At 32.7% G+C, this 72,089-nt stretch overlaps 4 protein-coding genes across 9 annotated transcripts; 1 reads left to right on the top strand and 3 right to left on the bottom strand.

Annotated features, from left to right (window-relative positions):
* Positions 1–7,833: 7,833 nt before the first annotated feature.
* LOC130629741 (dual specificity testis-specific protein kinase 1-like) lies at positions 7,834–8,805 on the top strand. Its single transcript, XM_057443080.1, has one exon. It carries the CDS (start codon positions 7,834–7,836, stop codon positions 8,803–8,805), a length of 972 nt encoding a protein of 323 aa, XP_057299063.1.
* A 25,683-nt stretch (positions 8,806–34,488) lies between these two features.
* Positions 34,489–42,045, bottom strand: LOC130629032 (uncharacterized). The gene is made up of 6 exons (XM_057442128.1): positions 41,909–42,045; positions 41,233–41,499; positions 41,103–41,134; positions 36,162–36,640; positions 35,157–35,217; positions 34,489–35,068 (listed from the first exon to the last, which is right to left on the bottom strand). Exons 1-5 carry the CDS (start codon positions 42,043–42,045, stop codon positions 35,203–35,205), a joined length of 930 nt encoding a protein of 309 aa, XP_057298111.1. The 3' UTR covers positions 34,489–35,068; positions 35,157–35,202.
* A 120-nt stretch (positions 42,046–42,165) lies between these two features.
* Positions 42,166–58,378, bottom strand: LOC130628994 (uncharacterized). 6 transcript variants are annotated; one of them, XM_057442095.1, is made up of 7 exons: positions 58,334–58,351; positions 56,161–56,194; positions 55,966–56,046; positions 46,864–46,955; positions 45,768–46,671; positions 44,960–45,228; positions 42,166–44,474 (listed from the first exon to the last, which is right to left on the bottom strand). In XM_057442095.1, the coding sequence occupies exons 5-7, from the start codon at positions 46,658–46,660 to the stop codon at positions 42,166–42,168; spliced, it is 3,471 nt and encodes a 1,156-aa protein (XP_057298078.1). In that variant the 5' UTR covers positions 46,661–46,671; positions 46,864–46,955; positions 55,966–56,046; positions 56,161–56,194; positions 58,334–58,351. The 6 variants fall into 6 exon arrangements, with proteins under 6 accessions (XP_057298078.1, XP_057298086.1, XP_057298061.1 ...); XM_057442103.1 differs by lacking the exon at positions 56,161–56,194 and having other exon boundaries at positions 58,334–58,356; XM_057442078.1 differs by lacking the exon at positions 58,334–58,351 and having other exon boundaries at positions 56,161–56,594.
* Positions 58,379–61,079: 2,701 nt separating this feature from the next.
* Positions 61,080–65,466, bottom strand: LOC130629042 (ankyrin repeat and death domain-containing protein 1B-like). Its single transcript, XM_057442139.1, has 2 exons — positions 65,215–65,466; positions 61,080–61,593 (listed from the first exon to the last, which is right to left on the bottom strand). Exons 1-2 carry the CDS (start codon positions 65,446–65,448, stop codon positions 61,588–61,590), a joined length of 240 nt encoding a protein of 79 aa, XP_057298122.1. The 5' UTR covers positions 65,449–65,466; the 3' UTR covers positions 61,080–61,587.
* Positions 65,467–72,089: the final 6,623 nt, after the last annotated feature.

Here is a 72,089-nt window from a genome sequence, read left to right as displayed (position 1 = left end):
AATGGTATAAAGGCACTAGTACTAGTGGAACAAATACTCCACATAAATTTTTTTCTTTTTAATTCAGCCTAAAAAACAGCAAAAATGCATATAAAAAAATTTGATCAATTAAGAACAACGAGTTTCCATTCATTACTATCTGCATGCATAAATAGATGGGTTTTTTTATTTATATATTTCCAGCATTAAAAAATAATTATTTGAGGAAACTTCTTAAATGTTTCCATTCATTACTAATGTTTTTATATTTCTTATTTTTGCAAGATTAAAAAATAATTATTTGAGGAAACTTCTTAAATGTTTCCATTCATTACTATTTGTACATATATAAATGTTTTTACATCACAGATTCAGTTGATTCGGTGGATGGGCCCATTGTTAAGCATTCACGAAAAAGCTTCTGTTCCTAAAGCAATTCATACATCACAGATTCGGTTATTTCGGTAAATTGAGCCATTGGTAAACATTCAGGAAAAGGATCCTGCTTCTAAAAGGTATCCGTACATAATAGATTTGATTGTTTCGGTGAGCTAGGTCGTTGATAAAAGTTTAGGAAAATGGTCCTGTTTCTAGAAGCAATCCATACATAGCAGGTTTAGTTGTTTTGATGAATTGGGCCTTTCATAACATGCATTCTCTCGTTTCGATTAATTTTGGCCGGAAATGAATTGTGTCTAAGGTATCATCACATATACGAACTCTACTTGTTTTGTTTCGATGAAATAAGCCCTGAATACTTTTGTATATAGCGATTATCTCTTGGTTGAACGAAACCTTTTTTTGTTTCACAACATTAAAACTTGTTAACATATACTGAAATAAAGTTTAGGCAAACATTTATCACGTCGTCTTCGTTAAGGATTAATCTGTTATGCTTTCGAATATAGAAGAATCCGTTTTTTGTGAAACAATTGTTAATATATATTGAACGATCGTAGTTTGTAGTTGTAGTTTCTTGATGAAATCTAGTGGTGTTTGTGTATTTCACAGACTGAAAGTTATGAAATATACTTTCAGGTTTATGGAATGGTTTTATGATGGTTCTCATAATGTATATGAATGTACTGACAGTAACTCAAATTTTCTTTGTAGTTTCCTCAAATAATTATTTTTTTCAAAAAATATGCTCATGCACTACTAAAGTCAAAACCATTAGCATCCGTGGCATCACAGAATGTTTCACAAGAAGATTACTACTTCTTTATGTATTGCTTTTTGTTAATATAGAAAGTTTTTTATGTGATTATTTCAAAACAAATATGATTAAGCTTGTGGCCGTCTTTTTTAATATATTACATAGCATGCCCGGAATTATATTTTGAAATATTCACTTTCCGTTTGATATCCCATTGTGATTGATTTCAATTTATTTCCACAAATGAATATATATAATACAGTGTCACGTATCAGGTGAGCTAGTTATACGTATACTATACGCCTTGTATTATTATAAGAAGCAAATAAGTACTTGTTAAAAAATATATATTCTACAAATAGTTGAAATAGTATACAGCTAATAGTTTTTCTCTTCTTGATTGAAGTAGAATGAAATGAATGCGGGCTAAAAGACTTTGGAACAAACTCAATTTCTTTATTCCCTTTGTAGTTCAGAAACATACTTTAATGACTTGACGCAAGTTAATAACATAAATTGATTACAAACAATAGAACATGTTGCGTGGAGTGAGTGGGAAGGAGAAGGAGAAAACGAAAGAGGAAAAATCCCGTTTAAACAAACTTTCGGATACGATACGAAATCTTAAAAATATGTAATCCCGGAAAAAAGTTATGGTGGTTCAAATAATAAATACGGACGATAAAAGCTACATTATGCCGGAATACTGTCTGAGCCGAGCAAGGAAAAATCGCTTGCACTGTCACTTTTTTGTCGCTCAAATAATCTTCATTGTCTATGGTAGATATGTTTTGATCGATGGAAATAAAACCCTGGCAATAAATTCCTGACACCCTCCCAACAGTTCCCTTTCCGCGAAGTCTATGCTTCTCTTCAGGACTAACCTTTTCGCCATTGGTAAGCACTGAAATATAAGAAAAAATGTCATAGCGAAGCATTTGAGAAACCATATCTAATCCTAAGTTTTAAAAGTGCAACAGCTGTTGTCAAGATATCCAATCAGAAGCACACAATAAAGAAGAATCCTGTACATTTGACAAAACTAAAATAATAAATATAAACTAACACAAAAAGAAGTATTCACCATACCTCATTTGCATAAAAGTTGGAGCTATTGACCATTTTTCAATTATTCCATAATATAAAGAAATTTCTAGCAAGTAGCTAGACATATCTTTTTGAGTATGCTCTAATTCAATCAGAACAACTCTTTTAAATTTCATCGACAATCCTTTAAAAAATACGATGTAGTATATATTGGGAGAAAATTTTGTGTAACAACTTTTTCGTTGTTGCCACTATTTTTTAAGCCCTACAGTACCTCTATCCGAATGTTTTCACAATAAGTGTAAAATCGTGATATACGAAGTGTCAAGAAATTTAACAACAATTCTACTTACCATCAATTCCGGTATTTTCCATCCATGGGATGACACTTCATGAAGTCTACCCATAGTTGAGAACTGTTTTGTGATGGCGGCATTGTAGCCAATAAATCCAATGCTAATTGATGTGTTCCTTCAAATCTGAAAAAGTAGAAAAAAAAGCATGATGACACAACATGTATCAACAAAAAACGTATTGGAGTTTGTTTCACTATCCAAAATTCAAAACAACAAACAAAATGTTTTTGAATATCAAGCCAAGAAAATCTGCAAATGATTTGACGTATATTTTAAGATAATAATATATAGTATGTTACCTAATTCTAATAACCATATCCTAATACTGTATACATTTAGAAATAAAAACACATTGAGCAAAATATTTCAGCATCAAGCATTCCTTGTAATGTTTAAAAACTTTAAAAATTGTAAAATTTAAACCCTCTACTTCAATTTTATACATAAACAGTATTGGCTCGCAAGCTTTACTACCATACAATATAATTTTCAACATTTAAAATTTTTATCAGAGTCTTCACAGAAATATGTAATTCAATTCTCCTTTCATTATCTGCTGTCGTTGTCTTTTTCGCTAGCTGTTGTTATATTTAAATTTTTCACGGAGGAACTTTCCCATTTTGCTAGTAGGATAATTCTTCGTTGAGATCCACTCTAGAGAAGATATATCCAGAGGATAGAATATATCTTACCTACTTTGATCATAGAAACTTTGCAAGATTGAATTGAATTGAAGAAGAATTTCGAAAAATGAAATCAAATTTCATGAGATAAATTTTCGCCATGGCACCATTCTGTGATTGTTTCATGAAAAGTACATACACATTTTCAATGTGTTTATTGAAATTTCAACACGTTCTTGTTTCAATTATTCCTTTTGAAATTTACTATATTGGTCAGGAAGGAACCATTTTTAGCTCGAAATATAATTTTTCTGCACTTCACTCACAAGCTACCTAGATATACAACCACCTTCAATCTACATTCGCTCGACGTTCATTTTTTTAAATCATGGAACAATGTTCAGCAACCTTTCACAACAAACTATCTCATGCTGATTACTCAAGTCTCAAATGATCTTCCGTTATAGAAAACTTCATAGACTGTTATTAACAATTGATATTTTATACTCTTAGCCTTATACTTTGTGTTTAGTACTCTACTGTGAGTTCCTGTGTTATGATAGGTATCCTTTTTAAGCAATTTAGTTTTGTGCAGTTGACTATACCATGGCAAACAACTCTGTTTGTGAGTGACCACAGTAAAATATACAGTATGTATTGGTGGCCCCTTAACTTACCGCTGGAGGCAAAAAAGAAGGTGAGATAACTCTTGTACGCGCCTAACTGACTGTCCATCTCCAAAGGTTTTCAGTCTTTCTAGCCATAAATTTGGCCAGGAGACACAGCGTTGTCCATTCAAACCACCCTTATAATCATTTTTTCTTTCTCTATCAAAGAAAGCTTAAATAACTAGGCCAGCCATAAATTATAATATGAAATGTTGTGGAAGGTTGAGCTGGGTAACCTGGCTACAGCCTCTGCTGTCTAGTGTAAGTGGCGGCTTCTCAAGTTTGTAGATACCGATGATGGCGTAAATAAATAAATCTTAGTGTTATATTTCCTTAATTAGTAAATATTTCTTGGGTTTAAGGCAATAAATAACAAATTAAATTTGATAAATTTTCTCCCTGATCTTTGTCAGAGCATCTTCAGATCACAACTAAAAACGTCTTTCAACATGCATGTACAAAATGTTAAAAATTCTCTTGATAAAAATAAAATGTATAAAAATCGTTTATTAACAATAAAAGTCGTTAAAATTATAATATGTTTTCCCAAATTTCAGATAATCGTCTTATTTCATCTTTTTTGTTCAATAAATCCGATTTGTGTTGTTTAATCGCTAATGCCTCTTTAAATTTTCTTTTAATAAAATTGTTTTCCCTATAGAGAATTTCTATTTTCTCAAACAAATCGCCAGAGTATGCAAGAAATTTAATGTAAAATTAACACATACGAAAAACAAAGCGCTAAAAAATGTTGTAAAAAGCAACAAAATATTAAAAAACGGAAACCAAGACAATGAATCAGGTGTTGCATATAAAGTAACGTGTGGAGATTGTGGAAAATATTACATAGGAGAAACAGGAAGGAAATTGACACGAATAAAAGAACCACCCGTTTCTGTTAACTGTATGCGATATAGATCGGCAACAGTTGTGCACTGTGACGCGTTGTTTATCGGATACAGCCGTATGTCTGTATCTCTGGAGATAGCTGATAACGCTGGCTATCGGTCTCAGCCTGTTAGGCTAAAAACAAAATGGCGACTGTAGATGCAAGTGATCCAACACGCTTCTTGGAAAGTAATTTTTCAGGTTAATATGGATCTTTATATTTATGATCGAAGATTAACTTAATTTGCGAGTTCCTTATTCTACGACCTAAGCATCAAATTGTTGGCAAATGGCCTAGGTAGTGGTGGTGTGATGTATATATAGCTAGCTAGCTATAGCTAGCTGGCTTCTTTCGGTTCTCCCCTTCGCATTCAAGGGATAGGCTAGCTAGCTACCTAACTACCTAACTACCAATCTACCTTCTCTCAAATGCTTCCAAGAGAGACCTTAAAGAGTATGTGTTTAAAGCTCCCATTTAAGCTAGCTACAGTAATCTGGAATTTTTTCCCACTAGGCAACACTAGGCAATGAAAGGAGCTCTGCCAGTATATGCAGTAGAGTGGCTATCAAAAGCCACAAATTTCTGCAAAGCAAAACAAGCACTGTATCGACTGAGCTTTAGGTAGCTAGCTAAACTATATTATGGATGCCAATCAAATAAAATATAAATCACAGCATTTTCAGCATGAAGGCGGTGCGGTAGGAAGCCAATTTGTTTTCGGGTGAGCCTTTTTTAAGAGGGAGGGGGGAGAAGGGGGGAGGGGGTGCGGGGCTGTAGCTTAGCGTCCCTACAAAGCCAACTATTTATATATATCATGTTAAAAACAACTAAAAGCATCTTTCATCCATCTGTTCAAAGCTCCAGTAACAAAAGAAGTTTATCTTATTTAATTCATTAAGTTGCAATATTTTAGGTTTTCTTTTTATTTGCATTCTCCAGTATGTCACCTTATAAATGTTAGTGTATATATTTAAATTTGGTGAGTAAGTGAATAAAAAACTTTGTCTTATATAATATCTCAAGTAAGTGCAAAAAGAAATTTATTGTTAACCAAAGCAAATATTGAGTCGATTTAAGTCTTTTGTCATGGAACAAAGGTTTTAATACCATATTATAACATCCAAACTGAAATTGCTAAACAAAAGAACAGAATTAATATCGAAGTGTCGTCATAGTAACAAGTTTTATTTGAACAATTTTAAATCTGTTCCTCTGGACAAATAGTTTTATACGTCTTTCTTTTAACTGTTTTTATCAATTGTATTACTCTTTTATGTCTATAACTTGTACATATTCCCACCGGATTTACACAGTTTTTTTTCACTAAATAAATTTTAAATTTGGTGCTTCTTGATTAAAGAACTTTAAAGTATATTTAGGTGTCCTAATCAAGAATTACTGATATTTAACAGCCTATACAAAAATTGACCTTATAATTGTTTGTATTTTGATAACGATTGAGTATTGTGTGCTTGCAATGCTATAAACGAAACGTGCAGAGGACACGATTTCCTCTCACACATGATGCCAACTAAAAAATCTTTATATATACATATATACAGAATTTTTTCAAATTTAAATTTTTGAAAAAAGACTTTAAGAAATGCTGCCCAATAGTGTAATGGTAGAACACCTGTTGAATCTTATGTGTGTGGGTGCATGTCTAAAAAATACACAATTTTAAACTTAATTCGTGCTCTCACATAAAATATCCTTAATTTCAAGGCCCGTTTTATACATGTAAGATCACAGGAGGTTCGGGTTCAAATCCCGATTGGGCATATTTTGGAAGAAATTTGTTGCAGCTGAATTATTCTTGATGGAAAATCCCAACATGAGATTAACAACCCCTTAGTTAGAATACCTTCTGTTAAATTTGAATAATGTGTTTTACTATATATTTCTGTCGTTAAAATTTTTTCTTTGATATTGATGCGAATAAGCACAATCATGTATGGAGTTAACAATATTTAATTATATATATATTAATTATATATTATTTAAATAATTAATAATTAAGTCTAACCATATTTAACCATGTATTAATTATTAAGGTAAGGTAGGGTAAAATAAGAAGCATAATTGAATTGACCTGGCATTACCTGATAAGATAGGTGTTATAAAAATTAAATTATCAAATTAAGAGTTAGTCGACAAGGCTTCATTTATCTATCTTGGGTGGTTTTAATCCTGCTCAAGGATCTTTTTTTTAGACACGTGGAATCAAGTCAGAATGGCTGTAGCTCCCGTACTTAAAGGCAATTCCAAACAAAATCTGGAGGTATTGTAGCACTAGTTATTTGTTTATATATTTTTAGAAAGAATGCTTGCTGTACATCTCTGGGAAAGTTCTTGTCAACAATAAAAGAGCTCTGTTCTTGTGCATTTAAAACAACTATTTTTGCAATACAATATATAATTTGTTCTTTTCAGCGAAAAGCTAAATGTATGTTAAAGACATGCTTGGTAGAAGATTTCTTTCGTCATATCGAAGAGGATTTGACCAAACGCTTTGACTTGGTAAATCTTTAAAGCAACAATTATGTGTTAACGATTTTGTTGAATTTAAAAATGACATGGCTTAAAGACAAAATTTATCGAGTTTTACACAGTTTTAAAAAGCAAATACTATAGAGAATATTAGTTCAACTTTTTAAGGAGAAAATTCTTTTGTGTATAACTCGGCTGTTACTATTGTTTACCTTCAGGTTGACTTTCATTTAACACTTGGTATGGCAGCATTGAAAAGTACTCTGGTAGGAGATATTTCATTTCCATATTTCCACTTCTATGGCAATTATAATATGCTCATCACTTTGTTTCTAATTTTAACATACATAGGCACCTTCACAAGAGGCCGATTCCTCAACTGAATGTAATTATTTACAAAGTGAAAACGACATAGCCGAAGTACATAATGATTTACACTCTGGAGTACAAACTAATGAGTTGAAAAAGTCTGCAGAATAGATGTTGTTTTTTCTTGCTCAAAAATTTCTTTAATAAACATTAAATTTTCTTTTTCGCTTATTTTACTTAGGATTGTTCTCGTGACTCAAAATAACAACGGCTTACCTTTACCTTTCCTGTGCCCATAGAGAACGAAAAGTTAAAAATGGAATTGAAGAAAGCAAAAGAAGCTGTTGAAAGATACAAGCAGATCGTAGCGAGTCAAAAGAAGACTATACACATTCTGAGAGAGAAAAATGCTTCGATGATGCTGCAATGTGCGGATTTCACAAAGCTAAAGATGTTTGAACAGCTTGGACATTCTCGATCGTCACTAATGGTTGATGCATCGTTGTTTTCATCGTTCTTCCATAATGGCGATCCGTTGTTACAAGAACAAACGCCCACAATTTTGACAAGTGAGGTAATCTCCGGCCTGGCTTCCAATGTCATATTTTCTGGTCATTTCGCAGAAGTGACCCGTGCTGTGTTTGACGAAGGAGATTCTGTAATTTTAAAAAGTTACTTAGCACTTGGTAAAGAGGAAACATCTCTGCGCAACCTAGCTTATGTTAGCCACGAAGCACGACTGCTACAGTTTGTTTGGAATCATCCCAATATTGTACAGGTCTTTGGTATTGTACACGCCAAAGGAAAATTTCATTCTGTGCTTAGCTATGAAGGGGATAGCAGCATAAAAATTTTGCTGAAGCGGAAGGTAATATTTCCCACAGAAGACATAATGAAACAAATGATTATTGGGCTAGCTAAAGCACTCTCTTTTTTATTTGATAAAGGAGTGTTACACAACAGCATAATTCCTGAAAATGTCATGGTGAAAGGTAGTGACTTCACTCCGGTCATTATCGGGTTTTCATTCGCATGTCGAGCGTCTTGTGCGAAATCTAACGTTAAAGACGTTTTAAAAAAATTAACCGACCATCATCACGTGGCACCAGAATTGTATAGGGGAAGCGGCGTGTCATACATGACCGATATTTACGCGTTTGGATTTACTATTGCGACAATTATGGAATTAAAACCTCTGAATTTCAAAGATGCGCTACTTGAAGCTCGCATTGAACGTTTCGTTTTTAAATGTATGGATAATCATTGTGGTTTGCGTCCCCCCACATAATTTTCTAGAAAGGTTGAGAAGGTTTTGTATTGTTAGGCATGCATACATGTATTATAATTTGCTCGAGTTAAGAATAGTTTATAGCATCTCAATTGCCTTGGAGTACAGTGTTTTGACTATTTTTTCAATAAGTCACGTGAATGGATTTTCAGGGGAGTTCATTGCACGGTCAGCATCTTGCGAAAGGTTTCGATTTCAATAGATAAACCAAATTAGTTATATTTTATGTAAAAGTATTGTAAAGTAAAACAGAAAAAAATTATGTGTGTAATTTTGCATGTGCAATTTAGCATTAAATTATAATTTCCCTTACCATCTCAAGTCCCCTGTACAATTATATTACCCAGGCGATTACATTGACTCAGGGCCGTAACTGACACTAATTTTGTTGTTGTTGAAAGGGAGAAACGGATGTAAATCTTAAGATTTTACCCTTTAAATTGGTAAAAACGCATCCTCTGCGTTTTCCTTCATATTAACCATGATTTACAAATATTTTAAGAGGGCTGTGGCCCCCGGCCTCCCAGGCCACTACGATCCTGCGGCCCGATTAGTTTTATTTTTATCGTTCACTACTTGAGCAGAAAGCAATATAAGAAACTAGCGAAGGCGCAAATAAATTTGTTGTTTTAAAATAACGCTTTACTTTTTGTTCAAAAAATATCTTTTTATATCAGCCGAATTTACATTCTCCTCCGGCTCCCACGTTGGTACCTCATAACCAATCCACTTTATCAGGTATTCAGTAATATTTTGATCTCCACTTTCTCTTTCTCTATCCTTCAGGATGTAATCGACAAAGCCTTTATCAACACTGGCTTGGGACATTACTTCTTGAAGGGTTATGCCAAGCTCTCTTGAATTCGGGACTTTATCGGTCAGCTCAAGCATTTGACAATTGTCGTCAAGCTGACTCATTTTTTTATGACTTCCTTTTTTTCTTTTCTTAACATTTGAGGGAACAGGATCTGTCAAAATTTCAGTCACCGCAGCTTCCATATTTTCATTGACAACCTCACTATTTTTTACGACTGCGTCGGTAGGAGGTTGGAGACTAACCTGGTGACCCTGGTGGGATTGGTTTTTTCGCTGAATAACTATGGCAAAATAAGGTTTTATTTCTTCAAGGAAAGAAACTTTGAGTTTCGCGACTTTTGGCATTTTTACTGGGAAAGTTTAGCAAATTTTTGCCAATCTGTAAAAATGTTGGCAACAATTTGCTAAACTTTCCCAGTAAAAATGCCAAAAACCGCGAAACCGCAAAGTTTCTTTTCTTGAAGAAATATTATTTTCATAAATCTTTTTAAATGACAAATATAAACAAACGCTTTAGACTGCGGTAAATTAGTTTTGGCACTTGACCTGACCATAAGGGAATTAATTTTTAGGGAATTCATTCTCGCAAAAATATTAGGACTTGCTAACTTCGCGAAAATCATTTTTATTTTCGAAACATTTTCCCGCAAAAATAATTCCCTTAAGGTATGATATGATGTAAAAAAAAGAACTGTTTTTCTGTAATGGATAAGAAAAGATGTTTATACCTAAAAATTTTATATGTTCCATGTTATCCAATAATATGGATAGTTCCAATTTCGTACAGTTTGACGGTTTCTTAAAAATGAAACCCGGTGGTATTCCGAGAACTTCTACTTCGCCTTCAGTTATCTTTCGGTACGGTACACGCGTCCATTTCCCACATGATGCTAAATCTATCTAAATATTTGTATGAACATCATAAATATCGCAGAAAGCCTCGTATACCAGCGTCGAATTTAGGGCATGTAGCGTTTTTTTGATATCTTATATCAAATATTTGGATAATCCTCATATCAAAAAACGCTATTAGCTCTGATGCATGAAAGTGCAAAAATACTTACATATCTTTTTGTTAAGCGCTTCAGTAACTTTGTCTCTATCACTTTTTGAAGCTTTGGCACTGTTCTCAGAAACAACTAAAATTATAAATAGCGGAATAATTGCTAAAGCTAACATTTTTATTCACGTTGTTTGGAGGAAAGCATATTTTTGTCGGAAACTTCAAACCTGCAGCGAAACATGAAAACTCCCACTCGATATCATGATGCTGTTCTACAAAGTCTACACCTCGTTGGCTGCCGTACACAGAAGTGTGACCTCTATTCCTCTTGCAATCAACATCAATAACCAATGTTTCTATGTTAAATGACAACATTTCTTTGCACTAGAATAACAAGGTAATTAAGAAGAATGTTTTCAACATTGGGTTACATTACGTTAATAATTGTTAAAGAACCTTTGCTAAAATAAATTTACAGAAATTTCTCTCCTGATAGTCAATATTGTTTACCAGGAATTCAATCTTTCGGCGAGTCTGTTGAATTTTTAGCCGTTGTTGCTCTGCGCTCATGTCTTTGAATTCCGGAAGTTTGAAAGTTGTAGCTTTATCACAGTACGATGACTTTTCAATTTCTGACATTCCACCCCATGCTCGATTGGCGTTTTTTAATGCTAAAGCGCTATCATGGTTAGTACCCAAAATATATCAATTCAAAATTAAACTTATATCTTAACATGTGAAATGAATGTTATTATTTTTTGCAAAAACTAGCTCATATTGCCTGTCAGAGAGGAAATATACTCGGATCGAAATATATCAAATCCTCGCATCCGTCGTGCACGGAGTTTTTCTGTTTTTTCCTGCTTTTTTCTTCTTTTTTGATCAATCCAGTTCTAAATAAAGATAAAGTGTAAAATTATTTTCGTGACTCATCGTCTTTTGGTAAATGGCGATAGAGCGGAAACTGAACCTTGACTTGGATCTCTGTTAGCCCTGTTTGTTCTACCGCTTCCCTCAGTAAAGTCAAAGAACCAATGTTGTCTCTTCCGTAACACGTCATTCCCTTGTCGTACATAGCTTCTAGTATATCAAGTTGCTCCTGCGATTTTTGTGTTCTTTTCGTTACTGTGCTGGAGGCCATATCGTTATACTCAACTAAAATAGGAATAGGTTTTGGCGTGAAAACAGCGTTCGGATTCACGACTAAGGACTTGAACGTAACATAGCGGTAGGCATTGCCAACAACAGATTACTAATGTTTCACTCTAGTATATGATACACTATATCCATCGTTGCTTCTCTTATAGACAGCTTTTGTTTTAAATAGACGGGGACAACTAAACGTCTGGGCATTTTTGTAAAATTTAATTTAAGATAAATTCCTCTGCGGGCTATTCAAAAATTCTTTTGGTTTTGTGAAATCATAAAAGTTTATCAATATTGTATGTTCTTTATGAAAAATGAAAATCTGTTCTGAATATGGGTATAGGCCATAGGCTAACCAGAGTAAAACATTGGCTTGACGCTGATTCATTTCTACGTCTTTCTTACTGTGACAATTATCGTTTTGCGCTACACAGGCAACAGGTTCGTGAAGAAACAAAGTGGGAAGGAAGTTACGCCAACAATTATATTATATAGTTAAGTAAGGTACACGAATTTTAATATCTAGTCATGAAATTTAAAACAAAAATAAATTATAACTATATGTAAACAAATATCTTAGGTATTAAATACATTTGTTTTGTTTAGAAAAGTCTAAGGAAGATGGTTGTTTCAGGTACAAGTCATGCGCAACACTTTTGGTTATATACTCCTTATTCCCTGCCGTTGTATTTTTATATAATCGAACCACAGCTTCATAAATATATTTACAATATAACTTTTATTCACCATCTGCACTTTCACTTGAATCTGAGTATATTTCACTGTCCTCAGAGTAATACGCGAAATCTATCGTTTCGTCGTCTTCGTACTTCGCACATCATTCGCAACTGGATTTTCAATATGAACGAAACTATTGAACAGAGCTTTATTTCGATTTAAAGTATCGCTCACGCGGCCCATAACTTCACTGATGAGAAACTTTTCGGCAGGCTTGTCGCATGTTTCCAAGTATTTTTTAGTATTTGAAATTGCTCTTGCCAATAATCTATAACGCATGACATTTCATGTTTTACAAGACCAATCTCTTCAGACGCTCGTTGCTGTCTCAAATATAATTGGACGCAATTTCTCTTCACATTTTCTGGAACTATTGACGTTTTCTAAAATAACAAGTATTGCAATATGCACGTGACATTTGCGTAAAACTTACTAATTATACTAAATTATAAAAACATGGAAACAAGAATTATTAAAAAATCACGAAATACGGCACACGAGTTAAACACTTGCATGGATTGAAATACTTTGGTAGACAGCTGAGTTCACATCCAATATTTCACTGTATTTGAGGTTAGAATAGCTCTCGTTTAACTCCTTCCGTATGTCATTTAATCCGTCCAGCTGATTCTTTATTTCTCTACACACTTTATTTATTTGGGCGCTGAGACGATTAGCAATTGCAAATCCATCTAAGAGAGAAACCCAAATAGTTTGATTATAGTAAGAGCTATTACGCCGTAATAAACTTAGATTAAGAAGGTTAAGTTTTTTAAAAAGAACCACGTATCAAATTTGAACGATTAACGATGGAAGGTTAAATCAGTAACAAGTCATCAAATCATGGTAATGTGAACTAAGGACAATTGAATAGTTCATTAGTACCTCCATAGCGCTTTTTAATACCAACAACATCATTCGTTCTGATACGCCGTGGTATAGTTGGCATATGGCTTCATCTTGTGAGAATTGCAAGGCGTTTTTATGTTCGAATCGATATTCAGGAGTGCTAACGGTCCAACGTGCAAGAATGTTATGCTTCTTTTCAAGACTTTTGAGAGTGATATCAATCCTAAAAATCGCAGATGTGGTTATTTTTTATTTCTTATATATATGTTATATTACTTCTTATATAATATAACAGGGCAAACTTTAAACCTTGCTGCTTTAGAAATATGACAAGCTCGATCTGATAGCTTTTCACTCATCAGTGACAGGCGCTTTTCTTTCCAAAATTCTTTGAGCTTTCGATAGTAGCACTGAGTCCATTCAATATCTAGATCAATTTGAAATCAATAGTGACTCTCGCTTATTCTCGCCTACGCGCGCCTGTTTAAATTACTAAAAATTACCTTTCGCATTTGAAGGCTGTTTTGTTACCGCTTCATCCTCCTTGCTTTTCCACGCATTCAACGCGCCTTCTGTGATACTTACTAAGAATATAATTGACAAACAAATTATATATAGGCTTTAAAAAGTACTTTTTCTAATAAAAATTCTCTGCCCTCGATGTTTTAACAAAAAAAGGTTTTTAAATATCTTTCTGCGTTCGCAAGTTTGACGCAGAAGTATTCTTAAAGATAACGATTTAAAATATGCGCATGCGTAAAAAAAAAAAAAACTCTGAGAAAAGAATAGTTTTCTTAGCATTCCCTGTCTTAAGGTTATAGAACATCTTCACTAAGTAACATACCTTGAAGTTTTGAGCATATTGCATCAAATTCATCACAGCACGACTTCATCGTTTTATTGGCTTTTTCATAAAGATTTACCAATGTATTTCCTAAATTAATAAACCTTTTATAAATACTACATTACTTAATCATGTTTACCTCTTTTGCTTATTCTACCTATGTATACCTATATTGCCCATTTTGATTGATCCAAAATGCATTAAAGCGTCACCCAGTAAATCCATGCGATGAGCGGGGGTCATCTCTTTAGTAATTTTGGAAAACGAGCGCAAGTATGACCAAAGTCTTTCCATTAATTCTCCGTCCATGAGACCAAATGACTCTAGTCTTCGAATGGAGTTCTTTATCTAGGTATGCATTACATTGAAGGAACAATATTATGATCTTAAGCACTTAAACAAGTGATAATAATTACCTACCTGGCAATTACCGTTGTAACCATAAGAATGAAACAAAGGTATACTAAAATTGAAATGTTTGTACTTCGTCATGGTTTGTTTTTTCTGTATAAAAATTGTATTATAAAACATTGTTTTATCACTCTTCTGTTAAAGAACCGCTTTCTCATACACTTGATATTTGAAAGTTTTTGTAACTAACCTCTAAGTGTCGCTTTAAAACACATGCTATATCGTATACTATATGCACATCTAATTCTTTTCCATTAGATTCTTGCAAAATCTTATCTAACAGCATAACAGCATAACCCAACCTGAAAAATGTCAAAAACAAAATTTCCCATCATATAAAAATCATGAACATATCTACACAATTTAACCAAAAATAAGTATATGCTTAACCCACCTTTCCCCATGGCACATATTTAAAAATAGTTTTGGATATTCATGTCGACACGACATGCCAAACACACTAGTAACACTGAGCTTATTTGTCTTCCGCTTAGAACGGATGTTGTTGCCAGCTTGAAAATTACTGCAATCCTAAAAAATATATCACATATATATATACATATATATATGCACATAATGTCACATACATAAATAACATTTTTGTTGATTAAAGTTAAGTGTTTTTGTACAAATATTTTAAATATATATATTATATACTCACTTTCTTTGTTTCCCCTGATGAATCGTCGTATTTCTCCATAAAATTAACAACTTCAGTATCTGCAACAAACAACTGCTCTGACCGTATTGGCATCTTTTTTGATTTAGAAGAAGATTTTTTCAAGACCAACCCAAAATTGGCATCCATACAATAAAACAAGCTTCCATTTTTCTAGATTTATTCACAATTAGATATATATAAACTATTCTAACAAGATCCTAAAGTTGGTAGTAAAGTTTATAATTGCTACATAAGCTTATTCCTACCTTTGGGCAAGCTGCACATTTCCTAAATTTAGAATAATTCGGAATTACTGTCTTCAAATTAAGTAAGCCATAGCGAAATTGTCTAAATTGGTCAATTGCATCTGTTTTCAAAAAGCGATAAAGACATTTTCTCTAGAAAAATGATTAAAATTACACAAGCTCTAATTATTATAAATGTTCCTCTGACTCACATTTAACTCACACACACAATATTGCAACCGACTAACCAACTGGTGATCAAGAATTCCACTTTTCCAAGAAAGTGCATCACAAAAAGATAATAGTGATATTTTCCCTTCTAATTGCAAAGCTATGAAGGTGAAAAGTAGTTCCATAGATACAGCTGTTAGTGGTTTTGTAGGAGTTGCAGGCCACACATTGTACTGCACAAGAGAATTCAGTTCTTCATCGCATGAACAAAAATACACACAACATTCATGCAAATACCCTAAACGAGAAAATTTATGTTTTAATTTTAATAACATATATATATACTACAAATATGGTTGCTTAGTCTTGTATATATATACAAATTGTTGCAAATATATGTATATATATACTAACCACTTTCACCAATAATTGTCATATTACGAGTATATCTTGACGAACACATTTGTACATGTTTGCTGCACAACGTTCGGGAGTATTTGTACTCTTTTACTTCAAAATGATTCTAAAACCCAATGAAAAGAATCAGTAGATATTTTTTGTTACACACAAAGCCACAAAGTTGCATCCATACCAAAAATATAAACATATTATATCAGCCCTAAAATAAAGTTTTAGTTTTGCATGTAAAAGGCTGAGAGTAAACACTGTGTAATAAATCATAGAAATAACTCACAGTAATTTATTTCATGCAATGAAATGGAATACTGCTATGAAATTCTTTGCAACAACTGCTGCAATAAGTAACATCTGGACCACATGATTGACACCATACACAAGCTGTATTTGAAAAATCTACACCACATTTTACACAATTGGATGAAAGCATAAGATGATACTTATTTCCATATGCCAATATAGTATCTTCAGTTTTTAATTTCCATTCTTCAATTTCCTTTTCTTTGGTCTTTTTGTACAGTCCAGTTTTAACAACAGCTTCGCCACTTATTAAAAACTCACAAGCATTGTGAAGTTCTGCATCAAAAATATTGTTGCTAGATGATGAAGGTTGACTTATTGTGATATCATTGTTGGTAGATGGCTGATGTGGTGCACTCTTATAAACTTTTTTAACTCTGCCATTATGCAACCGACTGCTAACTATTCTAGCACCCTTACGTTTGGTTTTTGCAAATGGCATTGTTAATAATGTATATATATTATATTTAACATAGATCGCTAGGAAAAAAAAGGTATTTTTTATTCATAATGTCAGCCAACATCAATTTTTTATACTGCACACTATTAAAAAATATGTTTTTAGCCAAGTTCCCAATCATAATTATACTCTCCTCATGTATAACCTCCTTTGCTTTGAATAAACTTTCACTTTAGGAGCCGGTGACGAAAAACTTTCATAATGATTACGAGGGTGCTGATAAGCCCCAAATGCCCGCATAAGAGAGAGTTTGGGCAACTTTTTGACTAAAATTTATGATTTTCCTAACTACACGTTGTAAAAAATGCGGGAAGTAGTTTCGCTAACTTTAGGATCCACTGATTGTAATTTTTCTTTTTCTTCCTTTTTTTTTTACATCATATGCTATTGGTAACATCTAAAAATGCTATTTGACCAGTGTTCCAAAAACCTCTTGTGCATACATAACTCTCGATTCCTGAGAAACATTCGCTGTCCACTCGTTGAATGGCTCACCAGGTAACTGTTGTAGACACGGTTCAATGCGTACATCTGACAAACTTCTTTTAGTTACATCCCCGTGACATTACGGATTTCATTACGTCTAAGCGAAACGAAGCCACATTTTTTGCACGACAAAGCATAATTAATTGTGAACTTGAAATTTGAATCGGAGCCCAGAAGCATAGCTTGGTAATTGTGTATCCTTCGTTCCTTAAAGGTAGTCAGTCGACTAGATACACTGCTTCCTGGTTGATGTCGTTTATTCTGACTTCCTGCGTACTCATTTGAGTAACATGAAATGATCGAGAATGACACTAATCTTAGCAATTTATTTTGTTTGATTGGTTTTCTTTTGTTTTAATTCTGGATCTTCTTCATATTGTCGAGTCTGTTGTTTTATTTGTTTACCAAGATATTCAGTTATTGGTGACAAGTTTTAGAATATTGGTAAGACCACCAAGTTTAATTGGGAGTGACAGCAGTTGTCTCTCTTTTTTTTTACTTTAATACATCCCGTCAGTGCTGGTATTAATTCGAATTCAATAACTACGAGTACTTCTTCCGATAATTAATGTGTGGTATGTTCGCATACAGTACGTTAATTTATGCTTGTAGCCAGCTACTATATGCCCCTTGCGACTCTGTTTTAGCAATTTTAATCAGCATCTTTTATTCATTAATCCAATCTGCTACTTTATCCAAAACATATCCATCTTTGAAGGCTCAATTACATTATTACATTATTACCAATTACATGTTACAAACGGCGGTGTGATAAATTAGTTTCCTCAAAAAATTATTTTTCAACTAAATTTTACTTATTAGATTTGATTTTCACATGGCAACAACTAGTTACTATAGCTCAGCAAAACCTGAATAACTGAACGTATATCCCAAATAAATTCCTTGCTTTCTTTTTTACCTCTTTTCTTGAAACTTTTGTTTGTAATAAATTTTGAATTGATTTGCATTATTGTTTGTTGCTGTATGAAACTAATTACACACCATGTTGTTCTTCCATTTGAACTACCACCTTTTAAAGATGGATTGGATTCGAACCAATAATTTTCATGGTTTTACAACTATAGAAATATTTTTTAAATAACATAACATAGAAATACAAAAGGTCACACATATCAGCATTTATACAAAACTAATTTTGTTACCAGAACAATAATACAATATACACCGTCCAACAGGCGTTAAGCCGAGAATGATGATGTTGATGATGAAAAATTCCTTATCCCACTCTTCCAAGAATTATTATCACCAAAGTTATGTTGGGTTTTACCTGCATTAGAAATACAAAAAAAAGGTAAAGAAGCAAAAATCAAACCAAACTGCCATTACCACCAAATTGATTAACATAAAAAGCAAAGTATAAATTAGAACAGAAGAATCCCAAAAAGAGTTGTGAACAAAAAAAACATTGTGCATCATCATTAAATTAAAACAACAGAAATTTACCTAGTTTTTAAAATCATTACACTGTAAAACTAATTCCACCACTCCACGATTTTGTTTAATATGAGGAGTGGTAATAAATTGAAATGGGTCATAAAATTTTCCGAAATTTAGTGTTGCTTGTTTAATTTTTCAGCACAAGTCAACAATAAAAAAGGTAGGAAATTAGCTCACTGAAGAGAGGGATATACACTTCAACTTAAGGGTATTTCAACTGACAATATTTCCTGTACATATAATATGTCCCTCCTGAAAGTCAATATACTAAATAAAAATTTGACTATTTATTTGAATAATTATGGTATCAAGTTAACAGTATCTCTACACTGTCTAAACTTAACAAGGATTGTCCAGATTTCAGACATTTCTAGCCTAGTTAACTAAGTTTTCTTGGAGATATTGAAATTGAGCTTCTTATATATTTATTTTCCAGTGCAAACCCGAATTAAAATCAACCAATAAACATAAAGCCAGCAAGACCACATCTAACATTAAAGATTTCTCAATAATGATCACGTGAGCAAAGAACAATAGAATTTCTTGCCTTAAAGTATTCACAAATTTCTTTCATACAAGACAAAAAATATCTTCCGAGCAATTGTATTTCAAGTGGCATAACCGGTATTTTATTTAATAAAGCATGTTAACATCAAAGATAAATGTATCATAAATGTAAAAAATAACTTTTTAAGACAAAGCATTCTTACTACTAAGTGAGCACACAACACTAATCTTCTTGCTTTAAAAAATAAGATTAACTAAAATAATTAGTTAACAAAATCCAATCTAGCTAAGGCTACAAAAAGTTAATTATATGCTTAACTCAGGTATTTTTGAAAAGATGCCATACACTGTCTCTTTTTTTCAACAATAAATGCAAATGCACTAGCTCTTTTGGAACATGTATTCAGTATGGAATTAGCTACCTTTCATGTTGATAGAAAATATATTTTAAAAAAGTATTCTCTTTATATAAAAAATCAACTCTGGCTTACTTTTCACCACATCAGATTTTAAAAACTAACGTTTTTCTCAAAAAAATATTTTTTTAATTTTTTTATAAAATTATTATTCAACAGATAACTAAAAAAAACATATCAATTTAAACTTTTTAATAGCATGGCTTTATTACGTATTATGACGTATAACAGTTAAAAAATTTATTGTTGCCAGAAATTGTATCCTGGAAGAATCAATTTTTATATGAAAATTTTACCAATATTCATAATTTTCCTCAAAAAGTTATTTTTTGGTCTTATAACAGCAGATCACCGAGAATTTACACAACTAAAAATCTTGTGGTAACATTTTTAAAATTAAAAATCTTGATTTTGTAAACATTATATGCACAAATTCTAACAAATTATAAAAAAAATTAAAAGAAATTGGAATGATAATCTTTTTTCAAACATCAATGGACACGCATCTTGCGTACAAAAAAAGAATTGTATGCAGCAAAAGATCGAAATGGAACTGGAGTTTAAAAAAATGTCTTTTAGTAAAAAATAGAATCGTTATGGAGAAAATATAACCTGCCGTGAAAATATAGTCTGCAGCCATGTTGAGGGGCGGATTGACATAGCAAAAAAAAGAGTAGATGATCGCAGTGAATACAACATGGTACAACAAAGCCCTCTCTTTGTCATATATTTACTATAGCTTACTTCTAACGACAAAGCAATGTGTTTCGTTAATATATTTAACACTTTTGAACCACTCCATAAGTGAATAATAAAAAATAAAAAAATGCATGCGCAAATTCACAAATATAGCTTCATGCGTGTTGTTTTTTTCATGGAATTCCTGGTACAATATGCATATGTTGCCAAGATTGAGGCCCTGGACGCCTCCTTAGTTTTGATCTTTAATAGATCCCAATCTTGACGGCCCCATCACCGATTCTCTGCTATCATAATAACTCCAGTTTAAAATGGTGCCAGGAGTAATTCTTGCAAGTAGATGTTTTTTATCTTCTCTTTTTTCCTCATTTTCTGTGATCGCTTTTACTTTCGATTTTTTGTCGATTTCTTATTTGTTACTTTTTCTGTTTAAAGTGTAAATGACACAGTTTCCCTGTAGTGTGTGTGGAAAACCAGTTAAAAACAACAGACATGCAATTTTAAGCAATTCTTGTGATGAGTGGTCCCACTGTAATTGCAATGAAATCTATACTTCTGAATACCTATTTCATTAAACAAGGCCCAATGATCCTTGGTTATGCCTAAGTTATGTGAATCATGTCATGCCCTTTTCTTATTCCTCAGATATAAATGTTGTAAAAATATGGACAATGTTCCCACTTCCGCAATAACTAAAACAGGTAACCACCAGTCTCTGCAGAACCACCACAGAACAAGCAGCGAATCACCAGTCTCCGTAGAACAACCAGAGAACCAGCAGCAAACCGGCAGTACTATGACAGAACGAGTAGTCTTGGTTGAGAACCACCAGAAAATGTTGATGAGAAAAAACAATAGTTGACGGAATCATCAGAATAGCGATCGCTGTAAATGCACAACACTCCATTCTTTAAAATATAAAAACTGCAAAATTTCGATAGAATTTACTATCCCGCGCCTTATTTCCGGGAATTTTGAGAATACAGTATACACTATATTTAGTGAAATATTATCCAATTATATCGTTCTGGGATTAAAAAATCAAGACTCATTCTGTTTCCTTGGAATTTACTTTTCAATGCAATAAATAACAAACCAACATTTCAATCTTTTCAATAATTTCAATCAGGAATGCTAATGATTACCATGATAATAACTAACGATAATAGCTAGAACATAGAATTTGGAAGAGTGTGGAGTGTTTACTCGGTAATGCGACGACCATCTTTTTTAACGAGCGTCTAAAATACATATGTTACCCCAACAAAACAACACTTTACTTGCTAATTCAAATCGGAAATTTTTATGAAATGAATAACAAAAGATCGACTTTTTGTATTGTGATTATTTTTTTTACGTAGAATGAAGTTTATAACACTTTGAGAGTAATTTTTAAAATTCACCTGTACGAGGATCGTTAGTTCATGTACGAGGGACACAAAATAGCCAGTGGAAAGTAGGGTGTTCGACTGTTGTGTATTTAATTACCTTCGTTGCGCTCACTTCGACATAGGAGAAGAAGCAGGTCAAAGTTAACATACTCGCACTTCTTAATTATTTCCACGTCCCTTTTGGGCACAGGATGGGTAGGCGGATTAAAGAGAAAAAAGTGCGCAAAGCATCAACATTGCCATTATAGCAAGACAACAAAGGAAAATGGCAGTTGAAGTTGTGTAAGTAACAGTTGAGAGCAATATTTGTGTTCTCGTGGCCGAAATACAATCAGAATTTCCTAATTGAGCCCTAAGGGGCCTTTGAAAATTTTTTGGGGCCCCGTTAGTGGGATATCGGCGCTAAAAGGAGGGTCTGAAGTTTGAAAAAAGATTTCGCGAACGATTGAGAAATTTCAAAAATTTGTTTGCGGCCTGAAAATTCTTCGTCGTTCGCGAGCATAATTCCTCATGTCATCAATTCCGATAAATTTTATCTACAAAACACGCCCCTGAGCTTTCTAAGATTTATCCGAATGTATGTATTTCACGGACGGAAATCCGCTAAAAGAGGGGGAGGGTCCGAATCTTAGCGGAGATATCCCACTAATGGGGACCAAAATTTTTGGAAGGCCCCTAATTTTGTCTCTAGGGATTTGCACTGGATTGCTTTTAAATCCAACTTCATCAAAATTTAAGGTTACAGATTTAGCTTTACTCTTTCTTGTAGCCAAAGTTTTGTTTTAAAGGAACGTTTTTAAAGCTTTTTTGTTGTAGTTGTCAGAGGGATTTTCTCCTCCTGAAGGTCAAAGTTACTGCACATGCTCCAAGGTCTGTGCCCTGACAAATGGCTTTGTATTTTATAGGGCAGGATCAAAACCAGTCAGTATCCATTTTATTACATGGATTCTATTCTCGTCTTAAAGCAATAATCAAATTTTACACATGATAGATGGAATACCAATGACAAATTTTCCTACACAACTACTTAAATTAGAATGTACAGTTCGAATTTCAAAGGAAGAAAAAAACGTTCAAAATTACATAAGAAACGAACCAACCAAATAAGGGTATTTGTTTCATTTTTTTTTTAAACCGACTTACCCTTCCAAACATTTGCATTAGCGCATCGTCTGATTCAAATGTCTTTTCGCATGTTACGCAGAAGCAAATCGTAGATTCAGCAGTGGCTTTTACTTCTGCTTTTTGCTCATGAGCAATCAGAGCTCTTGCAGTATTGAAGTTTGTACATTTTTTTTGCATGCAACCCAGAACTAGTTCGGAGATTTTACAAGGTCCTACTCGCCTCTTTTAACTGGCCTTCGGGCTGTTTTGAGAGGTCCCCTGGCGGTTGTGATAGTTTGTTAATACTTCCTTGTATTTATTCAGTTCAATTTTTGTAAACTTTCCTTCTCAGAAAAGATTATCTGTATCTGTATCCATATCTGTATCTGCAGCCAACGTTTCATGTGATATGTGATCCAACCCACGCCGGGAAAGAAAAATACCCAGAATGCTTTGCGCAACCGTGAAAGATCTATTACGTGTATTACAGTATGTTACTAAGTATTACAGTGTCCAAATACTACAAAATATTACAGTTAGATGTTACTAAGTACTACAGTGTATTACCGAATACTACAAAGTATTACAGTGTATTACTGAATACTACAAGGCATTACAGTGTATTACTGAATACTACAAGGAATTACAGTATACTACTTATTACAGTATATTACTAAATACTACAAGGTATTACAGTGTATTACTGAATACTACAAAGTACTACAGCGTATTACCGAATACTACAAGGTATTACAGTATATTACCGAATACTACAAGGTATTACAGTGTATTACTGAATACTACAAGGCATTGCAGTGTATTACCGAATACTACAAGGCACTACAGTATATTACCGAATACTTCAAGGTATTACAGTGTATTACTGAATACTACAGAGTATTACAGTGTATTACCGAATACTACAAGGTATTACAGTGTATTACTGGATACTACAAGGTATTACAGTGCATTATTGAATACTACAAAGTATTAAAGTGTATTACCGAATACTACAGGGTATTACAGTATATTACCGAATATTACAAGGTATTACAGTATATTACCGAATACTACAAGATTATTACAGTATGTTACTGTATACTACTACAAGGTATTACAGTGCATTACTGGATACTACAAAGTAATACGGCACATTACTAAGTACTACAGTATACAATGCGGCATATAACTAAGTACTACAGTGTATTACTGTATATTACAAAGATGTTACGTTATGCAGTAGTATGTATTAACAACATCACAACGTTGATAATTTGTTTAACGTCGCGTGTCGGATTCAGTTGAGCTGTCGTGAGGGAAGGAATACGAGAATGTCGGGTAAAGGTGAGGTTGTGTTGGAGGTTCAAGTATACGACATATTCACAGACTATATGGATCCTTCCATAAAGTGCTTTCCGCTACCCCGCCCCCCCTCCTCCCCCGTTATTTACCGATTTACCGTTTGCCGGAAGCGAAATACTGGGAAGTACACTCAAGCAATCAGAAAACGGCTATCAGCTAATTTGAATTACCGTGTATTTTACAGACCTAACACAAATACATAGCTCATACCAAGTCCTGATAATAACTGGCTTAGTTGGTATGCTTTTTCACTTAATATTTCGAGTTGGAAAGGTTGTACCTTTTTTTTGAAAGCACACTATAAGAAATTTGAACGTTTATAATGGAAAATGCTTTATCCAAAATGCCATTCCGTGGTTTAAAATTTTAAAATTAACTCTTATTTAAAATACTTCGGCATTAAATATGGCTTCCTTTAGACGCACTTATTACCCAGATCCCCCATTTACCCAGATTTTATTGGTAGTTGAGCAGCAGCGTCATTAAACTGCTCCTGCTCCATTGGTAATGACAGATGGATCGTATTCAGGGAACTCTTCAACCACAGACGTCGCATGATTTTCTTCTTTTTGAGAGACAAATGTTGATTATGGATGAAAACTTTTTTTCAGCAGCCAAACCGACTCTTCCCGAAAACGCCGATTTTTTTGGTTTTGGTTTTGGGAGAGGTTGGAATTTCTTACTTAAATATGTTGATCCTATAACTTTTGGTCTTTCCACGACCAAATTGTCTTCCTCCATCCACCGAGTCCATTAAAACGGACTCGGTTTCGACATCATTAATGTCAATAAAATCGTTGCTAACAACTTCATGATCCAAAATAAAAAAAAGGAGATAAAGTGTATCGCGACGATAAAGATTTCCAGGATACATCTGCGACATTGCCACTAATGACGGATAGGATGTGGTTACAGGGCAACAAGGTTTTACGCCAATCCAAGCAAGTACATGACGGATAGTTGTTTTCGTCACCCAAACAAGCCTTGTAGTTATTAGTCGGGACAGAACTTTGTACCAAAAAGGTTTTTTTCCAACAATCACAAAAAAGGAGTTCCGGACCAAAGGATTTGGTGACTCCTTGTTCTTGATATCTTCGAAGAGAATCTTGTGATTTTTCAAATTAATATCCAAAAAATTAAGTTTGTAACACACACAAAGATTTTCTTTTTTAAAGAAAACTACTGCTTTTTGTTTCTCTTGGTCAAAAGATCAATTTTTTTATTGAATTTCCGCGCCCGAAGGCGTAGGAAATTCTTTAAAACCGTCGTTTTTTTCTTTCGGAGCATTTTTTGAGAAAAAATCGACCCTGGGATTTCACGTTGGACCGTCACAGATGTAAACTTCGTACCCAAGCTCCTTAACTACTGGGAAGTCTAGTATTGACGCTTCAGGCCAAAATTGATATTTGTTTTCGACAAAATTTGGCACAGTTAACAAAAAAAGTATGCTGAACATAATGGTGACATATTAATTTTGAGTTTTGTCACCTAAATGTCATTTTAGGCCAAAATTAGTCCAAAAATTAGAACTACTTTATTTTCAACAAAATTTGGAACAGTTAACAAATAAAGTATGCTGAACATGATGGTGACATCAAAATTTTGATTTCTTGTTACCTAAATGTCATTTTAGGCCAAAATTGGTCCAAAAATTAAAACTACTTAATTTTTGACAAATTTTGGCACAATTAACAAAAAAAGTATGGTGAACATGATGGTGACATCAAAATTTCGGTTTTTTGCCACCTTAAATGTCATTTTAGGCCAAAATTGGTCCAAAAATTAAAACTACTTCATTTTTAACAAAAATTGGCAAGGTTAACAAAAAAAGTATGCTGACATAATGGTGACATCGAAATTTTGATTTTTGTCACCTAAATGCCATTTTAGGCCAAAATTGGTCCAAAAATTAAAACTACTTCATTTTCAACAAAAATTGGCAAAGTTAACAAAAAAAGTACGCTGAACATAATGGTGACATCAAAATTTTGATTTTTGTCACCTAAATGTCATTTTAGGCCAAAATTGGTCCAAAAATTAAAACTACTTAATTTTTGACAAATTTTGGCACAATTAACAAAAAAAGTATGGTGAACATGATGGTGACATCAAAATTTCGGTTTTTTGCCACCTTAAATGTCATTTTAGGCCAAAATTGGTCCAAAAATTAAAACTACTTCATTTTTAACAAAAATTGGCAAAGTTAACAAAAAAAGTATGCTGACATAATGGTGACATCAAAATTTTGATTTTTGTCACCTAAAGGCCATTTTAGGCCAAAATTGGTCCAAAAATTAAAACTACTTCATTTTCAACAAAAATTGGCAAAGTTAACAAAAAAAGTATGCTGAACATAATGGTGACATCAAAATTTTGATTTTTGTCACCTAAATGCCATTTTAGACCAAAATTGGTCCAAAAATTAAAACCACTTCATTTTCGGCTAAATCTGGCACTGTTAACAAATAAAGTATGCTGAAAATGATAATGGTACAAAAGTTTGATTTTTTGTCACCCCTGTATTTTTTGTTAGCAATTTCTTTTAAAATGTGAGTTTAATATGACACGTTTCGTTTTGTTTGCGTTTGTTGTAAGATATAATGTCACTGATGGGCTTTATCTTCAGAGGTTCATGCACCAAACCCCTTCGAATGTTTGGCACAATAACACAACGAATTAGCAGGTTTTCATCAAATATTTTGGTAGCGCGCGGAAATTCTTAGAGCCCCCAGGGCTTCTTGTTATATCTTAAAACTCACCAGCAACTCCGAATGATTTATCTTTTTGATAAACAGAGAGAAATGATAATGATTTTATCTCGAGATTTCTAACTGCTACATCGACATCTTCCATGGATTCGAATATATATTTCTGTTTTTCTTTACAATCTACAAAGTATCCAGTGGAAAAAAATTTTCGATTTTGATTTATTTCTAGCTTTTATTTTTTCTTTATAATATCCAAGAATAATAAAAAAAAAACTTAGACAACTTACCATCTAGATTTTCATTATTCGTTTTATTTATTTCGATTATTGAACGATGATTACAGTTCGAAAGGTTTATTTTAGTTGAAAGCTTCAACGGTATACAAAATCTCAAAAACACGTGCGTGTGCCTCCAGGCTTTTTCCGCGAATTCCGCAACAATACGTCTTATTTGAATGACGTAATTCTAATAATAATTTAAATTTAAAACCACGGAATCGCATTTTGGATAAAGCATCTTCCGTTTATAATGCGCAAAAACGTGTTATATTTATGGCTTCAATAAAAAGAAGATTTTAAAGTACCAAATTATCAGCATGAATTGGCATGTTTGTGGTATCCTTTTCATACAGCAGAAGAAAAGTGAGTTGCAAAGGTATGGATGATGTGAAAGTTATTTTTACGTTTTTTCCTTGGTTTGATGTAGCTAGGTAACTAAATTACTTTTTGGTGCCTGTGGCCACCATGAAAAATTTTTTTTGTTGTCATCCTTCAATGGAATCATTAGCTAGCTAGCTCTAGCTACAGTCAGAAGAAGAAAGTTCAATCCATAAAGTATTAACAAAACTCTTTCTTTTATTATACGATCTTTAAATATTCCCTAAAGCTCAAGTTGCTTCTTTTATTGTTGCATCGAGGAAATAAAAAGTCACCAATCCAAAACTAACAGGGGAAAATATACCTCTTCATTCTTAAAGGTACTTGCTCATTTGTGGTTAAAAACTTTTGTACTGTTGTTGCTACTAGCATCTTTTTACTGATATATGTTCTAAATCTGAACTATTTTATCAAACGGTGCCTTTACCTGGACGTTCTACTTTGTTTACCTACTCTCGCATGTTGTTAAATCCTTCAACACTCGAACCTTGCAATAATTTTTTCAAGAAGTGAGCTATGTACGACGTGTGAAGTCACAAATGAGCAAGTGGACTTCAATGGTGGCGACCGTTAATGTAATTATTGTTTCTGGGAGATTAAGTTTGGACATATAAAAATATTTAAAAAGGATAAAAAATATTTAGGGCTTCATCATTTTCTTTACAACCCATTATGTTTCATGAGCTTACAATAATGTGGTAATGTTAAGTTATGAAACTACTCTTGAATGACCCTTTAAGAAACCACATAATAGACCTTAATCAAATTTCTTGTTTTTCGTAACTTTTGTGTTCAGTATGGTAGATTAGTATGCGTGTCAAATGGCTAAAAAATCCATAAGTATGATGGCAAGCTTGGGCAAATTTTTAAATACAATTTGTACTTTCCAAATGAAAAACAGTGCTTTCAATTCTGTTGTCTTGGCCACAAAAAGTAGTGATCTATATTTTATGTGGTTAGTCATTAATTCCAATAAATTTACCCTGTCAATTTTTTCCAGGAGGGACAACATAGACGGTTATAGAGTGTTAAAAAGCTTCCATTTGAGCTACAGAAACGTTTTAACTTTCTGTTCAATAAGCAACAACTGTTACGTGGGATTGAGCCCATATGAATATGAAGTGAACGCCCTACCGACTGAACTACCAATCCCCAAGAGAGGAGAACCCTCAAAGTACACAGAGTTGCGTGACTTTATTAATTATATCAAACATATTGTATCTAGTAAACATACTTTTTGAGCACTCTGTCCCAGAAAATGATATATATTTGTAGTTTAGAATTTAACTCTAAATATTGTCCTCAAAGGCACTGGATTTTAATGTATTTAGAGACTTTGCTATATATATAATATAATATACTATATAAAAATGTTTTCTGTTTCTTTTTAGATTGCGTACAATGAGAGTGAGAGATGTTATCTTTCAATACGTGAGATAAAAAGAAGAAAGCGAAATCTCACACCGCGTTGTTATAGTTTTTCTGTCAAAAATTTGAAGCTGTCTTATAAATCTTGATAAAGTTAATAAATTGTTTTCGTTCCTGTAGATTGTTTGTTTTTCTTTATTGTTTCCCGTGAGTTTCATCGCAGCAGATTCCGTGGCTTCAAGAAATCGGTTTTCATAACTAATGCCGTTATTTTTACGTGAAGAAAAACCCACAAGCTGCTATCGTTAACGCGAAAGTCTCTATTATTATTAGCGTTCCGAGTATTATTTTCCAGTTGAAGGAGTGTACCTTACGACGAGCATCCCCTTAATTCGTGACATTTTCGCACACTACGGATTGCACAACTCGATATATTGCATTTCTTTTAAAATAAGGGTTTTAACTTTATAAAAGTATAACTTTGCATGGATTTTTGGCGCTAAAAGCTTCATCAATGTTGGATCTACGTCGGCCAACACTGACAATATTGTGATTATTATCAATATTTAATTTTATAATTCTGTGGAAAGAGGTTTTACGAAACTTCTCAGTAATCGTTTTTCTTTAGTTTCGCGCGATCTAAACTTCTCGTACTTTCTGAGAAGAAATATTCCGCATATATATAGTTGTATTGTATTTTTGCCAAAAAGTTGTTGTTGTTCCGCGGTGAGTTTATTTTACAACCTCGTCCGTAGGGTTTTTTACGTCTATGACATTCAGTGTTGGTGTATTTCCAGATATCAGCTGCAGTAAGGTGTTAGAACCTCGCCGTATTATATCAAAGAGAAACAAAAAGCGCTAGGGACCAACCTCGATCCCAGGACATGTTGTCTCTTTTTGCATATCGGACGGCGAAACGAACATGGCCCTGGTGGAGGCTGGTCAAAAATCTTTGATTTTCGCAGATTTTTAATTAATGCACTCGTGTCTCGCTTATCCAGAATTTTTTACTTCTTATCGTGATCGTTAAAAATGGAACTTTTTAGTGAAGACTGCACTGTGAAGACTAAGTAGTTGTGGAGGTGGCTCTAAAGTACATATTGTTGTTTTAAAGCAAGTATATGTTTTTAAATATTGCCCGAAAACAACGCAAATCATATATTTTATCGCTTTGTTAAAGGCAGTTTTGCCTATGTATTTGGAAAATTAATTATTTTTCATTTACTTGCTGATCTCTTTCCAGTTAAGAATAAGAAGAATATTGTTTTGGCCATCACCTCTAAGCTTCCTTTGTAAATGATCAAGTAAAATAATTAATGGAATTGTTTTTCCTGCTGCTCTATTAAACTTGGAGCATGGGAAGTTTGAAGCAGACGAGAGCTTGCTTGGAAGTAGTGATGCAGTGGAAGGAAAGCAACGGAAATGTTAAGATTTTATTTGACCATCCAGAATCCTCTTTACCTATCCCAGTTAACTCCGTTAACGTTAAGTTGAAAAGAGAGGTGATACGTTCTGAAACTTCAAAGAGAATTGCAGCTCATCCGCGTGTTCTCTCCGAAGAATGGTAGCTACAGAAATCGTTAATAGCACTTAAATAGATAACATATTTTACATGGACACACCTGTTACATTGGACACATGCTTGACAAAACATAGACTCTAAATAATGAATTTGGTACATCATACAAAAAAGGTATATACAAATGGCATTTATATAATGGTAAAACTTCGATCTTATTTCCCCCAGGTTGCAGCTATTCGAAATTTACGTATTTCCAATCCTTCCAATATTGACGTATATATACAAACATGGTAAAGCTGCATCTCACAAGAACACAGTTGTCCAAAATGAGATCATTGGAACAATATGTATATTCTTGCGGTCGGAAGGAGTTGCTCTCCGATGGGGGTACAAGGTAGACTTTTCACGGTCAAACCTTCACAGTAGCAACCTTAATTAAACACAATTTACAAGTAACACGGCGTTAAAATGTTGCAAAATGACAAAAATTAATCAGTTATATCTAAAACATATTGCGTAATGCTTCGCAACCTTTTTTTAATTTCTAGTAAAAAACAGCCTAAATACACTATTTTGATTTAAAAAAAGATGGCGGATGGTTAGGCTATAATGTCCTAATTACGCTATCATAGACAAAATAAGGTATTTGGACAATCTTGCCCAGGACCTTGTTCTAGTCGATTGAAAACGATTTTGGTTGGTGCGCACGTTTCCGACATGCAAATTCTATGATATTCGAACTAAGCAAAGATGACTAAGTCAGCAAGTAGTACAGGAAAAATGATGGCGCGATCGACAAAGATTGCGAAGATATCGTCGATTAAATTTTCAATCTCCTTAGACTATTCTCTCCAAGTTAAGCTATTAAAAATCTCCTAATTTAGCTACTACCTTATTTATGAGAAATAATCTAATTTGCAGTTCTCCCTAACGTCTAATGCAGGAGGAAATAATAGTATTTTGGTATCCTTAGATATTTTTGAGGATGACACTTTGAATATATTATTGAAGTTTTAAACGAAGATGAATATTTAAATGAATTCGCAAACGATCTATGTGAAGACGTAAGTAATTTTTTGTTTTGTTTGTGCTGTTTGGATAGAAAAAGTAAGACTAACAAGCTAGGCTGCTGGGGGGAGGGAGGGAAAGCCTTTTGTATGTCACAGATATGACCACATTATTATCATTTAGGATCGAACTTGGCAACTTTTCCTGTATGTATGTGACAAAGTGTGCAAAAGTAAAGGTGGATTAAAACTTCCTTAAGAAGCACAATAATAATGAGTTTGAGGCTAAAAAGGAAGATGAACAAAAGGAAGAACTAGTTGACGAAGAATTTATAACTAAACTTTTAAGAAAGACATTGGAAAATGTAGTAACTAGGACAATGTTTTCTCAGAAATTATTTTAAAAGAATTTCAAGCATATGAAGAGTATGGTTTTGACAGAGCTATCTCACAAAAAATAGTACATCAACTTCACCAACATAAAATTAGCCATAACATATCATCATAAAAATTCTATTCTTCAAACTATACAAATATTGTTACACATGCTATAAATCTATACTCCTTAAACATAAAAAAACAATGTTCTGTGGACGACATTTGTATACTTGTCACTAAATAGTTATTTAGAAATACATATTTATTTTTGATGTTAATAAACATAAGTTATGATATGTTTTTGCTACTTCCTTGTCTTTTAGAAATTACAGTTCTAGGGCAGAGATATTTTAAACAGGGCCTGTTCTGTCGACCTCAAAATTCTAAACAGACTGTCTGTGTTAAAGATTGACTTTGTAATGTATTTTACTTATTTTTGGTAGAGAAAAAGAGCGAAGCGAAAAAGTCAAAAGATCAAGAATCAATTGACGAATCATCACAAAAGTTAAAGAAAAAAGAAAGTTTGTGAATACTTTACACGAACTCGTGTTCTTTGTGTGAAATATAAACGTAGTTCTTACATTGTATCGTGATATTTCAAATAATTTACAAAGAAGAAAGTTCGGGAATACTTTACACGAACTCGTGTTCTGTGTGTAAAATATAAACGTAGTTCTTACATTGTATCGCGATATTTCAAAAAATTTACGCAAAAGAAAGTTTGTGAATACTTTACACGAACTCGTGTTCTTTGCATGGAATATAAAAGTTATTTTTGCACTGACGTTGCAAAGATTTTAAACAAATATGGTATAAAATCTTCTTAACATGAACCGATAAACTCCAGAGAACTTTAAGAATTCTGAATTCATCATGAAGAAGTGCACAAAGTGAATTCATTTTTCCAGCAGCACTCAAGCTTATCTTCAACTTTTTCTAAAAATGCGAGTAATTCACAATGTCACCAAATATACATTCCACAGATATTCTCACTTTGCTCATGGCCTCATTTAACGGTCTTTGATTAGTAGTATATTCGCATCCTTAAAGGGCCATATTATTTGTGGACGAATGAGGTATGCAAGATAACCATAAATGCGCAATAACTGTTCATGAGGAGAATGTGAATGTTGTAAACTTTGAAGTAATCCGGAAGTATTCAAAAGAGCACAATCGCGTCTCCTACCTTCCGTAGGTCCATACAAACTCGCAATTTAACCGTTTAGTCCAACAACGCTTTAAAATTTAAAAGAATAGATCTATTTATTGCCATTGTATATAGCTTGTTGACATCTTTTGGTTCGACATATTGGACGGATAGTTCCATCAAGAAATAATCCCCAGCAGAATTTTACTCATGACCAGCATCAGCATACTCTCTGAGCTTTATTAAAGCTAACCAATTTTGAGTGAGGTCGCGCAATTTGTACTTAAAATGCTGATAAATCAAATTTACACGAAGTTTGAAATCATACGTAGTTCTAGAACGGATCTCCCAAATCGATGGATCATGTCACCATACCCACATGGATAAGCGGTTTTATATATATCATACGGTTGTTTTGTTTTGTTTGAAGATGAGATTGTAACAGGTACTGGAGATGAGCAATAACTTATTTTGCTACTTCCCTCACGGAAAAGTCCGCAAAAGAGTAGAAAATGTATAGCAATGCCCACATGGACAGAGTTTTTGTTGATTACACAGTTTAACTCAGCAAGCGTTTTTGATTCAGAAAGCGTTGATCATCACGACATGTCCTGTGATCGAGGATAGAATTCCCGCAAACGGTCAAAGGTTCCGGCAAGCAAAAATAACGCGCAGATCAAAATAGAAGTCCGTAAATTCCTGTATTATAATAAGGGAAGCCCTAGGTGCAACGTAAAAGACGAGTGCGTATTGAAATTTGCGCAGGATCTATGCTGAGATTTGCGCAGGACTCCATTTACTATGATTAAAATTTACCACAGGCTTTTTGACAGCGTTGATCAAAACATCCGGTGAAAAGTGTTCATCTTATATTATACTCGTTTTGAAAAAGTATCTACTCTGTTCATGGGTCCACGCACAACCACGTTCCCAGGGGTTCTTGCCTTATTGAGATGTAGCCCGAGCGCTAGCGGATTTGACTTATCAGGCAACAAGGATGGGGACGAGGATGGTTCACGCAGCTCGTTGATTCTGACCTGTTGGGAGACTGAAACGAAAGAATGCTTTCTGGCACTACTTCTATTTTACTTAGACATTAATTTTATAATTATTCACAAGAATGTTTTATGAGTTTTGCGGCAACATGTTCATGGGGTTTCTTTTACCATCTAGGAGATGACATCAATCTGGATTTCATCCCACAAAAAAAATTACCATATAATGGCGGCTTTTGACGAGTATCATGTAAACACAAGAAAATGTGTCTTTATATTTGCTTTATTATTTCGAATTTTACTTAATAAATGTTAAATTGCTGTTCTTCAGTATAATCAGAATAGGATGAACTTTTTTAAAATGGGAAGAAGTTTAAAAAAAAAAGGGGAGAAGTACTGGAAATTAAAAACAGGTACGCAAGTGTGAATGTTTAATATATTATACAATATTTATTAACAGTTCTTTTAAACATTAAATAATATTATTATAAATAAATAAAAATATTTTTTACAATATAAAAATATTTATATAAAAATATTTATATAAAAATATATATAATTTTTTTCTTATTAATATTATTTTAACCATTCTAAATAATTGTGTTAGTTCTTTCATTTTTTTCTCGACTGCTTGTGTATATTTTGGAAGAGCGAGACAAATAATTATTTTCAAAATACCCACTATACGTGGGTATTCTGTCGTCACGTGACCAGCCAGGGCCTTCAAAATATAAAGGCCTAACAAGACTTGGGGACGAGGTTGAGAAAGTATATTAGTTGACGTTTGTAATAAATAAGATTTACTCTACATTGCACCATGCCGCAAGTTTGAGACAGTTTAAAAAAACACGTGACCTTTGACATGTGTCGCTTCCTGAATGAAATATAAACGAAACAAGGCTTGATAAAAATCGAACAGAAAAATGTTTCAGTACGTTTTACTACAAATAAATTTATTACAATATAAAATAAAACTAAAAACTGGACTCGTTCCTCATCTAAAAAATAAATAAATTTCATGAAAGAAAGTTAAAAATAGAAAAAACAAAAGAGAAATATATCCAATTGTATAAAGTATCGTCTCACCTCACAAACTGATTGTTGTTTTTCAAAACAAAATCATTTGAAATATTCACTTCGTCCTGTCCTGAAAGATAAAAAGATGTGTTCTTTTAAAGTATAGCTACTTAAGTATTAGAACAGCCATCGTCATAGCCATGTCTTCTAAATGAGAGACAATCTGTCAATTTGTCCATAAAATCCTTTTATAACGCGAAATTTGTACAATGGCTATGCAAAAAACAAAATAATTTCGGATTACGAGAAAAAAGTTTAACATCGTGGCATTCTTATTTTTGAATGTTTTAAATATCTTTTATTTTAAATATTTTAACATCTATAATATTTAATTCATGCTAACAATAATAACAATCAATTTCAGAAGATGTAAAATAAAAAACAGTCTGGGTACGAAATTGTATTTTTACTTCTTCTTTTTCTCTTATAAAATTTATTATTTTTAATTTCGTTATATTATATACTTATCTCTTCTCATTATTTTTACATACATAAAAATTAATGCTGTCAGAATTATTAACAGCTATAATAATTCACTATTTTTTATTAAAAATACTTTCTACTTTGGACTGTCACAATAATCTACTTGACAACCTCAACATTTTATTCTTAAGTATTTTATTCATGTTATCCAATTTGTTATAAAAAAATATTTTTGACATTCAACATTTTATTCTTAAGTTTCTTAAATTTGGATTCATTATATCCTTCAATTTGTTAATTAGTTTACTCCACTCAAATAAAAATCATCCATCATTTTATTATTGCGAATCATTTCATTCGTTTTTTAACTTTCATTTATCATCATTATTATCAAATTAAAAGAAATAAAAAATTCATTATTCTTTCGAATTTATTAACTTTTAATTTCTTCGCACCAAAATTTAAAAAAATAAAAACATTCCATACCTATATATTTATTTAAACATTTATTTAATCCTTATTATTTTCAAATTAAAATAAAATACAATTTTATTCTTCTTTCTAATTTATTAAATCAACTTAATAACTTACTTCGTATTCTTTTATTTTTCGTCTTATTATTTCCCAGTTTTGTCCATTCCATACTCCAGCATAATCATAAGCTGTATATCCATATTTATCTTTGATCATCACATCAATATTTTCATGACGCAACAAAACATCAACACATGAGATGTGACCACGCGCTGCAGCAAAATATAATGGTGTGCGGTTGTCAACATCTCCACGGTTGATGTTTGTTACATCATGTCGACATAACATATCTAATATTGTGTGACGATCACGATATGCAGCGACATGATAACTGTTTTGTTTCAATCTATCTTCCGCCCAAACATCACTCCCATATGAGATAAGTATTTCCACCATTGATGTATTGTCGGTGTTCCATACTGTCCACATCAATGGTGTGTGTTTATATTTACCTCTCATGTGAACGATGTTTGGATGAATGGATAGTAATTTTTTCAGTTTCTCGATATCGTTAGATTTAATAATTTCCACGATATCTAAAAATAAAATAATAAATGAATAAAAATTATAAATTTATAAATTAATGAAACATGATAACGAAAAACTTATGACATCATTAAATACTTTTTTTTATCGTAAAACATTTTATAATGTATTAAACATAAAAAAAAAGTAATTGTGAAAACACAGAAACAAAAAATATAGTAATAATTTATTTTTATTTAAGTTAATATTAATATGTTGACGTCATCATATATAGGATAATTTGCATCAGGAGAAAATTGTTTTACTTGTATGAACCACGGAAATGTTTCAGTTAAAGTCGAGACCCTAAAATTTTTCGCCTGTTAAAATAATTTCACATGACATTTTTAATAAAAATCTCGGAAGTAAATATAGCTATTCCTACAATTATTACGATAACATAATGCGTTTTTATAAACCAACCTAGTCTAACACTTTCGTTCCCAGGGATTTTTTATCTATTTCTTATGCCGGAAAATAACAAAAAGATAAATCTGGGCTAGATCTGGAAACGAGGCTGGATAGTCTGCTTATTTCATGAATCTTCAATTAGCTTTTTAAAACAAAGGAAAAATTTTACCAAATATTAGTATTGTCTAATCTAGCACTCTTGTCCCTAGGGATTTTTTAATTATATGGCATGTGGGAAGACGGCGATGAATCCCTAAAACCGAGGCTGGCTAGTATGCTTATTCCATGACTTTATTTAGTTTCTTACGAACAAAGAAAAAACTTCACTAAATATTAATATTGAACAAATAACGCTTTTTCAGATTGTATGGAGAAAATTGCAAGACAGAGCATAATCTCAAGCACGCAAAAAGAGTTTGTTAGTTTTTTCAGTTTAAATTCTAAAAAAAAATTAAAATTACACAGCTCTTAGTAAATACTCCGTTAATTGTGAACAGACTTCTCATGAATAAAAATAATGTATAATAAAAACTAGCTACTGCTTTTATCAAAATTAAATTTTCTCTCACCTCACACGACCTATCAACATTATTTGTTGAATGAAACATATTCGTTTTGGTTGAGTATGATATAGTGATAAAAATAGAACAAATTGTACTCAATATATTCGATTTCGTCTGCACGAATATTTTAAAGATTGTGTCTCTGACACGCGATCGGTTTTTTATAAGAACAAATTCTAAAGAACACGAGACTTAGGTACACAGCTCTTAGTAAATACTCCAATAATTGTAAACGGGTTTCTCATGAATAAAAATAATGTATAATAAAAACTAGCTACTGCTTTTATCAAAATTAAATTTTCTCTCACCTCAAACGACCAGTTTCTATCAACATTATTTGCTGAATGAAACATATTCGTTTTGGTTGAGTATGATATAGTGATAAAAATAGAATGACTGTACTCAATATATTCGATTTCGTCTGCACGAACATTTCAAAGATGTTTCTCTGACACGCGATCGATTAAAAACTGTGCGGGTTTCTTTATAAGAACAAAAAAGAGCACGAGCCTTAGATATTGCAAAAATTCAAACTCAACAGCTTTAGGAAAAAGATATTGTTAAAACAAAAAACCAACCGAGTATAAATTTTACGATGAAATGACTTTTGATTTGCTTATGATTGTTTTTTTCCCGCCGGATGGTTAGTATTAGCAATAATTTTTAAAAAATGTGGAAAACTTGAAAACGAGGTTATTCAATACTATATTGTAACTAACTTGAAAAACAGGCTTTCCCTCTGCAAATTTCTAATGTAATTTTTACAAAAATCAAATCACATAGAAACGAGGCTGTAGTCGTTATAAGAGTTTTGCTGGTAATAGTACGCCATGCGAGTTACAGTGAGAAATCGCATCATATAACAATGACCAACTTTGTACAAAGTGATCAACTTCAGGAAAGCCACTTTGCATGGAACAGTAAAGTGGTACGAGGCATCTTGCTTGAAAAGTATTCATCAAAATTTAAGTATGGCCGAGAGCCACGTGTTCAAAAACGAAAGGTAAATGTAAATAGTGTTTCCGAACTTGGTGCAAAATTCGGTATGTTAAGCCAGCTTTAGAGTATGTGTTGGAGTAAAATTGAATCTATGATGTATATTTACAAAATATGCGCTTTAAATATCAAAATCAACTGCCTAACACTAACTTAGACTCACACGCTACACTATAAATTTGGGGAGTTTGTTCGTTCTAGTCAGAACAAGGAAAGAAAAAATCAGTCTAAATTTTACGACGAAATGATTTAATTGCTTATGATTGTTTGTTTTTTCTCACCGGGTGGTTACTATTAGCAATATTTTTCAAATGTGGGTAACTTGAAAACAAGGCTTTTCATTACTAACTTGAATAACAGGCTTTTCCCTCTGCAAAGTCCATATAACATAGAGACGAGGCTGTAGTCGTTATAAGAGTTTTACTGTAAATAGTGCGCCAAGCGACTTACAGGGAGGATTCGCATCATACAACATTGTCCAACTTTGCACAAAGTGATCAACTTTCAAATTATTATGCGAAATTTAAGTATGACCGAGAGCTAGCTACGGGTTCAAAAAGAAAAGGCAAAAGGGAATAGTTTTTTTAAACTTGGTGTGAAATTTGGTAAGTCAGCAAGCTTTAGTGTTGTATTGGAGTAAACTTGAAGCTTGAAGGTACATTTACAATATATACGCTTATATTCGTTACAGCCTGAAATGTTCCTTATTATAACATGTACCGGTAAAAGTAGTTTTTATTTTGTTATTCATTTCAAAGATTTATAAAAACATTTAGGATTGATTCTGCTAAAATTTCTTTTTGCCAAATGTATTTCTCTCGGGAGTAGAGAGAAAATTGGTGTTTTAGTCTTGCCGATGTTCTTATTTTGTTTTCTTTTCCTCAGCCTCATTGTTTGTATTGCTAAACGAGTTCGCCAACTAAATATATCTGAGCATGCAAAGTTTTGTTTGTTTTGATTTTGCTTTGAAAAATTCTCTTCCCCGAAAAGTAGAAATATTTTATAAAATATCTTTTAACCAATAAGAAAACTGTTTATTTAGAATTCAAAATAACTATCCGGTTTTTAATACCAGAAAAAGTGCTTACACTCAGAATGTTAAATTGGTCACATGTTTTTTTTGTTTCCCGTGAAAATCAAATAGATATTTCGCTGGTAATTAGCCGCCGAATTCGCTATTCCCAATTCGCTTCGTAAAAATATCCCTTTTGCAGGTAAATGTAGGTCTCAAAAGGACGTTCTCACTTTGCATACACTTGTTGAGCAGTTTATCTTTGCTTCTTTAACTATGCCCAGCAAAGTACGATATAGCCATAAATAATGCGTGGTTTGAATTTAAATTTAAGGGATTTGCTCTAACATTTGTTTGCGTCTAAACTTTCGTTTGAGAAAAACTGAATTAGATATCCGAGAAAAAAGCTTAGCTAACTAGGCTAAACTACACCAGAAATTATGCAGAAAATATGTATTACTTTTAAATTATTAATAATCTATGCTAAACAAATAATTTGAATAAATCGAGCAACCACGAGATAATAAAATTAATGGCAATATTTGAACAAATTTTTTTCTATTGACAAAGCTTGAAAACTTTATTAATACCAAGTGAGAAGTTTTGTATCACTTTTATTGACAGCGTGCGTAACAAACAACGTTGATTTGTAAATTTTTACGAACATGCGTACAATTTATTATGTAAACTACATGATAAGCTTTTTATTTTGTTGTCACGTATTCATATATAGCAAGAAAAACACACTGATTGATTATTTTTCTTTTCTTAAAAGTATTATGACTTATTTGTTTAGTCATCGTCACAAAATATAAATAATATCATGACAGAAACAAGCAAGTTTAGTTTGGTCTATGACACCACAGCAACATCAGCGCAGTACATTTTAGCGGAACTATTTTTGCCTTTGATGTTTTGTTACTCCAAAGCCTCCTTTTAGGATATATATTACCAATGTGCAGAGTAGCTTTATTTTCACTTGATAACACTTAGTTTCTCTTAATTAATGTCATATGACCGAGAAACAAAACATTGTCGAAATTTTACAAAAGGAAAACAAAAACGTCTAATAACCTCTTACGTTTTTAGTAAAGATCTGTTTTAAAATCAACACTAGATGAAAAAAAATTCTTAAAAGGTTCTAGGACTAAATTCGTTTCAGAAAATAGTGTCATTAAATTGACTTTGCGTGTCCCATGGTATAAGTACAGTAATAAATTAAGTGTGTAATAAATAATTAGAATAATTTGTTTGTTGTAATATGGGTAACGAAGAAAGCAAATATTTAACTATTCCGCATTCTTTTTGTAACAGGTAAATAACAACATGAACAACAAAATTTTTTAATAAATGTTAATTTTTTTAAATCACACAATTAGTCAACACTTATTTTGTCATGCTAATTTTTTTATGCCTATTTTGTGACAAAGAGTGTTGTGGTGATTTTCTTGCTTAAAATTATGCTGATAAAACGATAACTATTTCTCTTACCTTCAAATTGGACACCCTTGACGTTTGGAAGTCTAAAAAAATTGAGCACATGTTAATATTCCTCAAGCCTGACATACTTTTTAACACATGGCTATAAAATGTTTTGAATAGGACTTGAATATAATCTTACTCGTGACGATAAGACACAATGCTGTCATCAGATACACCAAGATGATTTTTAGCAACAACACAAAACTTGCACGTTTCACCAAATACCATGTCATCAACGATGTATTGATTGCAAGAAATGTCAGTTGCTAAGTTATTCCAGGTTGAATTTTTACTTTCTTGTCTTCTAACGGTGTATTTATTAGCGTCCTTTTGCCATCTCAATATGCATGATTTACGTGACAAATATGAGCAAATTATATTGCTCACTTCTCCAGGAGGATAAAGGCTAAAATTATTAATATTGCATTTATATCATATTATTTAACAAAACAGACTTTACTTAATAAAATAAATTATAAGATGATCAAAATTTTGTCTAATAATTTTTTTTTATTTTCATGCTTAGCAGCAGGTTAACATTTTTAACATCAGAAAACTCTTACAATGTTTTTATTAAGTACAGAATAGGCCCTGACACATATGTCGTGATTTTTTTGCCTCTCTAGAACAAATTTCACAAAAGAAAGGAGAGAGGATTGGGAATCATCACACTTTGGTCATCTCGTGGGGGTCTTTTATTTTAATATAACACAACCCTTACCATCCAATTCTTTAATATGAATCACTGAATTTAAATTTTTTTAAGAACTATTCAAAAGAGAATTTGTTCTCTATTGTTTAAAAATTTTACTTACTTTTTCCTAACGATCTCATGCGCATTTAGGCGTTCATCCGTCACCTGAAAACCAATATGTTCCAAATCTTTTATCATTTCTTTGAATTTCCAATATTGTGGTTTTATGTTAAAAACTATTTTATTGTTACTTTCCATAGACTTTGTGAACGGTATTTCTGTATCTTCATCGTTTGAGACTTCTACATTGTATTCAACCAGATGTTCAGTTAACAGTTTACTGATGATATGACCAGTTGATGATTTTACTGTATCCGATTAGTAGACGTTGGACGCTGAAACAAGGACCAGTTTTTGTGTCGCTCTGGACATTGCTTCTAACGTCAAATGTTTTAACTTGCAATCATTGCTTTCAATTATACAGATGCATTCGGCTGCTTCAACTCCACGACTTCCCTCAATAGTAGTGAGCATGTTATAATTTTGACTCTGCAAGAGATTTTTAACTATGATATCATCACAATTTAAAACTTTCCAGTCAGTGTACTTGTCGTAGTGAAAAAAATCAATCTTTAATAGTCTTAGTAATCTATGAAAAATAGCTTTTTGAGGTATTGTGTTATAGATGAACAAACGTTTAGTGGCACGATGCAAACATACATCTTGTAAAACAAGTGCTAACATTGGTATAAACTCTTTGTCTGTTGTTGGAGTATTTGCCGAATGTATCAATAACGGTTTTGTTCCTTCAATATTATGACCGATTGAATGAGCTGTATTAAATTTCAATGAAGTGTCAATTCTAACATTACCCGAAAGATCCCCATCTTGTATGGAAGCTGCAATGACATCAATATTAACCGGTGTTTCAAATACTTCTTCTTCTCCTTTTATTATCGGCGTGACATTGCTACTGGTAGTTTGTCCTTGTTGTTGTTGTGGTGGTGGTGGTGGTGGTGGTGGTTGCTGCTGCTGCTGCTGCTGCTGTTGTTGTCGCCGTTGTGGCTCTTGCCGCTGTTGTGGTTGTTTTTTCCAAATTTTGGAAAAGAAATTCAGTATTTTTTCGATATTTGTTTTGGTGGACATTCCACCTTTTGATTCCTGATCGGGAAGCTTCATTGTTACCTTGTCTTGTTCTACTTCATTTTCAAAAGCCTTTAAAAACTGAAAGATTATCCGGGTTGTTCTCATTGCTCTGTTAAGTTTTAATACTTTCATTCCTGTTTCTTCATACTTGTACTTGTCATGTATTGTGACTCTTTGGTGTGAAATTAATGTTCTATGTTTCTCAATGGATTGTGGGAAAAAAATGATGAAGGAGTTATTTAATTTGTCTTCAGTTTCCAGATAGTGTTTAAGCAAAGATGATTCTTCCTTGTTAAAGAACTCTCCATTTAATTCATCAATTATTAGATGCAGGTTTTGGTCAACATGTTTCTTAACCAATGACTCTAATAGCTGGTATGGTGTTGGCACCTCATTCATTTTCAAATCCTTAGCTAACTCGACAGTATCCTTTACAACAACTTCGACAGCGGCTTTGTAATTAAATCTTTTAGTAAGATTGACAATATCCCGTTTCAGCAATGTGTTGCCGTCCCAAATAACATAGTATATGATCGATCTATTCTCAGAGCGCTCGTAAGCTATTTCCAAATGTGCTAAAGCTAGCACTGTCTTACCACTGCCTAGAGGACCGATTATAATTTTTTTTAAAGAGTTGTTGTATAAATGACGGAGTTGCTGTGGAGAAAGTATTAACGAGCTTATTTGTTCGTGGACGTTGTTACTGAGTGAAGGAACAGAATAGAGTGCTTTTCTTGTAGCCATAAAACACATGACTTTACCAACTATGTTGATATACCGTTCCTTGTTGTCCTGAACATTATTTTGTACTTGTGAGCTTTGCAAAATATTTGAAAAGAACTTCGTCATATTTTTATCCTCAGCCAAAGTTGTTTTGGAGAGTAAGTTGCAGTCAACACAAAGGTGGAAATTTTCGATATCTGCAAAATGTGGTGCAGCTACAACATTTACCATTGTCAGGTGACCATTTTTAAAATATTTTTTAGTGATGATAGATAGCTCCTTCAAGTCTTCTTCGCCTGCTTTGACTTCATCTTGTATTCTTACTGCGTCGGTTGTTTCTGTATATCTAATGTTGACGATATAATTTGGCAACACAAGTAGAATTCTTTTGTTATCAGTAATTGTGCTTTCCAAACTCAAAGAAAATTCTTTATCCAGTTTTAGAAATCGAATATGTTCCTTCGTGCTATAATGAGTAAATATTGTACACATATGATGTTGTAATTCGATTATAACATCCTTTATCTTTTGTGCGAATAAGGAATGTGTGACGTTTGGCATTGGGGGTGGAATTTGGAGTGGTTCTTCCATGCATTTACCATTGACGGTGAAATAACGCTGGATGTAATCTCTTTCAAATGCTTCGTACTCCTCAGGTTCCATTGTTTGCAGGCTACCACCACATATAAATTCAATATTTGTTTCTTCTCTTTCTGCTCCTACAATGCATTTTATCTGTTCAGATATTCTTCCACTGTTGTGGGTTCTAACATCAAAATAACTGGTTGTACACATATGTGCTTGGACCAGTGCAATATCTAATTAAAAAAATTATTTTACTTTGCAACATTTCTACTTAAACAATTTTAATCTAAAGTGCTGTACAAAACAACGCGCTAGAGATGTTAAATTTTCTGTGTAGAATACTAAACGTTATTTTTCAAGAATCTTTGCAATAATTTTTATATATTTTTGCGTTCGCATAGCCAAAGTAAAACTTTTGTCGAGGTAAGTGGCTTGCATCGTTGAAATGATTGCTATTCTAACAAAATCTTGACATTGTTTTTTTATGGTTCGAATAATATTTTAAGTAAACCCTTAAGATTAAATTTGTTCTACTTGTAAATATAGCTTTCCCAACTTGTTTTACTTTTGCTCTGCCCTCATGCACATCTACATTAGTTAGTAATGCATTTTTTTGTTCTGTTTTGTTTTTATTGTTCCAACTCCTTATTCATTTTTTCCGTAAAAAAGAGCACTGTGAAGTCTTTCTGGATAGAATACATTATCTAAATTTACTCACCTTTAATTGGAATCAATTGAGTTTTACTTTCACTGTCAACTAACGTAACTGATAACCCATTAATAAATTCGGCAATGTGATTGTAAATAATCAGGATTAGTTTCCCTTCTTCTTCTTCCACAATGTAATCGTTGTCGACATGAAGTTCTATTGATTGTATCGCAAAATTTTCAGTAATGATGACTTGTACACTTTTCAGAGACCACTGCGAGCAGCCATCTTCAAATTGTATTAGAAAATCTCCCCGGAAATTTTTTAATAGTATATAGCTAAAATAAACATTAAAATATAAATTAGAATAATAAGTAACTGTATGAAATATTGTCCTAAAAACGATAAAATCTTATTTCTTGAAAGAAAGGTATCTTCTTTCTAGGCCGTTTTAAATGACAAGTTTTTGAACGACACGATGACAACAAAGGACTTTACTGTTCCCATTCCGTCTTTCAATCTTTCATAATCGTTTTGAATGTTCCTAACTCCGTTTTGGTTTTTTTTACATCAACTTGAATATATATAAGTCCATTCTTTAAGTTATTTAGATTTTACTTAATGTTGTCTTTGTTTTTATTTACTTTACATTTTAGTATTTATTTCAATCAGTGCTGTCATGATTTCAATCTGCTGTAGTCTTATCGCTTATGACTCTCCTATGCATTGAAATCATTACAGAAAAGTGATTTAGTTACACCAAGATAAATTGGAATTTAATTGAATGAAAATTTATTTACTTAACCATATTTGCCTTTTATGTTAAGTTGACAGAATCAATTTAATGATGGAACAATATAGAAAAAGAATTACACACCTGGGTTGTTCTCTTATAGTTTCTTCCAACTGAGAACTCTTCTGATCACATGATGATGAAGAGATAGTTTGCTTTACTATTTCCACTTCGGCTGCTAATCGATTATAATTATCTTTATTCTCTTTAATACCACCTTTGTTTTTCTGAATATTGTCTTTATTTGCTTTAATGTCACCTTGATTTTGTTTAATACCATCTTCGTTCTGCTGAATACTGTTTTTACTTGCTTTAATGTCACCTTGATTTTGTTTAATACCATCTTCGTTTTGCTGAATACTGTCTTTATTATTGTTAACATTGAAATTTAAAATTTCAGTATCTGCTTTGATAATTTTGATCTTAAATAAGTCTAAGTCATTCAAGCAACCAGATTTCAAATCTTTAATTTTTGTTATGTCGTATCCGAGTCTTCTTAATATACCTTCTATGGCATTCCATAGCTGATTATATTGTGCTGAACTCATTGCTCTTCCATGCATAACATTATTGCGCTCATTTCTGATTCGAATGATGTCAGCACCGACACTGAAATCATTTTGTTGCGGTTTTCTAGTTCTCCATCCACCAATTGGTGCTTGTATGCCGTTACAACAATTAATTAGAACGTCACATAAAATAGTGATGTCAAACAATTCCGAATCTGTTTCCTTATCTTGTGGAAAAACGATTTCCAGCTGATCTTTTTTCAAATGCTTTAAATGTTTCTTATATTGTTTTAATGACAGATATAATTGTTTCTTATCTCTTGGCATGTTGCCACGGGCAGGATCATGTAAAATTTCACGTAAGTGGTCACAACATTCATTGAGAAGCGTGACCAATTTAATTTGATATTCATTGTTAGTGATCAATGCGTGGTGAGAAGATCCTGTTGGAGGTACTGCCGTTGCCATGACTATAATATCTATAAGATAATTTCAATTTCAATTCAAGAAATATCAATAGAAGTTATAATTTTCATACTGTTTATCAACAAAATTACTAGAAATTCATGGAAATTCGCCTATCGCAACAAAGTCGATAGAGATACATTGCATTTGTTATTTTGTGTCCTGTAGCAACATTAGATCAATTAATTAAAAGAACAACAACACACCCGCGTTGACGTTCTTTCTTCAAAAATGCTCTTAACAGAACGTTTCTTCTGTTTCTACATATAATGTTTATTAGTGCGTTTGTTCGTTGTTTCTACGAAAAAAATCATAGTTTTAATACTACTCACTTAGTTATTCAGTATATAGATTGTAATACACCGATAAACAATTTGCAAAATGGCTATTTTTAATTTTACCGTATTGCTTTATTTGTTTGTGAGATCTGAAATGTGAGATCACATTTTTTTACTTTCTCTTACAATAATATTAGAGAAAGGGAGACTATTTAACGAATTCTTTACAATTTAAGACTTCACAGGTCCTAATTTGTTTTTAAGATATAATTTTGCGGGTTAAAGTTTTGTATAACTGATTTTTGATTGGTTTGAAAAAACAAAAGATAAGATTGGAATTTGAAGTACGTTTTCGAATTTTGCTCCACTCTACCCCTCTTTACTTCTTCAGTCTGAATGGAAACACTCCAGCTTGTGCTTTAACACCCATGTGTTACCACAGTCTATTTACGCAACGCTATTAGTAAGGAAAACAGCCCAAGGCTTTTAAAAATATACATAAACTTAAATTTCGACATAGTGCGAGTATAATAAGACATTTGGCTATCAAGCAGGCCAGTCAACTGATCATGCAATCATTCAGTTAAGTCAAGAAATATTTCAAACCTTATTGATCTCAGCACAGCATTCGATACAGTTAGTCATAAAATTCTATTATTATGGCATCATAATCATTATCATCATCATTCTCGGCTTAACGTCTGTTTTCCATGCTAGCATGGGTTGGTCGGGGTATATTAATGACCCTCTTCCAATCTGATCTAGACTGTGTTAGATCTAAACTCAACTTCCTCTCTATCAAGTCTGTCCTTATAACCTTCTGCCAAGTCTTTCTCGGTCTGCCTCTGGGCTTTGCCCAAGGAACTATCAAGTCTCTACACTTTCTTACCCAATTATCCTCCTCCATTCTTTCCAAGTGCCCCAGCCAATTTAATCTTCTTATCTAGATAACATCTTTAAATACATGATTAATATATTTGGTGTTATATTGAATCGCCGGTGGTTCTTGGATTTTTCCACGGAATGCCAACAAGTGTAATTAACAACAGCCATATTCTGCGTGCATGTCGCAAAAAACATATCGTGTTACGGGCACACAAAGTAACGTGTAACTTAAAGACGGGACACCTCGTGTGTTTTTTATGGGTTAACGACTAGTCTATATTAGGATACTCACTGTGTCAAATGGTAGCTGCAAATGGTGACGGGAATATTTTCGTGGATATTCCTGGCAGATGAATTCTTGTGAATTTTTTCACGGGATAACGACTAGTTTGTAGTAATAAGCACACTTCGAGAGAACTAATTTACTTATTTAATCCTTTATCATAATATGGTGACAGTGTATAAGAAGAATGGGTTGTTTTCATTTTCTTTTGAAGCCGCTAAAACCGTTATGTCTAATTTGTTAACTTTATCGACGTTACGTCAAGACGTTAAACCCTTTTAGACTGCCGTCAATCCGTTATAAAATTAGCGAAGCCATTGCATTGCACTTTTGAGTGTGAGGCTAAAAAAGGAAAATCTTTTAGACGCAAATGGCATCAGCTGCTCCACCCTAGGTAACTGGGGATTACCTACATTCAAAACTTGATTAATTAACCAGCGCTGTTATCGACAAAAAGCAGACATCTCTGTTCACTTTCCCTTTTTTATCACGTCCAACACAAAATTTGATGAAAATTCAAAAGGTGTCTAATAAAAATTCGAAAAATAAATAAAACTACAATAATACTATTTAATAGTTATTATACTGTTCGCATTTCGTGTTTCCGCAACACGACTTTTTTTCTCGCGTGCAAGCAGACAAATAGAATACGGCTTTTATTAAAGAGATCAAAGAATGTTGACATAAATGTCTGTGGTCTGGTGAGTACTCTTTACAGATGACGCATGTGATTAAAATAAACCTTCGCAAGTAAACCACAAAAAACTTATAGACAGTTAACCTGAAATAGCTGACTGGTAAATGATAAAAATGATCATAAAGCAAAATAAATTCAAAACTAGACTTATTTAACCCTATTCGGTCCGGGGTTTTTCGAACATACTATGACCGGGGGGGGGGGGCGGATTCCGCCCCCCCTCAATAACTTTTCATAAGATTGTTCAAATTGAATCAAACTTGGCACACTTATAGTACGTCATAAAAGGAACAAAATGTGGGAAAAAATGTTTGCTTGCGTCAGCACATTTTCTGTGACGTCATCAGAGGCTTGAAAATTGTTAAAAATGCCACTATCTGCTTAAAAAATAATTACTTTTGTTCTAGAGCGAATTTTTACATTCTGTTTGAAGTTTCTGAAAGCTAAATAAAATTCTTTTAACATATCTTCCGGTTTTTACATGGATCTAATAAAAAATTGCCAAAAATTGCCCGACAATCCGTTTTTTCCGGATTTTCGGGTAAAATCCGACAAAATCGGGAAATCGGAATAGTCACGTGTTAAAATTATTCAAAATGATTCTTCTTGATGAAACAAAGCTTGCAAGTTTCAAGTTCTAAGGATTATCCTAACAGGAGTTATTATATTTTCCCCATTATAAGGATTTCATAGAGATTTTAGGGGTAGTTTCGAGTAATGGCCAATATCAAAGCCTCAGAAAGGTATGGGACCTAACAATTTAGCATGCAGGTGTCTAATAGATAAATGGTGAAACTCAGTAAGTATCATAGCCATATAAGAAAGCAATCAGGAGTTATTAAAAAAACCGTCAGGAAAAGTAAAGAAAAAAGTATTTAAATACAACCAAAATTGTCTTTCATAAAGGTGGGTTTCCATTAGAGCGAATCTTCCTATAGCTCTAAAATTACACAAAATTTTAGTGCGACAGGAGTTCTACGCTCTAAATGAGTTTCAAATTATTATCTCTATTATAATAGCCGTATTTTGTCTGTCTCTGCGCAACATGGCGGAGCAAGTAGCGAGACCCGCCGAAAATCCCCGCGGCCCTGCAGCTTTATTTCGAATCCCCGGCAGACCCCGTTTTTTTACCGGCCTTGCTTTGCCGCTCATTGTAATAAACCAATCACGAGGCTCCATTTTCACTAATGACCAATCCAAGTGCTTCGCGGCCTCAACATGCCGACGGGAGGAAACATGCTACCCCTAAGGCCATTTTGGTTTGGAAGTGATGGTGTGAAGTTTGTAGGTTTCCTTTCAATCCTCCTTATTTCTTCTGAGTACTTTTTATCCTATAGGATTATTTAGTTTGTTTTCACATGTTAAGGTGAATATTTCATCACGTTTTCTAGCTACGTATAAATCTTAAACAAACCAATTTTAAGTTTTTGGCTAGCTACAAAACGTACATTTTGAGGCAGCTAGCTATAGCTAGCTTTATTTATTCCTATACTTTTAAAGTTTTTATTCAGTTTGGTATATTATTATTTATTTTTATGTTGAAGTTGGGTCTACCTAGCTAGCTCCTCTTTTAGCTACATCCTGCTAAAAAGTGAAAGTAGCCAAATGCAGTTTGGCTGCAAGTGAAAGTAGCCAAATGCAGTTTGGCTGCAACACAATTCTTAACAATTCTTATGCTAAATGCAGTTGTCAGCGGCCACCTTTATTACTGATTTGAAAATTTATTATGCAAAATAAAATTGCTGAGTAATTTTTTAAACTGAACCGGGTTAATGTCAGGCTGTTCACTGATTTCTTTTAAAACCGAAGCGATCAGGATTTTTGGAAAATGGTATTACCCCTATGCTCATGTATGACACGATTCACCTGTTAAGCGCTCAGCCTGGTGTTAACAACGGGCTGTTTCCTGTGTTTTTATTTAAACCGTTGTGATAAATTTTATTTGGAAAATTTTATTCCGCCTGTTACTCATGTATGACACAATTTACTTGTTAAGTGCTCAGCCTGGTGTTAATGACGGGCTTTTTCCGTGTTTTTATTTAATCCGTTGTGATAAAGTTTTTGTACCTGCAATAAACATTCAACCTGGTGTTAACAACAGGGTGTTTTGTGTGTTTTTTATTTAAATTGAAGTTGCGATAAGTTTTTTTGGGAAAAGGCTATTATGGCTATAACGCATGTGTAACACCATTTACCTGTACTAAGTGCTCAGTCCGGTGTCATGATTAATTTGTTAAGGTTTACTGAAACGTACTCCGCAAAATAAAATAATATTGACTATTTTCTTTTCTTATGACGGGGTAATAACAGGTTGTAAACTGTGTTTTTATTTCGGTTAAAGTTGCAGTAAAGTTATATATATACATATATTTTAAAAAGTACATTACAACCGAAACACTATAATGTTGTTTGAGCTTTACTCAATTCACGACATATTCTGCATACCTGTACTAGAGCACTCCAATTATGGAGTTTTTTTAGTTTTTTTATGGGGTAACGACTGGATTTTTCCTGTGTTTTAAGTTAAACCGAAATTGCAGTAAAGTTTTTTATGAAAAGGGTATTATGCGTTCTCGGCCCACTGTCATGATTAAGTTTTGAACTTTTACGGAAACTTATTCCGCAAAATAAAATAATATTGCCCGATTGTTTTTGCTATGGCGGAGTAACAACGGTTTGTAAACTGTTTTAATTCAGCTTTTGTTGCGGGAAATTATTTTTTTTTAAATATCTTACAGTCGCAACACTGCAATGGTGTGTGCCCTCCACTTGATTTACGACATACTGCATACCCGTACTAAAGCGCTCCACCTTACCGGGTCGCACAGTTTGCGGTTCTTATTAAGCGCTCCTCAAGGCATTCAACAACAGTTACTTGTGGCTTAACCCGGCGTTTCGACGCCGGGTCTCCCGGCTAGTTCATATTATTATTTGTGCGAAATTTTCTTATGTGAACACACGCATTTCAAGATGGCAGACAGTTCAGAAAAAAGAAGAAGCTGTGGCCTTAATAGTAAAAAAAAGAGACGAAGAAAATCGCCATTTTCTCGTGTTCGTCAAATTTATAGAGAAAGAGAATTGAAAGGAGTGCATAATCAACTGCTTTAAGAAATGAAATTGCGCAATGAGGGCAATAGTTGTCATCTTGGCCAAACTTGGTGATTTTGTTGTAGGGTCATTCTTGTTATTTAAATAATTTCAACCGCCGCCTCCGAATAAGAATCAATATCCTCCTCATCCTCCGGAGCCGTTATATTTGATTTTGTGTCTCTAATTTGAATACTTATCAAGCCAAGACAAAAAAGAGTATTCCTTTAAAATTTGACACACGATTCAACGTCAGCCAAACCTGATCCCAATGCAAATTTCCTTCTTAGGTTATTCCTTTCCTTGCTGTATCTTTTTTAAGTTGTCCCATCTTTGAAAAGCTTAACCTTAAAACAGTTGAATTTAAAAAACATTTTTTCTAATTAAGTAATAGAAGAAGCTGAATACGCTCAAGGTTTAACAGCGCAAAAATATAGCGCATTGAACTGACGAAAAAGGATAAACTTTACCCTCTTCGCATCCTAATTCATCCTCAACTTTCCTCCAAGCATTTGCCACTCGCTCTTTTTTCTCGATCTCGATATTAATATGCGCAATTTATGCAATGACGTATTCATTGATTTACCCCGTGTAGAGATTGGCGCTTGCAGTTAGAGAAATAACGAAAAAATGTTAATGATATTTCCAATAGAATTTTTTTACAATTATCAATCATGTTCACAAACAGAAATGTAAACATAATTGAATTTCAGTTTGAGCCAGAACGACTCAATAACAAACAAAAAATTCCCTCTTATAATGACAATGAAGCAGACACACCAGATCAGTGAGTGGTGCCTATGTGCAAAAGTGCGAAAGGATGCCTATAGCTGTTGACTGTTTATGCTGTAACGAGGTGGACACTATAAATTACTTCCAGCTACGCTACTGTAAAATTTGACCTCACATTTTTCTTTTGGTTGTATTATAAATGAGCGCCTGGGTATAAGGTTTCTGTTGTGTTTTTGATAAGAAATGTATAACAGAGCACGAAGATTTCAACGCTGTTGTGATTTAAAACAACACTTTGTGGACAGCGATAGTTGCTATTCACAATCAGGAAAGCCGTAGACTTAAAAAAAGGACGAAGTTTCTAACAAATAGGTCGCTAGCACTCTTGCTTCCAATCTTTTTTGAAGATGATATTTTTAGATCTTATCGATATGCGGCATACCGCCAATTTTATTGGTTTGTTCATAACCACTTGGGAAAAGGTGTTCGTCGGGTGATACAATCTTGTGTCGTGTCTAGGATACGTAGAGAATATCCAGGTCCGAATGGGGGTGTATACTGGCTTCAAAGAAAGTGAATAAATACCTGAAATTGATTTTTCTCACACAAATTAAGTTGACGACGAGAATATTTGATTGTAAATTAAAAATAACAGGCTTTTTCAGAAGAGGCGTGCGATCGTACGCGCATGCCTTGGCACACGCATAAAACACGTTCGATGGCAACCTTCGAAATAATTTTTGGAGACTCGTCAGACAAAATGCTTGCCACATTTCCAGTTTGTTCGGAGATGTCCTTAGCTCGTTTAGAACGTTCATCGGACAAAACGTCGATAGATTTCCGTCTTGGTCAAACACTTTTTATCCATTAGCAAGCCTATTCATAGCCAACCTGACCATCCTAGCTAATTCACCGACTCCTGACTTAGTTAAAAGAACTACGTAGACATGAATCTCTTTTGCCTGACCCCTTCGTCGTTGGTAACCAGGTCTTACACAAGAAATCCAGCCATGCGGTTCTTAACTAATGCGGAGGTGAACGCCGACGAAGCACGGATGAATCAAGTCTGCAAAACTGCACTTACAGGCGGAACAGACATTTTATCATGGATTTAATTGTAGATAATTTCTTCATTTGACAAAACAATTGGAATCCATAGCAAGTCCGAATTTACCGGATTTTTTTCTTCATGCCCCAAGTGTTATTTAAACAATATAAATTGGCAAATGTGAAATGTTGCTACGGCTATTTTTTTAATCAAAAACAACACATCTACTTTGCTTGTTACAGACAGACTAGAACTAGCGTAGTAATGTTTTTTTTTTTAAACCCGTGGAAGAAACCACGTGCAGAAATTTTTTTTAATTTGTTGTTTCTTATCATAAAACGTTTGTTAATTCAATGAAATAGATTTAAACAAAATAGGCAACGTGAATATGTCCCAACATAAATTTGTGACAAAGTATTTACATTCATTGTAGTTACACAACCCGCCAGTAAGATTAAATTGGCAGACAATGAAATTCCTAGCAAGTGAAATGACTTTAATTTTGTAACGTGATTTGTTCTAACCAATCAAGAATGTAAATGGAAGTTTTTGGGGGGATGTTTTTTATAGTCGCTTTTGTAGAAGAAATATTCTTACATACAAAAATAACATGCAATTATATATTATTAATGATTATATCTAATTACAAATAAGGTCGTTCTGCATAGACATAATTACAAACTGAAATCTATGGAATATATAGCTTTATCCACGACTAATCTATATTATTAATACCCGTCTACGTCTGTCTGTTACGCAAGTAGCAAGACACACGCAATGCGGTGTAAAAAGGGCAAACAAATCCGTGGACTAGCTTTAAATAGTCTCTTCACCGAAGAAGGTTTCAGTAAACAATAAAAAGTGATGTCAGAAAGATACAAGATGCCCTGGGGACGAGGTTGCTCCTAGTCAGGAGGTTAGGAAGTCGAACTGGCTTAACTTACATAAAGGCTGAAATGCACGATTGTATTTTAATATCTTTTATTTATTTTCATATTAACATTTGACGTCAATAAATCAATACACGTCCATTTTTATTTAATTACTCTCATTCTCCTATCGCTATCACTTTCGTCTACCTCACATGATATGTCCAAAGTTCATATCGCTCTACTTTTGTAAACAACAAAATCCATGGTTTTAATTAAATCCATGGTTATAATTATCTTCTTTACTGTAATGCTCTGGATAAACGCTTGCTACGTTTACTTAAATTCTTTCTCAATTTATTGTTTTGTCCTTTCAGTATTTTCTTTTAATAAACGCTCATCTAATAAGACCACCGCCTTTTTCTTTAAAGAGCTGTTTCAAACTCGTCCCAGCGCCTTTTGTCTGTTCATTAAAAAAAAGACACAAAAGGCGCTGGGGACGAGTTTGGGGCTGTTTAATAATGATATTCATGAAGCCCACTTTAAACATAGGAATGAAGGAAGGAATAAGATATGATAAATGCTGCACTAGCTTTTAATATAATGATAGAGATAAATTAAAATTGTAAAATTTTATCAAAAGTTTCTTTCTTAAACCTTCATCTCCAGTTCAAAATTGGACGCCCCTAAAGATACACACCCGGGCGTTTTTAAAGCATTGTAGTATATGTATTGAATTCCTTTATATTAGTACTAAAAGTATTAGTACTAAATATTACTACTTAATACGTCGTCGAAGGAGAGATATTATTACAAAGGAATGCAAATATTTTCAAGTATTTATTTATTTAGTTGCACGCATCTTGTCATGAGAAGAACATGGCTCATCATTTTTTACTTGTTAACAGTCTTGCCAAGTTCTATACTTCACCAAAGTTTTTGTCATCAACTCAATTTTTCTTGAACATTTAAGGTTACATCATTAACATTTTCCAAATTTTATCTGGCAATATATATTTACTAGGTATTGCTGTTAACCTCGCTCCAAGGCCTCTAATTGCTGTCCCAGACTTTGGGAAGAAGTAAATTGTCGGATGAGGTTGGTTTTACTGAAAAGGGTTTGTTTGATAAGAAACATGTTTATAAGAAAGTCATATGTGAGTCTTCGTATTAAAAAATTAAGAAACATTTGCTACTAGATTGCTAAATGAAACTAAAGGTTAAAAACAACCTGAGTCAGACTGGAAATTCTTACATCAACATTCTATCTGTTATATAGATTACAAAAATGCAAGTAAACAAACATAATGCAACATAGGAAAAAATAAAAAGACAGGAAGATAAGGAAAGATGAAAACAAACAGCATTATAAAATTGAAAGTATCACCACAATAATATTTAAAAAAGATGAAGAAGTGACTAAACTTACCCGTGTAACGTGATTTTTTGTAAATATATATGTAATTATATTTTCCGTTCTGAGATTCTTTCAACGTTTAATGTTGTTCAACTAAAAAAACCAAAAATCATCTTTGAAGAACCAAGGAGACTAAATATCGATAATATCAGTCAATGATATTATAAACATAATTATCAAAAAAGATGGAGAACTGACTAAACTCACCCGTGAAACAGATTTCATATATAAATATTTGTATCTAAATATATATTTATCTTTTTTTAAAAATTGTGCTGACGTTAAAAGCTGCTGAACTTTCTTCGCTGAAATCTAAAAGTTTATGACAAACCAACCCTAAAATATATTATGTTGTCTTATTGGTAATCGTCATGCAACATTGATTACATATATACTTATTCTTTTGTTCAAAATAAAACAAATTATTTATATAGTCATGGTGTAATACAAAGAGTATTGTAATTATATTAACCAATCATATTTCTTTTCGTGTTTACGTAAGTGTTTTTTCTCTCTCTAAACGACGCAAATGTAATCACATGACTACTTAGTTGCTTAGAGCTTTCACAAGAAACTCTTTCTTATTGTGTTCTTTAATTAGGTCATAACACACTTTGACTGTGTGTTACAAGATGTTTTGATTGTTGCGTTAACGGTAGAATCAGAAATATTCTCTCTTTGTTTGTGTAAAAACTAATATCGGTAGAGAACGATCTTGTAGGTGTTTTTCAAGTAGTAGAGCAAAGCGGATCTTTCTGTTGCGATGTAACGTTACGCACACACTTTGTTCGATGAATGTCACGGGACAATACTGATGCAATGTGAACGAGTGAAAACACGGCTTATCGGCACCCTCGTGGTTTTTATTCCATAAAATAACTTTGCAAGTAATTGATTGTAGTATACGTTCTCATTATATAGTAGACATTTAATAAATGATTCAGGCAGTAAACAACTTTTTGATTTTATTAAAATACTGCGCTTAAACTTAAACTTTTGCAGTTTTGTGAATAAATTATTCGTAAATTGAAATAACCGGATATGATTGGCTTTGTGCACCGATTACAGTATTTTTGATCTGATTAATTTCTGAAGTACATACCGAATTTGCAACTTCATAGTGATGTAATTATATTATAACAAATACATAATTAGCAACGACATCATGTGCTATATACCGTTGTTAACAAACTAAATAATTTCTAGAATCGGATCTTATTTTATCAGTTAAAATAAGGATTAATATTCCACATGTTTTGTCAACTTTTGTCCGGCTCATTTTTATCGGTACTTTTTTATATGATCAGTTAACTATACTCTAGCTTTTCTAAAAAGCTTATTATTCCAGCTTTATAAATATTTTGAAACTCTTTGTTAAACATTTTGCATGCAATGCTTACCAACATATATTCCGTATTTTGTCCGTCCAAATTTTACTACACAGCGATGTTTCAGAGCCAGACTTTCACAGAATAAAGAAATTCCAATTAAAGGAGATTTTAGAACTTGATTAATTTTTCGCTGAAAACAATTGGTCGAGCACTTCGCGCACTGATTCTTTTGAAATTAAAAGCAACAGAAAATTCAATACATTTGAAGCATACATAAAATAGTTATTTCTCCTTCTGCCTTTCTTCCTCCAAGATTGTAACAACAATTTGTTGAGAAACATTGCTGGATAAAAATGTTTGTTTTGACGAGCGTAATTATATTATATTTCCTGTTTCTAGAACTTGTTTGAGGGAACCATAGAATCTGTTGTTTATTGTTACGGCCGCAATTTGCAATAACTAATCCAATGTATTGAAAGTTTAAAGTAAACAAATATTTAGAATACTTGGTGGTATTTTATTAATTAATGATACTTTTATTGGTTGATATTATAACAACCAAGGTGTGTAATGCATATAGGGGAAGATTAAACCGCCCTCTTGTAAAAAAATATTTTACTGCAGATTAAAAGTCATTTTCATAATGCCAATGCGGGTTTTACAGTATGTGAAGGTAATCGGGTAGACGTACTAATTTTTCGTTAAATTTTTTTTTTTAATTCAAAAGAAATGTTTCGCTTAAACACAACAATTCACACATAATACACATTTGGATATACTATATAGTCGAGAACACATATTCATAAATATTATGGCGTCATACGTAAGAGACTGCGTGATTACCGGGCGAGTTACTTTATATGTTGTTTCATTAGAACGCACAAAATTTAATTATTGATTCATTCAATTACATAATTCACGGTGGGAGTAGTAGTGTAAACCTCTAATTATATCTGGACGCATTTTGACGTACTTTCAAATTTCGCTGCATAATGGGGAAAAATACAAAACAAAAAACAGTAAAATGAATAAAAACTTATAATACTTACTTTGCCTTCTTTTTCTGCTTCCTATCTCAACCAAAACCTTTTCCTTAATGGTCGCCTAAACCTTACTACTAGATATTAAACACCTTTAATACGGACATGATTTTTAACAATACGTCTTTTACAATAGAATAGGACACGCATTAATGACATAAACAATTCTGAGTAAATTGATTAGTTCTCTTATGTATAAGTTATTTATGAAGTAAATCTTATTAAAAACCATCAAAAACAGTTTTTTTAAGCACTTCGGTACCACATATATAGTTAGTTCATTTTATTTTTTATACTTTTTTAAATAATTTGTGGTGAATTATTGAGTGTTTTTTGGTGAATATTTTTTGTTTGTTCAAGCATTGTTCGGTTCTTTGTGGGTTTTTTCAGGCAAATACCTATTTTTTTTCAAAACGCATAACTCGCCAGAAAACACCCGCACTTTTAACGGTGTATGCGGCTTATCGGCACCCTCGTGGTTTCTATTCCATAAAATAACTTTGCAAAAATGCAAGTAAACAAAGTGGAAATTTTTCCCGGTTGAATTAGCTAAAACGTCCTAATTTCGTGATTTACGTCTTAATTCTGTGATGTACTTTTTTTCCAATGTCAAATATGCTAGGCTCTACATATACATACTAAATAATATAAAAGCTCCTACGCAACCTATTTCTCTTCGATTTGAAAAATCTCAACAACCTAACAAATGCAAAATCCTGGACTTCATTGGGGATAAATTTGTGATGTAACCAATGATGTTGTTGTCTATAAATAAGTGAAACCTTGTGTTTACAATTATATTTGATTGATGTCAAGACTTTTGGGCTGAAGAATCATCTGAAATGAAAATTTTCAAGATGATCGTATCATCATAATAAAGATACAAAATCATTAGCAACACTGGTAAAAACTTTAGAAATAAAATAAAATGGAATAAAAAATAGAATCAATGTCTGCAGAATGAATTTCCAAAATGCACCTAATTTAGTTATAGCTAGCTATAAGTTCCTTATAATTGATGCAATCAATATGTTTTAAGCTCCAAAATGAAATTAAATCAATGTAAAACCATAGTTGAAAGACTGAGATAAGGACTAAATACATACATTAAAATCCACGACAAGTAACAAGCAACCATCCAACATCCAATACATATGATATAAGACTCATAATGATTGAAAAAATCAAAGGGAAATATGCGCTTTTTCACAAAAATGAATAAACGGCGCGTCATTAAACAACTTTTCGTTCCTGAAGTTTCGTTTCCAAACACTAGCCACCTAAGGTGTGACTCGGTAACTTGTCTCGGAATATGAAATACGTTTATCTTAAGCTAGACTTAACTACACTATAATAAATACAACATTATGAGCACTAGATCTTAAGACATTCTTTTGAAAATCAATGTCAACCCACTTTATAAATAAAACTTTTACCGCCTCAGCTAGTGTCTCATGTAATCTCGCACATAAATTGGCTCCGTGTAAAATATTCACCAATGTGTTCATTTTTTATTCCGAGACGAAGAAAGGCTAAACCAAACACACATTCCTGCGTATGGTGTAAACAAAGAGCAGTAAAAGTCAAATTGAATGAAGGAGTTTACATTTTTAAAGTTCTTTTTGATGTTTTAACATTTTGCAGTGGAAATGGTAAACTTTATAAAATTATATGGCGTGCATGAAAAATGTGGAATGGAACAAAAGGCCTTTATGGCTTTATCAAAATCACATGTTGTGATAACTAATTCACTGTGGTGAAAGTTCAAAGTAAAGAAATATTTGAAATACTTGTTTTTTATTAATTACTATGACAACACGAATTGTTGTTTAAACCCAATTTTCCTAGATGAATTTTCACATATTGATCAATCCTATTTTTAAATTACACATGCGGGCATTGGGTGGTATGTCCCGTGTTGATTTAACAATTTTGTCGCGGTAGAAACGGTCCTTTTTGAGACATTTTATTTGCACTGAATTTGAGTTGGTTAAAGTTTTGCATTTTATTATAATCTGAGTTCTTTACAATTCTTAGTGTAAAAATATGCTGATGTTGTTTTCCTGTCAGCTGCGAGAATTGGCTTAAAATTAACTAATCAATTAAAGTATTGTTGTACACACAAGGGTATTATAATACAAAATTGCACAACTAATAGGATTGTTGATGTATACCTGTTGTCATATTTAAAGTTTCATGAGTGATACATGCAAAATAATGCTTGTAAATGAAAAGAAAAAGTTGCTTGGGAACTTTGAATTGGAAGACACTTTGCTATGGCACGTTTTAGACGTCAATTAATGGTTATTAAACGTGTTTAATATTAGCCTACTAAAAAAGATAATGGTATAGTTTAAGTTATTTTGTGGAAAAGCGCGAAAAATGGAAGAAAATCATTTCCGTTCTAAATTTGATCGAATGTAGTAACAAAAAAGATTGACATGCTTTCTTTAATATTCTAAATAAATTGATATTTATCTAAAAGGAGTAATTTCAAACCTTTCTGATAGAATTTACTTTTGCATGAGGCATAACAAAATTACATAGTTATTTTGTTAAAGATTATATACCTATACATTTTATGTTAATACTGAAAAAAGTAAAAAGATTTTTTGTAAAACGATTCTTGCTTGACCTAAGAAGACGCTATGAAGAAATTTCAGGTAAATCGAACACAATCATTTTTTAAGGCACACCTAGATTGAGCGCTCAACCTGACATGTGATTCAAACCCAGGATCCACTAACAATAGTAGTAGATATCAAACATATATTATCTCATGACTTTTAATACTAATTACAAAGCAGTGAACATAAGAAATCCACAAAATAAGGCTAAACCGGGTATTATAGTGTCCTTTTACTTAAAAGTTCCATACTCCAATATTAACCTATTGACTTGACATTTGGTCTGATATGGTTTTGGGCTGGTTCGATGAAATTTAACCAAATAAATGTTTTGTTATCATCATACTTTCTTATATTCCAGAATTTACCCATTTTCAGAAACGCCCATAAGCTCAGGCTCAGAAAATATTAAAGGCAAACCTTACAGTTATGCCAGTCAATTATGCCATTGAAAGAAAAATTTAAAACAAATTTTTGCTGATTTATTTTTGTGATTAGATGCTCTTGTGGTGAGAATACTGAATTAATCTTTAAAGTTGGTTTGCCATTGCCAATTGTGAGCGCGATGTTACGGTCACACTCTTCATATAGAGGAGCCTTCTGAAAGTAGCCTTGTTTCCAAAATAGTTATGTTCTTCAAATCTAAATATAATTTAACAGGAATATTATATTGATCTAAAAACTTCAGTTCGTTGAACCATTATAAAATTTCGGAAACGTCATAATTATTATGATTTTTGATATTTGAGAATAATGTACTCAACAGTTTTCTGCAAGTAAAGCTGAATTTATAACATAAAACGAAAAAATAAGAGTATAATTCATTAATTTTCACATCGCGTAGGATCGTGTTTTCTCTTTCTCTGCTCTTAAAATAGTTATTAAATATTTACATTTATGTTATATAATAATAACTAGTTCAAGAAAAAGTTGTAAAGAATTGTTTATTAATCAAAGAAAGCGTTTGAATATCGTTTATGACTAAAGCTTTTAATGCACTCAATTTTGCATAAAACTGTTTCTAATATAGCAGCTCCATTCTATGATATTTCAAATGTCATATTAATTATCCACCAGGCAAGTGTATTTGTTAGCATATAATGTTTCTCAAAAAGGAATATTGTGTTTCCAAAAAGCTGAATTTTTAATAAAACCTGAAAGCATTTTCTTATACAGTATTCTGTCCAATTAGGGGACACTCTAAAAGGCAAAGACATCTTATTAGCGGACATTTTGCTCATACACTGACCGTTTTATAGTCAAAGACTCATAAAAACTTTCCAAAAAGCGGACACTTAATTAGGGGACACTCTAATTAGCAGACAATATTTTTTGCACCAAAGAGCAAATATGGTTTTTTTTCTCTCCAATTAGCGGACAGTTCAAAAAAAATAAACGATCTCAATAGAGGCTAAAGATCGTCAAGATAAATAGCAGAAAACAAAAAATAATTAAAAACATTTCGAAATAAAATCTGTAATCCTCCGTCATTTGTTAAAATTTGTTTGAAAGACTTTAAAGATCTGTAAAGATTGAAAGTTTGTTTCGTTATAATTATGTTAATATTATATTATAATTTGTTATTTTTCCTTTGTGATAGAAAAATCGGCCTTATTTTCTAATTTGCGGCTTAAAATGTAAAACTTTCCAAACGTTAGACACTTTAATGATTTACCGATGGTGTCCGCTAATTGGAGAGTATACTGTACATCGGTATAAAACATAAAATAATAAATTTGCTCTCTGGAAGCTTCAGGAAATGAAGGTTCATATCTTCAAATTATTTTAATTTTTTTAACAAGAAAAATGAATCGCATGACTTAATCTCGACTTTACTGTTCCGTCAACATATAAAAACTTAAAATTCTGTGCACTCAAACCAATTAAAATGCACTTTTGTTCCTATGTTATATGTAAGGTACGGATGGAATTAAGGGCAAATAATTATTTTTTTTAAAAAAGTTTTAGTTCAACAATTCCGGACAAAATATTATTAAGACTGATTTTTCTGCGTTTCCTTGAAACATTGCAACGCCCGCACTAAAAACAAAGTTCATCTGTACAATGACATAAGTATTTTGCTTTTCTCTTCCAGGAAACACAATTTTAGGCGAATACGAATTCTCCTAAAACATGAAGTGGATATTCGGAATATTAATAAGAATAGGAAAAGTTGTAATGACAGAAAAAATAGTTTAACTTAATAGTTATACTTAAAAGAAGAATAAATCCTTTTATCAATTAAGTTATGGAAATTCGTGAAGGGCTCTTACTTTAATTGTTACTTTAACTTTTTGAATCTCCTAGCCTTAAAGTAATTGTAAATAATTAAGAAAACGTTTTTCATTTTCTTTAAATGTGATCCAGTAAATACATTTTCTAACAGCTAGCTATATATTGTTTATGAAATTTTCAGACATCTATTTAACATTGTATATAAAAATCCCAATCATTTACGCAAACATGCAGTATATTATTTAAATTAAATCAGTCAAATACGTTTGCGTTTGAATGCTTTTGTCTAACGTCGTAAAGTATTTAATACCCTAATTTAAATTTGGTATAAAGATAATCTGTTATTCTGAAGTGCTCATAAAGTTCTATGGGCTACAAAACAAGCTGCTGTTTTTAGAATACAGTCTACAATATACTTCTTTTTTTAATAAACTTGCTGACAGCTAATTTAGACGCAGTTTCACTTCAATAATGAATTTTTTGACTGCTAACCCAAACACAACAACTACAATTAGACGCAGTATGTTTTTTTAAAATAGATCAATCAAAATCGTTGGTGTTGGAATTCTATTGTCTGTAATTGTTAATTAGAAATTTGAGATTTTTATCTTTATCACGAAATGTGCTCATCTTATTTTATATTCCTTTTTGAACAGTATCAACTTTGTTAATAAGTCTACGCACAACTTTGTCCCCAGAGGTTCTTTCGTCTTGACTTGGAGACCGGGCGCTAGCTGCTTTGACATATCAGGCAACATATCCAGGGGACGAAAATGGTCCAAGCAGCTGGCTGTTTCTTACCTGTTGGAAGGCCTTTGAAGCAAGAATGCTTTCTGGCACTACTTCCCTTTTTCTTAGACAAGTGTGTTATAATTACTCACAAAAATAAATTTAGTTTCAATAATTTCATCTTCATTTTTTTCGCCAAGAATTGTTTCAGGAGTTTTAGGGCAGTATGTTTATGGTGCTACTTTTTGGAAAACGGGAGATGAAGTCAAACTGCGAATAATACGAAAAATCAATGATCACAAAATGGCGGCTTTTGTGATGTGTAAACACAAAAAAATGTGTCTTTATATTTGTTTTATTGTTTCGAGTTTTACTTTATAACTGTTATGTTACTATTCTTCAGTATAATCAGGATAAGACTGGAAAGTATAGCTACTTCAACATTAAAACAGCCATCATGTGACCATGCGTTCTAAATGAGAGACAATGGTCAATTTGTACATAACTCACATTATAACGCGAAATTTGTGCAATCTCTATGCAAAAATGCAAAATAATTTCGGATTACGAAACATCGTGACATTCTGTATTTAAATTTTTTAAATAACTTTTTATTTAATTATTTTTAGATCTATAATAATCAATTCATGCTTTCAATGATAACAATCAATTTCAGAAGATGTAAAATATAAATCAGTCTGGGTACGAAATTGTATTTTGACCTCTTTTCTGTTCTTTTAGATTTATTTTTTTTAATTTCATTATAATTTTTTATTTTAAAAAATGATAAGAACGACAAAATCTACGACATATCCAAATATATCTTTCAGCAAGCTTTCGCCAACGCCCAGGTTGGCATGTTCACACACATCACACTTTATCTCTTTTTTATTCCGCTGTCTCTGTTCATTATTTCTACATACATAAAAAATCAAAGCTGTCAGAATTATTAAAACTATAAGTATTCACTATTTTTAACCTCCACACTTTATTCTCAAGTTTTATTCACTACATTCAATTTGTTAATTAGTTTACTCCGTTTAAAAATATCATCTTTTTCTCATCGCGAATCATTACATCCGTTTTTTCACTATTATTTCTCCTTATTGTTATGAAATTTTAAAAAATAAAACTTTACTCTTAATTTATCTTTTAATTTCTTATACCACGCACAAAAATTTAAAAAAATAAAAACATTCCATACCTAAATATTTATTTAAAAATTTATTTAATCCTTGTTATTTTCAAATTAAAATAAAATACAAATTTATTCTTTTCCAATTTATTTAAATAACTTACTTCGTATTCTTTTAATTTTCGTCTTATTATTTCCCAGTTTTGTTTTTTCAACCTCCCTCCAGCACAATCATAAGCTGTTCCTCCATGATTATCTTTGATCATCACATCAATATTTTTATGACGCAACAAAACGTCCACACATGAGATGTGACCATACAATTCAGCATAATGTAATGGTGTGCGGTTGTTAACATTTATAGGGTTGATGTTTGTTACATCATGTCGACATAACATATCTAATATTGAGTGACGATCATATGATGCAGCCAAATGATAACTGTTGAATTTTGATATCGTTAGTCTCTGGATATCTAAAAATAAAAATACTAAATGAATGAATGAAAAAAATGAATTTATAAATTCGTGAAATATGACATGATTAAATACATTTTAATTATAAAACATTTTATAAACAAAGTTAATGTATTAAACATCAAATAATTAATTGCAAAATTTATTTCTATTCAAGTTAATATTAATATGTTGACGTCATCATGTATAGCATAAATTCAGGAGAAAATATTATACTTGTATGAACCACGGAAATGTTTCAGTTAAATTCGAAACTCAAAAATTTTTCGCCTGTTAAAATAATTTCACATGACATTTTTAATAAAAATCTCTGAAGTAAATATAGCTATTCCTACAATTACTACGATAACATAATGCGTTTTTATAAACCAACCTAGTCTAGCACTTTCGTCCCCAGGGATTTTTATCTATTTCTTATGCGGGAAAAGAACGAACAGGTAATGATCCCTGGAGAATAGGATGGCTAGCTGTTTATTCCATGACTTATTTAGCCTTTTATAAAACAAGGGGAACAAATTTACCAAATATTAATACTGCCTAGTCTAGCACTTTCGACCCCAGTGATTTTTATATATATCTGTTTTTCTGGAGAATAGCATGACCAGCTGTGTTTATCTTGGCTTTATTTAGTTTTTCTTAGAAGGAAGAAAAAAATTTCCAAATATCAATATTGCCTTATCTAGCACTCTCGTCCCTAGGTTTTTTTTTTATCTATATGGCATGCTGCAAGACCGCAAAAAAAGGTGAACAGGAAAAACAAAGAACCAACGGAGTTTAAATTTTACCATAAAATGAATTGTTGATTTGCTTTTTTAAGAAAGAGCAACTTAAAAAAGAGTTTATTCATTACTATATTGTAACGAACTTAAAAAGGAGGCTTTATCTTTGCGAAGTTCTGATGTAATATTTCTTCTTTATAAAATTATTTTCACAATAATTAAATATCGTAGAAACGAGGCTATAGTCGTTATAAGAGTTTCTCTGTAATTATTACGCCACGTGACTTACAGTAAAGAATGGCATCATACAACCTGCAAAGCCGCTCAGTTTTGTAAGGAGCAGTGAACCAGTACAAAGCATCTTTCTTGCAAAGTATTATGGAAAATTTAAGTATGGTCAAGAGGTGCGTGTTGGAAAACGAAAAGTAGAGTCAAATAGTGTTTTTAAATTTGGTGCGAAATTTGAAATCAACTGCCTAACTATTAACTCAGACTCAGACGCTACACTATATTTTCAATTAACTCCTAAATCTTGGAGGTTTGTTGGTTCTACTCAGAACAAAGAAATAAAAATCTGACCTAGTTAACTAAGCATTCTTCTTCCAGGTTAATAAAATGAGTTTCTCTCAAACAAAAGCTTAGAGACAAACGAATGACTCAGCGGAAACACCAAGTTTATATTAAACAATGTCCGCTTCAGTGGCCATTTTAATTTATTTGAAAGTTGTTTACCAAGTTTGGTCGCATCTTACTATGGTAAAATCTTCATAGTTTAGTAATGTTTGTTAGGGTGAAAGAAACCACTTCCCCAATATTCGGATGAAATTGGCTATCCCTGATATGGACCACGTGGGCAAAGAACAATAGAATTAGCCAATCAAAAAGCTCGGCCAGTTTCTGGCCGCAAAAAAATCGCTTGAAACCCAGCAAAAGTTTTCCCAAATTAACTACTCCAATTTCGCAGTAAGTCTCAGTTTTTTTTAAAAAATAATTTCCGTATATCATTAAGTTGAACTACTTTTCAACGTGATTTGCTCGTACTTTGCTCTTGATATAAAAACACAACTTAACATTATTAGCCCTATTATTTTTGAATTTTCCTTCTATATATCTGTTATAATAATAGGAGAGTGTGTCTGTGTGTCTGTAACAGGCAAAGTTGATATCGTCATTTTCTTCTGATGTTGCCGAAATTCTTTTTGAAGTCGCCGAAAGAAATATGTCCATTTTGCTAGCTGGTGTACTTTGTCTACATCACGTGATCAAAATGGAACAACTTGATTTGCTGAAATAAATTTAACGGCTTTCTTTACAAAAATGGTGTCCCCCGACACCGAAAAAAACAACAACAAAAGAACGTCTTTTTCTTTTAAAAAACAATCATTTCCGTATATTATTATAGTAAAAATAGCCCCACTTAATATATTGTATTAAGTGAGGCTACTTTTCAACGTGATTTGTTCGTACTTTGTTCTTGATATAAAAACACAACTTAACTTCATTAGCCCTATTATCTTTGAATTTTCCTCCTATATATTTTGAAGATATTATGACCAGTTGAGGACTGATACCGTCTCTTCTTCATAACTTTTGATAGGCTTTTTCAGTCTTATTACGTCATTTATGATAAAAGTCATTTATTATTAATATTAATATTATTCCGAATATTTATACAGGATATAGCCACTTCAGTGTGGGTCCTGTGTTCGGAATGTATATAATAAGTATACACCGGAATTACCAACCCAATTTCTCTCACATGGCATGGGTTGAACCGTAGCTGTAGTAAACACACTTGCTAAACATTCCTGCCCTGTGGACCGAACAACGGACCTTGCAATTACGAATCAAACTCCATAACCACAAGCTCACGCGCCATCAATTTTTTTATTTACATTAACAAAGTCTGGAATTAAATTACTTTCCTTTTAAAACAAATCTAAAATTCTGTTTAAAGGTTCTGATAACAGGTATGCTTTTTTCCCTCTTAAATAACTGCAATATAAAGATGCCAAAAAGTTTTTCCACGAATTTTGAATTGTAATTAAAGTCGGAAAAATCAGAATAGAGAGGTGATAAAATTTCCTACATTAACGGCAGGATTTTTCTTGGTGAAATAAAGTTCTGTCGCGAGGTTAATTTCTAAAGTTAATATTGAGGAAATTCATTATATTATCCTGATTAAAATTATTTTACTGAAATTTAAGAGGTATTTTCAAGGAATAGCCAATGTCAAAGATTAAAGAGGTATAGAACCTAAAAATTGGATATATGTGTCAAAGAGATCAGCATAAAAAGTCAGTAAATATCATACCCATGCAAATTAAGAAAAAGAAACACGGTGTAACTGTCAATAATTACTTCCCTGGAATAATTTCAGGAAATAAATACTCCCCATTACTTATATCCTATGAAAAAAGTACTCCCTCTAGGCAATAAGGACTTTTCTGTTTTTCGACTTGGAGAGTCCTTATTTCCTTGGAAAAAAGGACTCCTGCTGTGATGACTCTTCATTGCTATTTCATTCCATCGAATTTTCAAGCAATTTGAATATTTTTTTATGGTAAACTCTCCTTTATGCGCGTTGTTAGTAATCAAAAATCAAAGTGACGAAATATAAATATGTAAAGGTCCAGTGTCTAAATTAACCAGAATCGTCGAAGATCTGTGTCTAAATCAACCAGAATGGTTTGAGATTCCGTGTCTCCACCAACAAGATGTTAAAAATACCGTGTCTCAACTAACCAGAATCTTTAAAAATCTTGTGTCTCAACCAACCAGAATCGTTGAATATCCAGTGTCTCAACCAGCCAGAACCATTGAAGACCCCGTCTCTCAACCAACCAAAATCGTTGAAGCAGTCGGAATCGTCGGATTTCAAACAACAACAAAAGGCATCGAAGAAACATTTTGATCAGCTTCCAAATAAAATAGTTTTAATGATTTTAGAACTAGCAACAAAAAACCAAGATGTGATCACATATAACGCGTTATTGAATATTGTTAACCATCTGGATTTTGCAAGCGGCCAATACGGACTTTTAGGCATTCTGATTGGCTTAGCGCTCTTGACGACGGGCCGGTATGGATTCGTATTGCCCGTCATCCAAAAATGATACCTTATAATGTAAACAATCTCGAAAAAAATGTTTTAAGAAGCATTGGAAATGATTATATATTAACTTCTACAATACATTTGTCAATAAAAACATTTTCATTGGATAGAAACAACAACAATGGTAAGTTTAGCAGTTAAATTAACCAGTTTCAGCAGCATTTCTTCTCGCTGTTCTTCAACATAGCTAGTTAACTAGCTACATTGCCCATAGAAAAGGATGATCTCATACTCAGTTTTATCAAAACTACTAAATACAGGAAGACGAAATTGTAACAAATACAGTCTCCTCACCCTGTAACGCGACGTAGTAAAAAAATGAACCCAATGTTACGCTGCAGTGTACGAGAAATATTTTCCGAAATAAATCCCAGGGTTTTCAAATTATACCTGGAATCTCAAGTACTTCTACTTCATAGTTTGCTTTGCGCTATCTACTATATCACAACGCGAATTAAATGAACTGATGTTAGCCTAAATCTATTTTATGTCAGACTGTTAGCATATATTTCATAGCAAACAAACCCTGACAAGGTTGTTTCTAGTTATTACTATGATATGTCCTTCCGTAAGACAGGGTGTCAGGGTTTATGCGCTAGACCTTATAGCGCATAAACCCTGTCAAGGTTTTTTATCACTGCAGTATGTTTTCTCGTAAAGCTTTGACGTTAGAACTAGACTTTATAGAACACAAACCCTGTCAAGGTTAATTCTAGGTATTGATAAAGATTATAGGCGTTTGGTATAAATATCTGTCGCACATGTTCAGAAGGATCTTTTCGTTACCAACATGACTTTCAACAACCTGAGAGATGTTACCTTTTCCTGACGTGCTACACAGACAAGGATATTTTTATTTAATCCGAAGAAATTAACCTACAGAGTTTATATTCCTGCCAAGCATCGCTGCACAATATCTTTAATATGAGTTGTTTTTGTTAATCTTTTTTGTTCCTATAATAGCTAAGGTATGTTTTTCTCCATATTTATATGGCTAGAACGTTTTGTTTATAATCTTAGCTAATCAAAACGTGTAAAACATTGGACTGAGAAGAGCACTTTTTAGTCAATTTTGTGGCAGATTTAGCTATATGTGTCTTCAGGTCTCTACTTTTTTGGCTAGTTTATTTCTGGCGTTTATTTTGGTAAACTAAATTCATCATTTTTTTTTTAGATGTTTTTGATTAGAAGAGAGATAGGTATCCTTTGTACTTATAACTACTGTCCACAAATTTAGCACATTTTGTTACCAACAAGTTGTAAAATGTTGACATTCTAATTAGGCATCAAGCTAAAAAAATTCGTTGAGTTTTTTTAAATCTTCTATACAGTGTTAAGCACATTATTTGTTTTGTTAGCTTGGCGGATTATAGTACGTAAAACTCGTTCCAGTAACAAAAGATTCTGAAGCTATCGCGTTGAACACGCCAGTCTTGTTTCTCTATATTTAACGCTCTGACATAATAAGAAAATTGGCTAGGTCCGCCCCTGCCGTTCATTCGGTTTCTTGGTTACTCAGCCAATATAAAAGTCGTTGAAGCCCATGTTATTTTTGGCTAGCTAGCTAGCTAGTTGAAAGTTTGCTTCAATATTCGCTGTAATTAAATTTTAGTTGAACATTTAACTTTTTATATTCTTCTGTGAGTGTCGAACATCTTATTGTTTTGTTTACAAAGATTTACTTCATAGGAAATTTTGAATTCTAAATAAAATATTTGTTTTTAGACAGGATTGTTTCGAATTTTGACCTCGAGTATTAACGAAAGTAGTACTAGTGGATTATATTATTCTAAGAACATTAAACCAAAATTCTTATTTTTTATTTATCTAACTAAAACGGTTAACTAATACAATAATAACCTATTACCTCGTGCTGTACCGAAAATATCGCCCTCAGTCATTGCATCGAAGTCGCAAGCTCGGTCGGCACTTAGGCCTCCGACGGTATTTTGCAAAGGAAAGGTCTATTTTGTCATCCAGGCCACGCGTGTCTACTATTCGCTTCACGCAAGCTTACATGTAAATAGCTAGCTAGAAAGCCGAGCCCAGTATTGTGCATTTTTTAAATGTAGAATAGCATATACACAATAATGCATTGCACACGCACTGCATGCAAGTAGTATAGAAGAATCGCGCATCGCTCTTAATAATTGACTTGGTAGCATTGTTGTACAAATTCTATGTTCAATTTAGCATTATCAGTTGTGATATTTAAATACCGCAATACCGTAATGATCCAAATAAGCGGCTTGAGCACTTATTTAAGTTTTGACAGGGGCGCTGAACCAAGGGGTGTGCTTAAGAACTATTCTAAGCATTGTATAAATTAAGAACGACATAATAGTTTTGATTTCTACTGTTCTTTGAAAAATATGTACAAAAGATGTAAAGAAAATTTGCGATTTATGCTCTATAGAAATGTTCACGACATAAGATGCATGTTTTTTTTATTCCCAATAAAATAGAGAAATGTTTTCTAATAAGCACCTAGTTCCTCAAGGCAGTCTTTGATTAAGTGCCCCCTTTATATGGACTTAATTAAAGAAGGTGCTTAATTGCAGGGCGCTTGTTGAACAGTAAGGAAATTAACTGGACGCTTATTCAAGGAAGTGCTTAAAAAACGTTGAGCGCTAATTTAAATCATTACGGAATACACAAGGCAGATTCCACGATAGCAAATTATAATTGTTGAATCTTTCTTACTGGGATATAAAATTTTTCTGTGGATC

This window comes from Hydractinia symbiolongicarpus, chromosome 2 (assembly GCF_029227915.1).
Source record: "Hydractinia symbiolongicarpus strain clone_291-10 chromosome 2, HSymV2.1, whole genome shotgun sequence".
NCBI lineage: Eukaryota > Metazoa > Cnidaria > Hydrozoa > Anthoathecata > Hydractiniidae > Hydractinia > Hydractinia symbiolongicarpus.
Note: the sequence above shows the minus strand (reverse complement) of the source record. Positions and strands in the feature narration are given on the sequence as shown.

Bases quoted from the DNA above. Each gene is read 5' to 3' on its own strand.
- LOC130629741 (XM_057443080.1), top strand. From the start codon at position 7,834: ATGGAATTGAAGAAAGCAAAAGAAGCTGTTGAAAGATACAAGCAGATC.
- LOC130629032 (XM_057442128.1), bottom strand. From the start codon at position 42,045: ATGGAAAGTAACAATAAAATAGTTTTTAACATAAAACCACAATATTGG. The intron at 41,500-41,908 runs GTAAGTAAAATT...TAATAATTTTAG, and splicing joins CATGAGATCGTTAGGAAAAA to CCTTTATCCTCCTGGAGAAG. The intron at 41,135-41,232 runs GTAAGATTATAT...CAATTTTTTTAG, and splicing joins ATTGTGTCTTATCGTCACGA to ACTTCCAAACGTCAAGGGTG.
- LOC130628994 (XM_057442118.1), bottom strand. From the start codon at position 46,660: ATGGCAACGGCAGTACCTCCAACAGGATCTTCTCACCACGCATTGATC. The intron at 45,229-45,767 runs GTGTGTAATTCT...TGTTTATTTTAG, and splicing joins ACTATAAGAGAACAACCCAG to CTATATACTATTAAAAAATT. The intron at 44,475-44,959 runs GTGAGTAAATTT...TTTTTTAATTAG, and splicing joins TCAATTGATTCCAATTAAAG to ATATTGCACTGGTCCAAGCA.
- LOC130629042 (XM_057442139.1), bottom strand. From the start codon at position 65,448: ATGTTATGTCGACATGATGTAACAAACATCAACCCTATAAATGTTAAC.